Consider the following 72,089-nt stretch of genomic DNA (forward strand, 5'->3'; position numbering starts at 1 on the left):
TGCCCGTTGTCTTCACTATAACAAAGATAAGAAGTGAATTTAAATATTTTTTTTAAAATGAAAACAAGTGGTGTATTCTAAGATAAAAGGTCTATTGGGCCAACTCAGTCATTTGAACCCTCAACCGCCACAACTTTAATGCTTTGAGAAACCATGTTAAAATGACAGTCGGTTTCCGCGGGTCCTTTAAAAGTCTTAAAATGTCTTAAGGTAAAATCCGGGTACTTATAAGGTCTTAAATTGTCTTAAATTTACCGTAAATTTGCTGTAGGTATTACATCTCCAGAAGGTGCGTTTAATGCCGATGGGAAAGCACAGTGGCCCACCGTAAAACATCTAATAGCGTGTATTTGTTTGATTAACTTAGTGAAAATACCGTGTAGTAAATGAGAGACTGCGCGATTACTAGCCGTTTTACGGTACGTCAGCGACGTCGGGCTGCGTGTCGCCATTTCGCGGTTAAACATGCGACGATAGGGAAGTGGAAATTTAACGACAAATGGATGGAAGAGGATTTATTTTGGAGGTGGTTGGTTCCTGCTGAAAATAAGAACGAGACAGTTTGTGCAAAAAGACTTTCGTTAGGGACTATGGGGCTTAAAGCCGTCGAGTTGATTATGAAAGGAGGAAAGCAGCAGCTAGCCATAGCCGGGGCCAGGCTAATCCCTGCTGTCAAATATGGCGTCGCTTCGTTCATCAAGAAGGAGCTATCGTATGGAATGAATTTACTATCATAATGCAAGAGCATTTTAAATTGATTCGAGGGCAGGATTTATCGATTTCATTCTCAGATTTTGTGATATTATCTCTCAAAACTCTGCTCTCGCTCTCAAATTTGCTCTGCGCGTGCTCAAACTGTGTCCACGCACTCGGTTACGATGCTGTTCGCGCAGATTTCCTGCGCTCACTCTCCAGCTCTCTCTCAGTTTATTTGATCATATACCTGGTATTAAACATGCATGGACACCATACGAAATATATTTAGATAACCCAAACATCATGCTTATTAATGACTTAGCCAGTGACTTATACTTACAAACTATGTTAAGTGGATGCTATATCCTCATCAGGAAGTGATGAGGATATAGCATCAAATAAACTGTTTACAGTTTTCATCAAAATGAATTTAAAAATAACTTGCCTGAGCACTTTGGCTTTGCCGCCGATCCATTTTGTCCGTCCCGATAGCTTCAGGATGGTGACATTGTTTTCTGCACCAGCACACCGCAAAGAGCAGCGTTCGATGCGGCTATTATTATACAATATAGCCATTTTAATGAGAAGCTCGGACGCTCTTGTATGTGTTGAATGATATTTTATTCGAACAGTGGTCCAACAAATAAAAGAAATCACATTTATTACTGCCCCGGGGGTAGGGAGTGGATAAAACCTGTTGAAAGAGTGCCCGCCCGTATGCGACGCTCTTTGAAAAACAGCCAACGCACCGTATACAAACAGGGATCATCTGATTGGTCACTACCAGCCGGCCTTCTATTGGTTGACAGCGTTGATACACCAAAGATCCGCGAGCAGAGCAGAGTTTCGTGAGCGCACATGTTCCGTGAGAGCAAGAGAGAGAGCTGGAGATTGAGCGCAGGAAATCTGCGCGAGCAGCATCATAACCGAGTGCGTGGACACAGTTTGAGCACGCGCAGAGCAAATTTGAGAGCGCAGAGCAAATTTGAGAGCGAGAGCAGAGTTTTGAGAGATAATATCACAAAATCTGAGAATGAAATCGATAAATCCTGCCCTCGAATCAATTTAAAATGCTCTTGCATTGTGATAGTAAATTCATTCCATACTATGGGGCAGCGTTGGTGAGAAGCCGTATGTTATCATGTTTGACGAAAGCATGAATAAAACGACAAAGAGCAAACAAATATATCTTCATTTACGGTTCTGGACTACTGATGATGAGACGGACACACACACCATGTCATCTCCCGCTACTACGGGTCGGAGTTCACGGGTCAGTCCAGAGCCGAGGACATGACAAGTCTATGGTCACTATGGCAACCTGACAGGTAACAACACATTAATTCAGAGTTTAAGGAGTGTAACTGTTGGCAGTTGTAATTGATTTTGTCTTAATATGCAGATTTGTAATTTTTTTATGGGATGTTTTTTCGGACGGTTGGCCACATCTAGCGTCGGCGTTCCCTTGTTGCCATAGCAACAGTAAACGTTCACGCAAGGACTAATGAGCTGTAAACAGATGCAGAATCAATCTGTGTTGTAAATACAGATTGGATGTTGTATTTGAGCACAGAATACATGATTTTACCTATAGAAAATAATTTGTCTAATTTGCAAAATTTACCATTAAATTTATAGGACACGGACGCACACGGAGAGATGTGTTTTTGATCTTAAGGAGAATTTGGGACGTTACAGAACATGTCATGTGATAACATTAGTGTTGTTTTTTAAGGTTTGTACATGATGTTTCAACCTTTCGGCTCGGGACAGGCTGTTCTGAGGACTTTCATTATTGAGTTTATTTACAATGGAGACTGCTTTTAGTGTTGGAAGTGTTATTATTCTGTCTCCTTATATGGAAAAAAAAAAAGGTCCCTAATGAAAAAGTCTTTTTGCGGGATTAAAATAAATGGAGTATTTTCTACCACAGAAATTGTCATGACATTTTTGGGTCTTAAATTATATTTTTTGAGGTCCAAAAAAGCATTAAAATAGTGCAAGAACACTGGTACAGGTGATAACTGCATGCACTTGCCATTTATAGGATGCAAAAAAAAGGCTATGTCCTGGACAGAATCAGGATCAGAATCTGCTTTATTTGCCAAGTATGTGTGCACACGCAAGGAATGTGACTCCGGTAACTTGTGCTCTCTTGTATAAAAACACACAGAACTTAAATAAGCGTAAAAAGGGTGTAGGGGGTCTGTGGAGATTTTACCGGCCCGCTTCCTGACCCTGGACCAGTACAGGTCCTGAATGGAGGGAAGGTCAGTACCAGTGATCTCCTCTGCAGACCTGATTGTTCTCTGCAGTCTGTCCCTGTCATGTCTGGTGGCGGAACCAAAGCCAGGCCATGATGGACGTGGTCAGGACAGACCGGGGACAGACCTTCCCTGCATCCAGGAACCCAGACGTTTGACAGAAGAGTCTGCAGCTGGAGTAGTTGTACCACCTAGTCTAGTGCTCTCTGGTGTCACAATGTTGTTGCACAAACAAACACAAGAAACCAACGGACTAATTATGAAAGTAACGAAAGGTGCTGCGGAGAGAGGGTTATACAAAAAACCAAGACATAACTCTGACAACCAGGAAGATGAATTGCGGGCAGTGTTTTATTTCCAGATATTTATACTTAAGAAAGTGGATGAAGTTGAAACAACTTGCGGTACAATTGTATTACCAGGAAAGAATCACACTTTTACCTAAAGTCTTGTTTTTTTTTTACTTTTGTTTTATTGTTTAAAAAACATTAAGGGGACCTAAAAGTCTGCGGGAAAAACCGGAGCGCCCGGTGGAAACCCACAGGTTGTTGATGTACTACAACTAATTAATTAATTAATTAGTTTTTGTGTGTGGGTGTGCGTGGGGGTGGGTGTGCGTGTGTGTCTGTGTGTTTGTGGAAATGTGTGGTGTGAAGATGTCTAATCCTAAAATAGTTTGGTGTGGCTTTTAGGAGTCTAGTTTTTGTGTGAGCCGTTGGTGGTGGTGGTGGTGGTCATGGGTGGGAGGGATGTGGTTGTTGGTGGAAATCTGTGGCAGGTTATTGTTTGCGGGCAGGTATCGGAGGAAGAACGGCCCGTGTCTGCCGTGGTTTGATGGTGGGAATTAGTATCGGCGCGACGTTCGCTCGTTTCACTCTGTTCTTGCCGGCTGATATCGGAGGAAGAGCAGCGTTCGTCGTCAGCTGCGGTTCGCCGGTGGGAATCTGTGTCGGCGCGACGTTTGCTGATTTCACTCTGCTTTCGCCGGCTGGTATCGGAGGAAGAGCGTTCAGCGTCGTCAGCTGTACTTTGCTGGTGGAAATGGCTGGCAAGGTAGACTGTTGGTTCGCGATACCTTCGACTAAGTCCTTTGCAGTGAACCTCTGCTTACGAGGTCTCTGAAGTTGCGTCAGATGACTCATGTCCACCTCTGAAAGGCTGTTGAGCTCGTGGCAGAGCTTGGTCAGACGTGTCTTGTCAGTTACGTATGTGTGAAGCGGCTCGGCCGTCTTGCAGTGTCTTGGCTCATCGACGTCTGGAACACAACGTTCCCCGGCCATCGCTAACCTACACTGGACGTTTCTTCCCAGCTCTGCGTCTTTGCAAGTTTCGTCCTGAACGTAATCCCAGAAGCGTTGGTCCTTCTCAGCGGCCTGTTGCGCGATCTTCCTGTCGACGTCTTCTTCGTCCCTCCTCAGCTGTTCTTCACGGGCGTATTTCTGCGATTCCCTGGCAACATTGGCGTCGAAGAACTGGACGTTTTTCTCTCGTAGCCTGTGAGCCGTTTCCTTCTGTCGTTCAACGTGAAGGACGTACGACTTTTCCAGAGCCTCTTTCTGGTCCAGGATGCTTTGATGCTCTGCTGATTTTTCCTCCTCCCTCCTCCTCATTGTGTCCTCTCTGTGTTTCTTAATTTCCTTTAGCATGGCATCCCTCCGCTCTGCCTTCTCCTTCCGTTTCTGTTCCAGTTGAGCCTTTTGTGCAGCCAGCCCCGTACGTTCCCTCATCTCGGCCTTCAGAGCTATCGCGTCAACCTCCTCTTTCTTCCTCAGCGCCAATCCGTCAGAGGTCGTTTGTATTTTTCTCTGGATCTCTCTAAGTTTCTCATCGTGGTCGGCCTTTCTTTGCTCCTGGGCTGCTTCCATTGCACACTGCACTCTTGTTCTGTGCTTCTGCTCTTCCTCGCCCTTTTGTGCCTCCTCCTCCCTCTGGAGTTTCTTTAAGGAGATACTGTTTAGGGTTTCTTTCGAGGTCTCTTTGTTAAACTGAGCCTTGCGTTTAGCCTGGAGTCGCACCTCCTCTGCAGACTCTTTATCCAGGCGGTGTAACCTCTTTCGTTCTTCCCTTTCCTCCTCTTTTTGCCTCTGTCTAAGTGCTTTCCTCTGCCTCGCCTGTTCACGACGGTACTCACTGACAGCCTGTTCTTTAAGCCGGCGCTGACGAGCCTTCTCCTCCTCTCGCTCTTTGGCTTCAGCCAGTCTGCGCCTCGTCTCCTCGTCAGACCGCCTGGTCCTCTCTTGTGCCTCCGTTTCCCTTCTCCTCCTTAAATCCATGAAGGCCTCATTTTCTCGTCTCACCTGTTCCGCGTGGATTGCGCTGTTGAACCTTCTGACGCAGTTGTCCTGTCGAAACCTCGAACCGCTGCTTCTGTCCAAACCTTGTTGTTTCTCCTGTCTCTGGCACTCCACCTCCTCTGCAGCGACCCTGTTTAAGTACTCCTCCTTCTCACGGTCCTCTGCTGCTTTCTTACTTTTTCTAGTTCTCATTTGAGCGAGAAGTTGTCGGTCCTTTAGCTTTGACATGTAGCGCTGAGCACTGATGTCTACGGCCTCCTGCCTGTTGTAGACTTTCGGCTCTGGCTTGTTTAATTCCGACTGGACTCGACTCCAGGCGGCCCTGGACAACGTGTGTTCTGACTGAGGCATTTCAAAGTAAATGAGTGTGTTTGTTTTTAAAGGGGTACTGACTAATGTAGCTGTGTTAATGTCTATCACTGTGTAGATCCACCTAGAGTGACTTCACCGTGCTAATAGTCTGTCTAATGACCTGTTTGTCTCCAATACATGTTCAAAGACAAACTGTGATGTCATCATGCTGCCTTTGATCTTTGCCACGCCCCCTGGTTACTGTCGCTACGTGGTTGAACCTGACGGCCTTCTAGAATCTTGACAGGCTCCATGACGTCGCCAGGCAACCGATGTAAACAAAACGGTGGCTCCACAATCCAGTCCTGCACGTAAGAGGTACTGCACCTGAAAAGCAGGTTTATCAGCAGCCAGTCAAACCAAATAAAAGAAGAAGAAGAAGAAGAAGGAGGCTTGTATGTTTACTTTAATGTCTGACCTCCTACACAGAATAACTGATCTATCTGCAAATCATGGGTGGAGCATGTTTTACCTCTGACTGGCTGGCTCACGAAATGGACCACTATTTATGGATCACACTATGTAAGTACAGGGGGTACAGTGGTGTGGTGGTGATGCCTCACAGCAAGAAGGTTCTGGGTTCTAATCCATGCTCCGACCGGTTCCTTTCTGTGTGGGGACAGACATGCTGGGATAGGCTGCAGCCCACCATCCACCCCCCTTGTGACCCTATACAGGACAAGCGGTTACAGAAGATGAATAAAAGTACCTCCAATTAACAAAAATATATCACAGTCACTTATTTCAAATTTAAACATGGATAATGGTTTTAATCATTGTTCATTTTAAATTCATTCCTTTCGAGTCAGTTCTGTTTTTAAACGGTAAATGGCCTTGCTTTTATGTAGTGCTTTTCTACCTATTGGCACTCAAAGCGCTTTACAGTCACAGACACATCTACCCATTCGCTCACACACATTCACACATTCAGTGTCTTGCTCAAGGACACCTCGGCATGTGGCACATTCCGGGGACCGAACCGCTAACCCTCTGGTTCGTGGACAACCCGCTCTACCTCCTGAGCAGGCCCTGTCTTTTTACTGTCTTATGTGCAAATTCAAAACTTGGGATAGGCTCCAGCAGACCCCGCGACCCTTCACAGGAACAAGCGGTTACAGAAGATGAATGAATGAATGAAATTCAAAAAGGAACAATTTGCCTGTAAGCTTAGTAACATATAGATGCTTCACTTGCTAGAGGAAGATGCAGTCTAATAAATCAAACCTGAACACAAAACTGGACTGGTCTGACTGGCAATGTAGTACTGAAGAATTCATTGAGAAAGGTTGAAAGTTATTTTTAAGAAAAGAACTTCATGTGAATTAAGGTTATACATATTAAATGTCAAACTGACATTAAAGGTTGTTTTTGTTTCATAAAAAAGACGTAGTGTTTGGGATTTTCTCTCTAGAAGTTTATTCCCGGGGGTCAGCGCTGGCTTAAAGACCAGGATATCACTGAATACTGTCATGAACAGAACATATTTAATCCAGGACTGACTGGGAAAGTCTGAATTGAAGTAGTCTGAGCCAAAAGTGTCAACCAGGCAGGAGGTCGTCTCAATCTAATGAGAAATAGCCATGAAGGAAAGCAACAGAGACAGAGAAAAGGAGGATTATTTAAACAGGATGGCTGCAGACGAGATGGGGCGCCAGAGACAAGGGTGGGCTAGACCTGTCCACTTCCTGGACTTTGCAACAAATGCCTTCATCTCGCACCGTGAGATGAGCGCTGTCAAGCAGATACATCTCACGGCACGCAAAGACCTCATGGTGGAGCTGGTGTGTCAGCTCTGCGGCATGGACAAGGCAGGTGTTCTCCAGAGCAGGGGAACTGTTCCTGTGCCCACTGTCACAGCCACCTCTGAAAAACCCACCACAGGAGGATTGAAGTGTAAACGCTGCCTCCAGGTGGAGAACAGGAGGAGTGACACACACTGGAAGGGTCAGGCCATGTGACGTGCACAGGAACTGTTATCTGGAGTGGCACTAATCATTTGTGTGGCCTCTTATTGTGACTCCTGGTTGTTTTGTGGATTGTTGTACAAAAAAACACCTCAGGTATTGCCTGCATTTTAATGTGAATAGTTGTAAATAACTTTGTTGTTGGCAAGTTTTTGAAATTTACAGTTTATTTCAGGTCCAGTGTCTTCGTACCATGGTCTGTATACGCTGCCTGGCCAAAGGGCATTGTTTCCATAAGCTCCTTCAATGTCACCACATTTATTTCCTTGTATTGATGATGGGAGAGTCTGACCACTGCACAAAGCCTTCTCCAGCACATCCCAAAGATTCTCAATGGGGTTAAGGTCTGGACTCTGTGGTGGCCAATCCATGCGTGACAATGATGTCTCATGCTCCCTGAACCACTCTTTCACAATCTGAGCCCCATGAATCCTGACGTTGTCATCTTGGAATATGATCCATTGATGGAATACTGTTGTGTTACACATCTGACTAACACCTTTCTTCTTCCTCCCATATTTACTGGTCAGAGTTTACATTCCACCGTCAGCTGGACAGGGGCATCGCCATGTGACGTGGCACGCTACTGTTGCTAGGTTACAGTCTCAGCACCCCCCCCCCCCCCCCCCCCATGCTTTTCTGGCCATTACTGGAGATTTTAATCACATTAGATCGGACTTAGTTCTCCTAGCTTTTTATCAACGGCACTGTGCGGGAAAACAAAACCCTGGAAGCTACGGACAGAAGCTGGAGAATAGACGGAACGACAGCGGAACAACATGAGGACAGACGTGTGGACGGGCATGAAGCAGATCACAGGCTACGACAGGACGTCAGCTGTGGTTAATTCTAGCATTTAACCATCATCTCCCCAACTCCCATTTCCACTAACAAGCACGTGTCTCTAACTCATTACCACCACCACATGTTCACACAAACAGATTCCTCACGGCTTCACTAAACCATTTTAAGAAACCAATATACTAAGTTATACTAAAAGGTAAAAGCGTTAACCCTGTGATAGACTGGAGACCTGTCCAGGGTGGACCCCACCTCTCGCCCAATGACAGCTGGGATAAGCTCCAGCCCCTCTCGACCCTTCACGGGACAAGCAGCTACAGAAGATGAATGAATGAATGAGAAGAAGGTCCTATTTGATTCATTCATTCATCTTCTGTAACTGCTTGTCCCGTGAAGGGTATCCCAGCTCTCATTGGTCTAGAGGCGGGGTCCACCCTGGACAGGTCTCCAGTCTATCACAGGGCTAACACAGAGAGACACTCACACCTACGGCCAATTTAGAATCCCCACTGAACCTAACCAGCATGTCTTTGGATGGTGGGAGGAAGCTGGAGAACCTGGAGAGAACCCACGCAGACACAGGGAGAACATGCAAACTCCACACAGGAAGGAACCAGTCGGCCCATGATGGATTAGAACCCAGAACCTTCTGGCTGTGAGGCATCAGTGCAAGATTGTACAATAACCTATGTCTTTTCCTCCACGTGGTTTCATTTAAAAGCACTTTACATGCTACGTGTTTAGATAGATAGAGTCTTTATTGTCCTATAAAGGATATTCTTCTTCACACATCAATTCATTCCATAAAAGAAAGACAGCAGCATTTGATGTTAACATCACAGTCTCATACAAAAAGTCACACATCACATATAACATATAACATATAATATAATAATTTGCAGTTTACTGTGAAGTGTTCAGAAATGACCGAGGAAACTGTTGGAATGAAACGCGTTTTATTTTGGAGGTGGGCGGAAGTGCTGCTGCGCAATTGATGGGGGGCGATTGACGGTGGTCTTCATGCACAGAGAGAGAGAGAGAGAGAGAGAGAGAGAGAGAGAGCTAGAGCTAGAGCTGGGAACATCCGCCGTAGGAGCGAGCAGACAGACGGGAGTGTTGCCGGGTGCAGGGATCGTAGCAGCAGCAGCAGCAGCTCCAGGACGCACCGCTACAATAATAATAAGAATAATACAAATACAATCATGGGAGTGGAAATCGAGACCATCACCCCCGGTGACGGTAAAGCCAGTGCACGGGGAAGGGGGGTGGGGTGGACGGGTTATGTGTTGCTTGTGCTCGATCACTTTTGTGTTGTGCATGTAATTCCAGCGCAGACGCAGGAAGCGCTGCCTTTAATTTGCGCCGTGTGCCCCCCCCGTCCCTCCCCTCCTCTCCTCTCCTCTCCCCTCCCGTTATATTAAGCGCCTCTTTTGGTTTCTCCACAGGACGGACTTTCCCCAAAAAAGGACAGACGTGCGTGGTGCATTATGTCGGTGAGTGTGAAACGAGAAACTTGCCACCCTGCATGCATGCATGCACGGACACATTCTCTCTGCAGATTTAGCCGCGAAGGCCGTGCAAGTGGAGTGACGGCTGCGGGCAACTGTCTGTCTGCGTCTCTGTGTGTGTGTGTGTGAGTGTGTGTGTGTGTGTGTGTGTATTGGGGAGGGGGGAGAAATAGCCCAGCATGGGAATCCTCTAAGTGGCAGGACATGCAGATATTGCCAGTCCAGACGTTGGACAGTGTCAGTGAGTTGTAGTCGCACAAACTGTGCGCAAGCAGCAGACCAGACGTGTCTCAGCCTCAAACCTCTACAGACGGTCGTTTCTCAGTGGGGCAAAGAGGCATGACAGACAGACAGACAGACAGTCACAGGCTGGGGTTGCGTGAAAATGCTGGAGACATATTTGTGCTTTTGGCAAGGCTGTGTCCACAGCAGCAGCAGCAGCAGCAGCGGTGGTAGTGGGACTGCGCTCTGGATTCACCACTGCGTAAAATAAATGCGCGCCTCCATCAGTCTGGGCCGAGCGCTCCGTACCAGCGGCCTCGTAAAGACCCCTGGATGAACGTGGTCACTTTGACTCGTCTGGAGATTTAACAAAAGATGTGGATAAAAAAAGAATGGGGGGGGGGGGCGGGGGGGGCTTTCACGGAATCTGCCGCAGGGTTCCCTCAGATGTCCAGACAGACAGACAGACAAACAGACAGATTTTAAATCCCGTCTGATTTCCTGCGCTTTTCTGTCTTTGTTGGGAGTTTCTCCGGGGTCGTTTTTTTTTTGGGGGGGGGGTTGGTGGCGCTTAGTTGAGCCGATTATAACCGTCTGGGTCTGACTGCAATAATAGACTGGCTGTGCTGCTCCTGTAATATTTTCTGCAGAGGCCACACAAACATATGGCTCCACTATAATTAAAGGGTCATGATGTCAGATGGGATCTTTTCACATTTTTTTTTATTTATTTTTTTTTTATAATATTTGTTTTGTGCCTGTGACCAACAAACAAGATTATATGGTGATTATAAGGATTATTGTCCTTACAGACAGATGTACTAAATGATCCTGATTGGTGGGTTAGTGAGCAAATAAACTCATGTAGAGCTCCTTCAGCTCCTGCAGCAGCAGATTGAGACTGAATCTAACTACAACTGATCAGTTTTTCATTTCATCTGATGAAATTTCTGCAGCTTCAGCTAAAAAAAACGCTCCAGATTCATCAGGATTCATCTTCTGGGGAACATGAACGTCTGCTAGAGATCACTCCGGTAGCTGTTGTAATGTTTCAGTCCTGACAAACGAATGACAGACACATACAACTGTCCCAAACCACAAACTTTTCAGAAAGACTGAAACATTGTCAGGTTGTCGACAGTAAATTTGCAAAGTTTCGTCACTGTAGTTTAGTGATTTAACACGCTGATATTCACTGATTAGCATCAATGCCTCGGTTTTGCAGACATTTTGAGTCTAGACCAAAGCATTACCTCAAACATTATCCAGATGTTAGTGCTACATGTGATTTACCATGCTAACATTTGCTAATTGCCTTAGTTTTGCGGATAATTAATCGCAGACCAAAGTGTTAATGCATTAGTAGTTTGTGGTTTTGTATTCGTCTGTTCGTTTGAAACATTTCAACATCTACAAGAGGGACTGCTAGTAGACGTTCATGTTCCCCAGAAGATGAATCCTGATGAATCTGTTTTCCCTTTTAGCCTTTTAGCGCTACCAGAGGGTTCAAAATTTGCAGTTGCTAATGTCTTCATGCTTAAATTCTCACCTAATGCTGATGTTTAGCGGTTGTAGATTTGAACATCTTCCAGTTAGTGCTACGTGTGATTTAGCATGCTAACCTTCGCTAATCGCTTTTAAGCTGAACGCTAACGTCAGCGTGTTTAAATTCTCAGCAACAACCAATTCTGATGTTTAGCAGTTATAGATTTGAACATTTTCATCGTTGTAGGTAACATCAGTACCTTCAGCTTAGCGGATAACTGACTGTAGACCAGCATGCTAACATTTGCTAATTGCTTTTGAGCCAAGCTGATGTTTAGGTGTTATAGATATGAACATTTTCCTCACTATAGATTAGCTAACCTTTGCTAATTCCCATCAGTGTCTTAGTTTTGCAGATAATTGATCGCAGACCAAAGTGTTAATGCATTAACAGTTTGTGGTTTTGTATCCGTCTGTTAGTTTGAAACATTTCAACACAGCTACAGGATGGACTGCTAGTAGACGTTCATGTTCCCCAGAAGATGAATCCTGATGGATCTGTTGATCCACCAAGTTTCCCCTTCACAGCCACCAGAAGTTTAATTTTTTTTTTTTTAAATGCTAATGTCCGCACACTTAAATTCTCACCTAATGTTGATGTTTAGCAGTTTGGCTAACATTTGCTAATTTGCATCAGTGCCTCAGCTTTGCAGATATTTATTAAAAGATTTTCCCGGATGTCAGCGCTACACGTGTGACCTCGAGGAGGAAATGAACATTAGCGCCAAAAATTGTGGTCGTTCTTTTGATTTATAACAAAGACATTTCAAACAAATGTGAACGTTCTGATGGCGCTATAGAGGAAAACTTAGTTGATCACCACATTCATCAGGATTCGTCTTCTGGGAAACATGTACGTCTAAGGTAGCTAAAAGAAAAAGACGGGAAGACTTTAAGGTCCCTGTAAAACAGAATGCTAGAAAACACGACAAGTGAGTTTTTGTCTAAAACAAAGACTACAGTTGATCAATTTATCATTTTAGTTGCTGTTTAAATGTCCTAACACGCCTCATAAAGGTTGGACTTTAGAGCTGAATGCCAACATCAGCGAGTTTAAATTCTAAGCAGCAGCACACAGTGCACATGTTTAGCAGGTATATATTTGAAACGTTTAAGCAATGTGGGTCAGTGATTTAGCTTGCCAACATTTGCATCAGCGCCATTAGTTTTGCGTTTAACTGAAATGTCCAGTCAGAAATCAAAAGGACCGTACGAGATCACGCATGTAGCGCTAACATCTGGGAATCTTTTCTACCAGTGCGTTAGTGCTTTAGTCTTTAATCAAATATCTGAAGATTAGCAGATGTTAGCTACAATGATCAATATTTTCTGCTAAACATCAGGATAAGGTGATAATTTAACCGTGCACATGTTAGCAATTACAAAAACAACAAAACACATATTTGAACTTTCTCGCGGCGCAACAGCTTCGTCAGGATTCGTCTTCTGGACTGAACATGAATAGTCTACTATCTGAGTTAGCATGCTCTGCAACGCATTAAAAGACAATTTAAATGCAGCGCAAACACGCGGCATCAGCAGCAAACAGAGTTTTTAGAAGAAGGCCTTAGCTTTCCAGCGCGCTAGACGCCGTACATTCGTCTGCACCTGTTAGTCTGGCGAAGCTGCTCTCAGACTTGTCGAGACTCACATAACTCAGTGTAACACAAGCCTCTTTGCCTCAAGATTATGTAACGTGACGTAAGACCCAATTGGAGGCCCGGGCCGCTCTCAGTGAAGCATTTTTCCCTGTTCCTCTTGAGGCATAAGAAGCCTGGATTCTCTTTATTTGTTGGTTAATATGACTCAACTGGCAGGATTTCCTCTCTGGGCCGTCTCCCTTCCTGTCAGCCGACAAAGCGGCCTTGACATGAAACCGGATATTCGTTTGCACAAGCAAGAAGCCAGACATCTGCTGGAAGATCAAAACCTGGATTTTTCGGGATTCTGGAGAGGCTCTGTGTGCAGGAAACGGCCAGCGTGGGAAACGCTATCTCTGCGTTGTTTTGCTGCTGGAGTGACGCCTGCAGATACGTCCATTAGGCTGCTGTCTAGATGTCCAGAAGAGGACAGGAGACCCACTCTGCCGCCGGGATTACAGGGTGCATCTTTGCCAGACGCCCCCTGATGTGCTCGGTGACATGTGCAACGTTGCACCTACGCACACGTCCCACCGTGCCAAGCCCCCTCCCACACACACACACACACACATGCTGCCTAGCTGGCGCTAATAACAGTAATAGCGCCGGCGAAAATAGTCTTGGAGAGTCGCTGCTATTCTGTGGATTGATTCTTATGTTTTCCCCGACTGTCACACTGAAACCCACCCCTGCAGACAGCTGCTGGCTATTTCTGAGATCCTTGGAATCCTCTTCATTTCAGTGCACGCACACACACACACACACACACACACACCCACCCCCCCCCACACACACACACACACACACACACGCACACACAGAGCAGTGATGATGAATGTTGTCCAGTCGTTTTATGAAACGTTTCAACACGAGCTTCTATCTGCTGGGTATAACCGACGACTCCAACGTTCTTTTTTCTCCACTCTGTCTCCGTGTCTCTTTAGGCTCCCTCACAGACGGTCGGAAGTTTGACTCGTCTCGCGACAGGGACAAGCCTTTCCGCTTCAAGATTGGCAAGCAGGAAGTCATCCGAGGCTGGGAGGAAGGCGTAGTGCAGGTATGCGGGAGCACAAGGAGACGATAAACTGAGAGACGACAGCGGACGGTGCTTCAGGAGGTTCACTGACTCGAGACAGTTTTTCAAAATAATTAAATGAATGAATCTGTAGTTGGTCAATTCCTCCTATTATCCGTGTCCAGGTACAGTGCTGCATTTCTGCATAAAAATGACTCAAAACTATCAGTGGATTTTCACACAAATCCTGAAAGTAGACAAAGAGAACCCAGTCAAACAAATGGAAAATGAGCCAGTATTACATATCTGAGAGCTGCAAATGCAGATTCCTAGACTAGAAGGATTACAGGTTAATTTCAAAGACACATTAGAGTCCATCTATTCAGAAATTAACAATCATTTGTTCATATCTGTGAGTTACAATAGTAAGTGAACCTTTGTTTCCAGTATCTGCTGTGACCTCTTTGTAACTAAACGTTTCCGGTACCTGCTGATCCGTCGTCTGCAGCAGCTTGGAGGAATTTTAGCCAGTTGTCTTTGTACCGAACCGCTTCAGTTCTGACGTGATAAGCAGCAACAAAGCTTCTTTGTCGGTGCCATCGTTACAAGCGTGTGTAGTGAAGATCAGACTGAGACAAATCCCTGAATTTCTATTTAAACAAAACAGGAACTAATCGGCACCTGAGTCATCACATTGACTGGAAACACTTGTAAACAGATGGACTCTAATTTGGACTTGGAATTAACTCCTAGAGGTGCACCGCACCGATCCTGAGTAAACAAATACACAAGGGTAATATTTTCTTTTTCATTTGTTTTATTGGGTTCTCTTTGTCTGCTTTCAGAACTTGTGTAATATTTGTGGAGAAATATAGAAAAATGTGAAGGGCGCCAAAACCTTTCACCCTCTCTGAAAGTTACTAGGAAGTTAAATACAGCCTCCAAGCACAATAGACTCAAGTATTTACATAGTAGTCCTTTCTGTTCTCAGTGTTTCTCTGTCTTAGGTTCATTGCGGCGTAACCTGCAGAAACCCCGATTGTGCACACGAGAAAAGTCAATGTTTTGCAAATGAATAGACATTCTGCAGGCCGCATTTATCAGTGCCATTGAAACTAAGAAATTTCAGTTAGAAAAGGTCATGCAGCCGAGTCTGTGAAGGTTCTCAGTCGTCCAGGTAAAGGATTGTCCATAAAACAAGGTCAACTGGATTCATAGACAGCTCTATAAGTTCAGTCGTCCTAGTTTCAACTTGTGTTTATTTGTGCATAGTCACGCAGTGGAAGACGTCATTGTTGTGGTGAGAAAGAAGAGGCGTTTTACAGTTGATAATGCGTTTAGTCCGTGCACTGAAATACATGAATTTATTGACACGGTTCCATTATCGAGTTTTCACTCCCCAGGCTTTCCATTCACCCTGCGCACGCCACGCTAATAGAGCTCGGACACAGATCCATATCTCACATGCTCAGGACTGCGGTGCTTTGATGAGGAGGCTGGTGTCTATTTAAGCTTTAGATGGCTGCAGTAAATATCGTCTTAGGAATGCTGAAGCATCGTTAGTAAATAAGCTGTTTTCCCTGTGACTTTTCACCGTCCCCTGTGGCTTATTATCTGACTTTACACTGCAGCGACTGCATCACGGTCCAATTATCTTTATCCGCTAACACCTGTTATCTCTCTCCTCTGTTTGTGCTATCTTCCTCTTCGTTCCAGATGAGCGTCGGACAGAGGGCCAAGCTGACCTGCACGCCCGATTTCGCTTACGGAAACAAAGGCCACCCGGGCATCATCCCTCCCAACGCCACCCTCATCTTCGACGTCGAACTGCTGGGCCTGGAATGAAACAAGTCCGCGGCCTGTTCTTTTTTTGTGTTGCGTAAGTAATCCGCAGCAAATCGCAGTTTGTTGGACGCTGTCGGGCCTGTTGGTTTTAGCTGCGACTGTGGATCACATTGTTCCCTACGGCCCGGCCGCTGCGAGGAGGAGTGTGGGAGTACTGAAGTACTTCACACTGCAACAAACTGCCTACATTTATACAGAGAGATGAGCTAATTAATGCGCTTCAGGTGTTACTCTCATTAAAAGCTTAGGTAACGCACCATCAACCAGGTCAACTTTCACTACTCTCTTATTGCAACTGGAATCACACACATGTATGTACAGATTACATTGTCTAAGCTCATTTACTTGGCTGCTAATAGAACACACAGAGTGTTACAAGCATCAACTCCAAATTATATAATAGTTTATATTGACTACGTCTCAGGGAGACACTTGGTGTTTCTGTATTTTCACGACATACAGAATATCAACTATTTTCAACATTTCTGCATAAAAATGACTCAAACCGTCAGAAGTCCTAAAAGTCAACAAAGAGAACCCAGTTTAACAAATAAATTATTATTTATGCATTTATTAATTCAAGAAAATAAACCATTAGTTCATATCTGTGAGTTGCAAAAGTCAGTGAAGCCTTGTAATCGTTCCCAGTAACTGCTGATCAGTGGTCTACAGCAGCTTGGAGGACTTTTAGCCCATTCCTCAGAACAGAACCACTTCAGTTCTGAGATGTTGGTGGGTTTCCTCACATCAACTGCTTGCTTCAGGTCCTTCCACAACATTTCTATTGGATTAAGGTCAGGACTTTGACTTGGCCGTTCCTAAACATTCATCTTGTTCTTCTTTAACCGTTCTTTTGTAGAACCACTTGTGTTCTTGGTTCTCGTTGTCTTGCTGCATGACCCAGTTTCTCTTCACATTCAGCTCATGGACAGATGTCCTGACATTTTCTTTTAGAGTTCACTGGTAGAATTCAGAATTCAATGGTCCATCAATGATGACAAGAACGTCCTGGTCCAGATGCAGCAGAACAGGCCCAAACCAGGACATTAGCACCCCCATGTTTGATGGAGGGATGAGGTTCTGATGCTGGAATGATGCAGTGATGTTTCATCTCATTTAAACCAAACTATTCTACTTTGGTCTCACCTGTCCACTAAACATTGTCCCAATAGTCTTCTGTCTTGTCCACATGATGTTTAGAAATGTTCTTCTTGGAGAGCAGTGTCTTTGTCCATCACACCATGGTTGTTCAGTGGATTCATCAACATTAACGTTAGCCAATGAGAGAGAGGCCTTCAGCTGCTTAGAAGTTCCCCTGGGTTCCTTTGGGACCTCTCAGACTATTATGGAGTGATCTTTGTTGGTGGACCACTCTTGTGGAGGGGAGCAGTCGTCTTCAATCTGTCTGACTGAGGATAATTTGTGGGTTCCAAACTCTTTAGAGATGGTTCTGGAACCTTTTCCAGCCTGATGAGCAACAACAACAACTCTTTCTCTGAGCTCCTCAGAAAGCTCCGTTGTCCGTTGCCATCGTAAACTTCCTCAAACATGTGTTGCGAAGATCAGACTCTCCGTGAAAATCCGCTGATGTTTTGAGTCATTTTATGCAGAAGTGTAGAAAAGGAAGGACGCATGAACCTTTAAGCTGCTCTGTATATCAACTGTGCACTGGGCCAAGACGTGTGAGCAGACGGTTTGACTACCTTCAACCGGCTGTGTTGGAAAATTCATACATAGACGCAGTTAAATAGACATGGGCAAAGGTGAATGTGGTATTGTTTTAGCATTAAAAATGGTTAGCATGTCATTTTTACCTGCATTTCGCTGTGAAGCACTTACAGTAATGACAATAATAACGTTGAGTGTGAAGTCTAAAGTATTCTTCTTATTGCCGTCTTCACAGGTGACTTCCTACCTGGGTGACCTGGAGAGAAGCTAGGAGAGTCTGCCCCTTCAATAAGAGGCTCGAGTCAATTGTTCCACTACTTATTTCATCAAACTACGACAGTTTCTGTTATTTTGTCTCTGTGACTTAATTATAAGTATTATTATGAGTTAATTATATATTTTTTTTCCATCCTATTCTTGCTCCAAGAGACTGTGGGCCATAACCTTACGAACCTCCGCATTCTTAATCTTAAATTGTTTAGAACTGCTTTTCTTTGTGTGTTTTTCTTCATTTTTTTTGAAGTGTTGGTTGTGCATGGTGACGCTGGGAAGTACAAAAATGCCGATGAACCACTAGCAGCTTGTCACATTACAAGAACAAAAAAAATAAATAATTAAAGTGTACAAAAGGAAATAAAAAGCACACACTTGTATCCTATCCAGCTCAGAATTGGGTAAAACGAAAGGAGTTTCTGTTTGAGGCTTAGCGTGAGTCATGCGAGGCCTGAACGGTGCAACGCAGGGACTGAGCTGCGTAAACGGACATCTCTGTGTACGAGCGCCGTTTTTCTTTTTCACCGAAGACGCTAACCAAAGGTGTGAGCGGGCTAATTGGCGCAAAGGAGAACCGATCACAGCCAGTAGATGACGACGTGTGCCTAGATATCCTCACAGGCTGCTACCTTGCCCTGCCTGCATGTTCCAGACCTGACGGAAACCTTAGCTGCGCGTACGTCGAGAAGCTTTGTATACAATTTGCGTTGTTATTATATTTATTGTTATTATATTTGCCTTCTCATCTTCGCCGAGTCTTTAAACCCCATTTAAAGCCATAAACAGGTCGAACAGTGCAAAGACGATTTTGATTTATTTTGTTGAAATTTACAAAAAAAAAAGAAAAAGAAAAGGTGGGCAGTGGAAGCAATCAAATTGTGACCCACCCCGGCCTTCAATCATGTATTTTACAGATGCCAACTTTCTATCTCTGGGAATCAACAAAGCTGATATATAGATTTTCTTTTTTGTTTTTTTTTGCCACTGTCAGTAAACTACCACACTGCCTAACTGAAGTCTGTCTTGTACGCAGGCGTCCTTGTGGTTTTCTTTGTATCTCAGATAAATAGTTTTAAATGGAGTTTAAAACGAAGGAACCCGCTGGCTTGGCTGTCCGATATTGACCGTGGCTGTCGATGTTGCATATGGGCCGAGCTGCGACTGGTGCGGGCGGCAGCAGTCCACCTCTGTGCTGTGTAGTTATGTGCTGATACGTTACTGTATGCAGGCTAAACGAATGAAGACATATTTAAAATAAAAGAAGTGCTCTCCACCTTCTGACGGATGTTTTTGTGTTGCTTTTTCTTTCTCGGTTTAGATTAAGACTTATAATTTGTGCTATATAAATAAAATTGATAATTATTTTACCTGCTGTAGCTCATTATTAGGCTCAGTCACTGTCCCCAAGACCTAGATACAGACAAGTGTTATGCTGAATGTGAGCTCATAACGTGAAAATTAAGTTTTTAAAAAGTAAAAAAAAAAAAAAAAATGGATTATATAATCTAGGATTCATCTGTTTGTTTTGCAAATTCAAAAACAAACATGCAGTTGAGCAAACCATCAGTGTACATATATGTAACAGTGAATAGGAGTCTTTTCTGCTGCAAACTCTCAGAGTTGAGCAACAAGAGTTTGCAGCTTGTCCTTGCACCAAAGACCTTACAACTGTATTTGGGATTTCATATCTGTGAGTTGCAAAAGTCAGAGCCTCCTTGTTTCCAGTCTCTGCTGTGACCTCCTTGTAACTAAATGTTTCTGGTAACAGCTGATCAGTGGTCTACAGCAGCTTGGAGGAATTTTAGCCCATTCCTCAGAACAGAACCACTTCAGTTCTGAGATGTTGGTGGGTTTCCTCACATCAACTGCTTGCTTCAGGTCCTTCCACAACATTTCTATTGGATTAAGGTCAGGACTTTGACTTGGCCGTTCCTAAACATTCATCTTGTTCTTCTTTAACCGTTCTTCTGTAGAACCACTTGTGTTCTTGGTTCTCGTTGTCTTGCTGCATGACCCAGTTTCTCTTCACATTCAGCTCATGGACAGATGTCCTGACATTTTCTTTTAGAGTTCACTGGTAGAATTCAGAATTCATTGGTCCATCAGTGAGGACAAGCCGTCCTGGTCCAGATGCAGCAGAACAGGCCCAAACCAGGACATTAGCACCCCCATGTTTGATGGAGGGATGAGGTTCTGATGCTGGAATGATGCAGTGTTGTTTCATCTCATTTAAACCAAACTATTCTACTTTGGTCTCATCTGTCCACTAAACATTGTCCCAATAGTCTTCTGGCTCGTCCACGTGATGTTAATCAAACTGCAGATGGACAAAAATGTTGTGGAATTTACTCCCTTTCAAGTACAAAGGGCTCAGTGGTTAACAAACCTCTGTCATTGTGTCCATATACTGCAGACACCCCGGTGAATATGCAGGCATCTGAATCAATACTCTTTTGTAATCATGGCTGCTTATGAGTAACATGAAACCATCATCTAGTTTTTCCACCTTTTCTTGCTGAGTCAGTGGTAGGATCGTTTATTTTGTGTGTGTGTGTCTTTTTAGATTGACATACCTTCTTAGAGTGCAAATATTTACAGTTGTGGAAGAGGGCGGGGTGGGAGCATACATATGAAATTCACTAAATTACCTTGGTGATGTCACATTATAGTCTCTTTATGACTTGCTAGAAATTGCCTTTAAATGAAATTGAAGTTAAGTAAGTCACTCTCAAATACCAGCTTTAGAACATTTTAGATAGACTACAAGAACAGCTTTGTTTACTGCATCTTCTACTCAATACTGATTTTTAATTGATGACCAGTTCTTTTAAGGAACATGTCCAATATGCCGCAAAAACAAACGCTGAAGATTTTATTACAGAAACAATTCTTGTTTTTCCTAATATTTGAAACAGAAAGTGGTGGAGTCTACCTTTTTTTTTTTTTTATCTGTAATTGATTATGATAACGTGTTGTACATGAATACCTCAGTTTAATGTCTTAATATGCTGGATAACATGTATTACAGGGCTCTGGGATTTATCATAAACTGTGGATGTCTTACTCACCATTGCGTGTTATTTCAAAAGCGAACTGGCCTACTTTATGAACACGCCTCCTTAGTCATTGGGATGTTTTTATTAACAAATCCATTCTTCTATTTTGAGCTTGACTTGCTTGACATGTGGAAAATACAATCTCTGTTCTAAGGATATACTGCAATTTATGGTTCCTAAGATAATAACTGAATTGGGAAAGACAGATTTTAGGTTTTATGCTCCTGATGCCTTGAATAACCTATATAAGGTTCCAAAATAAGCAACATCAACCCCAAACATGGCACACACAACAAACAGCTGTTCATGGTTCTGATACAGCAATAGGGAATTATAAGAGGCTCTGAATGTGGCCTAAATAGGTATTTAGGTATTTATTGGGAAAAAGACTTTAATCTGACCCCTGACTGCTCAGCATAAGACAACAAAACACATTGTGACTGTCAAAAAATAAGCATCATCAATCCAAATCTTGGTGCGCACACAACAAACAGCTGTTCATGGTTCTGATACAGCAATAGCAACTCATTAGAAACTTTGAATGAAATACTTTAACCTGAACCCCTGACTGCACAGAATAAGAAAACAAAGCATATCAACAGCAGACAGCTGTTCATGGTTCTGATACAACGATGGGCATTCATTGGAGACTCTGAACAAGGCCTAAATATTTGTTTTTTGGGAAAATGACTTTAATCTGAACCACGGACTTCACAGGATAAGAAATCAAAACATATTGTGACCGTCATATGGTTCCAAAATAAGTGTCATCAAGCCAGCATCTGTTCATGGTTCTGATACAACAATGTGGATTCATTAAAGACTCTAAATGAGGCCTAAAAGGTGTTTATTTGGAAAATGCCTTTAATCTGACCCCTGACCACGCAACATAAGAAAATAAAACATATTGTGACTGTCATTAGGTTCCAAAATAAGCAACATCAACCCAAGTCCTGTCGAACACACAACAAACAGTCGTTCATGGTTCTGATACAGCAATGGCGACTCATAAGAGACTCTGAATGAGGCATAAATATCTGTTTATTGGAAGAAAAAAAAAAGTAATCTTACCCCTGACCACACAGGATAAGGAAGCAAAACATGACAACAAACAGCTGTTCATGGTTCTGATACAACAAAGGGGATTCATTAGAAACTATGAATGAGGCTTAGATATTGTTTATTGGAAAAAATACTTTAATCTGACTCCTGACTTTGCAGGATAAGAGAACAAAACATATAGTAATTGTCATAAAGTTCCAAAATAAGCATCATCAAGCCATGTCATGGCGTACACACTACAAACTTGCTGTTCATGGTTCTGATACAACAATGGGGATTCTTAAGAGACTCATCTGGATGAGGCTTAAATAGGTGTTTATTGGGGAAGGAACTTTAATCTGACTCCTGACTGCTCAGCAATTAGAAACAAAATATATTGTGTCTGTCATAAGGTTCCAAAATAGGCATCATCAACCCAAGTCATGGCACACACACACAGCACACAGTTGTTCATGGTTCTGATACAGCAATAGTGACTCATAAGAGACTCTGGATGAGGCCTAGAATGTTATTTATTGGGTAAAGGACTTTAATCTGACCCCTGAGCCAGAATAAAGGCAAGTACAACATATCGTGACTGTCATGAGGTCTGTTTGCCGTAAAACAGGTCACGGTGAGTCAAAGCTCATGTGACCGAAACGACTTGGCGGATGGGGGGGGGGCGTGGCCTGCGGCGTCAACATTGATTGACGTGGTTCGCGCAACCAGGAAGCCAGCGGTGACATCACTTTCCAGAAGTCCCCTTCTTCGTGTTCTTCAGATCTCAGCGACGGTTCATCCACAGCGAAGAGGAGCCAGAAACGTAGAGGAGTGCGCCTTACTCTGCGATTACCGAGACATCTGAGCTGATATCACATCTAAACACATCGAAAGGTGAGACTGTCGTTTACTGAAACCGTTGAACTGAGCCGTTAACGGCAGCAGACAGACAGCGGCGACGCTAACTCTTTCTTACTTACATCCTGGTTTATGCTAACGTCCTGGACGGCTAGCTCTCCGCGTCCCCCCGCTGTTTATGTCGGAACAAAGACTGTTTCTGCTTGGCCACTCGGTTACTTTTTCTTTTTCTTCAACGCATAATGTGTTTTAATTTAAAACCAGCTATTTATCCGCCGGGTTTATGTCCGTACACGACCCTCCACGTCTTTGTTCTTCAAGCTAGCAGCTGCTTCGTGTTTGTTATTTTTCTTTAACCGCACGCGCAGTAACGCTGGCTAACGGCTTATAACCGCCGTTAACCGTCGAAACTTCAATAAAACAACACGTAAACGCTTGTTTTTGTGTTTTTAATAATGATAATCTATTATAATTAAGAGAAAAGCATATGAGCTCTGAGACAAGTGTAGCCCATGTGTTGTTATAGTTTTAATACAGCAGGACATGGCGCCTGTTTATATTTATAATAACGGCATTTATTAGGTCTTATAACTAGTCAGTCCTTCCTTCTTCCTTCCCTTCCTCCCTCCCTCTTTCTCTTTCCCATCGCTGTCAGTAGGCCGGAACAAGCTGCCAAGAGGACCACATTCTTGAATCAAACCGATTCGTTCAGGCTCACAGAAGTTAGCCTCTCTCCTTCCCCTTTTCCACTTTTCCACTTTCCCCACAAAGCTGCTGATGCTGCTGCTTAGCTAGCCTCTTGCTTTCAGGCTGAGTGGTGGACGAATAACTAAGTGCATTTATTCAGGTGATGTCTGTCTTTAAGAGTGTACACTTCCATTCGACTTCCTCGTCTGCTATGTGACTTTACAAAAACCATACGATGGAGGTGTCACGTTTCACCGCCTTTTGAAGAGACCTTTTTCCTCTTTATTGGTTTCGTGTTGAGCCGTCTGAGGCCCCCAGAGAGGTTAAACGTTAGCCTGACGTAACTAGACTTAATTCTTTTCACAATGTGAGTCCGGCAACGGGCAATAACAATACAAATTGACTCAAGGCACTTTACAGAGCACTGGCCCGAGGCCTCCAGAGCGAGCGCTAAGGCAACGGTGGCAAGGAAGAACCTTGAGCAGAACCTTAAGCTCATATCTGCTTGAGGCCGGCCGGGTACAGACAGAAAAAGAGAGAGGAGAGGAGGAACGAGGTAATGATATTACACGAGATTTAGAAGAACATAGGAGCATAAAACTGACAATAGCAGTTCTATTACAGGTGAGTTAGCTGATATAACCGTTGCATATAAGAGGCGTCATAGGCAAGTTGGAGAATTATGCGTTCAGGTAGGAATGGACACCTGCAGGCCACGAAGACCAGGACCACGAGTGTGTAGTAATGCACACAGCTCCAGGCCGGAGACACTCTTTACGTATTTACTGTGTCGTTATAAAAGCAAACTAGCCAGTCACGAGGATTATCAGCCATTTTGTTGTCCATGAAGTTTGTCCCACTTTCAGGGTAGTGAAATATGCGTTTCATTCGGGCCATTTGCATGGGAGAGTAGACTCTGTGTTTTAATCAAATTCACCGACACCGAAGGCGACTCTGCTACTTTCCGCTTCCAATCCACCGCAACATGTCAGATTAATGTTATACACTTTTTACCTCTTTACTGCACGTTTTGAGGCCGTAAGTTAATTTGCAGATAAGTGAGACTGTATTGATCCCAGTGGAGCTGCCCCAAACTCTGATGCATAACACAGCCTTCATAGTTTTTAATGAAAAGAAACACACACACATACACACACACAAAAATATTATACAGACGCCCGATTCACACTGGATTAGGACCCCTGTGTTAGGATGAATATGGCAGGTAATTTGCGGTGTAAGTTTTACTTTTTTACAAATTACGGACATGGCCGATTTGCACGAGATTAAGATCACAGATGACCTCCGCAATTATTACAAATTACTAGAGGTCCCAAAGTAGCCTTCGTGTGCAAATAGGGTTTATGTAACCAGAAAAAATAGCTTAGAGAGATTAAAAGAAAAGTCTGTGTTGGAGGGGATCGCTGAACTCAGAACATTGGCTTCTATCTACACGGAGGTAAACTCTCTGAACTAACATGTAGTTAAATTGCTGCCTATTCATTAATGCACCAATATTAACTTTATCTGCGTAAAGCAACACATTTATTACCTTGCTTTCTATTTTACTTTTAGTATCATTTCTGAAGAAGTGTCTCAGGGATCAGGTCACGTCATAATCTTTCCCGGGCGCGTTCACTTGCAGCTTCAGCCGGCTAAGTGCGCACGAGGCAGGAATATAAAGCGAGCAAACAAGACCAGCAAGAAAAGTAAACAGCAGAAGGTATTAAATGCCCCTCTGTGTCCTCTGTGTCCTCCCGACACAATGATGCGCTTGTCTCGGGAGGACTGAGAAGAATAGAATAGAGTGGCGGCTGGAGTAGCTGGGAGAGTGAGATCTCGCACTGATGTCATTGTGGTCGAGTGATTTTCTTATTATAGCGACTCGGTTCGGATTTTTACTCACTGGTGTCAGAATGAGTGTCTGACACTGCAACGTCCTACCGCTCCTGCCCACCATATGTTTGGGAAGTCTATAAAAACCAAAGCGCAATCATTTAGCTTTTTATTGTGTGTGTTTGTCTTTTGTATTGCGGCGTTTATTGCTCTGCTCAGTCTGTATGAGTTCACTCTTTCCCTGACGAGGCCTTCGAGTTCAAGCACTGCAACCTGAATCCGCTTGTAATCCCTTCTCCCGCCCGGTTGTTTTGCTGCAGGTCGGTAGGTGTTGGTGCGTGATGTTTGCAGGGTGATTCAAAAAGTCAGTGTTTAGTTTCCAGCAGGCGTCTAGCTGGACTCCAGGAATACGCTGTAGCTGGAAGTGGCTTGTCGTGGAGTAGTAGGGGTGACGTCCGTGTCGGCTGCTCCAGTAGCACAGAGGAAATAACCAAGTGAGACGCCTTCAGAAACACACGTGTGATTTCAATGCAGAGAATTTAGTTTCTTACCGTTCTTGAAGCAGATTTGTCTTTGCCTCAAAGTTAATAATTTTACAGTGGAAGGAATTTTCTGATTTCTTTAAAAACCACATTCACGCCTTCTCTGTCTTTTTCTCTTTTGGGTCCACATCCAAAAAACTGTCATCTACATCTGTTATTAACTTCGAGTCTTGCATCCACGTGGCTAATTCTGTTCATGTGTAAACATTCTGGCTCCTCATTGGTCCGCACACCGTCAGGGGAATTCTAGGAACTTGATATCTCTCTTTTTTTTTAATGTATCTGTGTGTTTAGATATTATGTTGATATCTACTGAAATATGCTCCTGCCCTTCCTAAGACTGTTTTAATAACTGAACTATAACTAGAACTGCTGTTAATAATTGAGGAATGTTCTAAAATGTGAATCCAACTTCAGCGACCACTAGAGTCTGAATTCAGTTTCTCTTGTCATTGTTGAGGTTTAGACGATTCAGAAACTAACCAACAAACTTCTGAAAACCAAATATTATCTGATGCTTTTTTTTGTTTCTGGTGAACCTGAATATTTGGGGAATTTAGACAAACTATGACTTTTGCAGATGCAACTGTGGACCACACTATTCAGAGAAAGTAACTGATCATGAAACCAGCATCAGCCTAAACTGAGAGAGAGAGAGAGAGAGAGAGAAAACAGGATCAGCACATCCATTCTTCTATTTTCAGGACTGAACACCTCTACTGATTTGATTAAATCTCGATTTAATTTGAGACATTTCAGTTTTGAAACGATTTTAACGTAGTTTGAAAGAGAGTTTCACAAAACTAACATTGACTCTAGAGATTAGTGATGTTTCCACAGTGTTTTCCATCTTGCCCGTGGCTTTTCTTTTGTGCAGCTCTTCTGTCGTCACGCTTCATACTTTCAAAAGGCTGCAACAGATCAGCTTTCTCAGGGTTGTAGCTTCAGTCGTGGTTGGTACAGTGTCTCCCTCGTAGGTCGACCGATCTTGTTGCGCAGTCTCCTGAGCTTTCTAACGAGAGGAGACAGGAACTGGCGTGCATTTAAGATCTTAAAAACATTCCTTAAAGCCTCAGCGCTGTTTATTTTATAGCTGACAGTCAGAGGCTTCCTGTGTATCCCACTGATACGGGGCGACGGAGATGATGCCACAACCTCGGCAACACGGGGAGAAGAACGATCAAAGCGCGAATGAAGCGAACGCAGAGAAACAGCTGTCAGACGCAGACATACCTGTGTTTTATCTGTAATCATGCGACGCTTGTCTCAGCTTGTCCCTCTGCTCTGTTTGCATAAGTCTGTCAGCTGACCGTTATCTCTCACTTCCTTTTCCCACTGCAGCCTCCTGTTTGGTTTTGTTCGCCGGACTGACGTGACTCAGGTTTTTTTTTGTTTTGTGTGGAACGGACCAGAACGATTTTTTGCTTGCATTGTCATGAAGCGGTTATAAGCCATCGTGCATCGCATACGCTTCCCTCCACCCATGTTTACTTATGTTCTGTGTTTGGCTTCTTTGTCAAGTTTCATATATTTACAGACACAAGTGTCGGTGTTTGACCTTCAAGCTTTATTTTGACAAAACTCCAGAGTTGATGAATTTAAAATGATACCTCCTTCTTGTTAGAGATGTCCTGATCTGACCTCAGATGTCCTCCGCTGTAGCTTCCTTGTCTTCCTTATCTTCTAGAGTCGACTGGATTCAGTCCAATGAATCTTTCAGTGTAGAGAGGGTAGCTGGTACCTTGTGCTCTCTACTCCAGAAATGTTCTGGTCATCCAACTCTGCCATATGGCGCAGTAGTAGACTTCGTCGTCGTCTTCTTCGTTTTTTGGCAGTTTGATGCTAGCCAGACGGCGTTAAAGCAGAAGATTAAGACGTTTTGATGCCACAGATGCAGACACTGCAGAAATGTCCTGGTCATCCAACGCTGCCATAAACTCCCTAACCCTCTCTGGAAGATGTTTCTCCTTGATGCTGTCTCCAGGAAACTTTTCTCTTCTTTTAAACGTTCAGTGTTGGTTGTTGTTTGGGTGCACATTTTGAAGCGCATGATTTTGTTTCTTCTTCTTCTTCTTCTTCTTCTTCTTCTTCTTCTTCTTCTTCTTCTTCAATTTTTTGGCAGCTTTGACACTAGTCAGCTGCAATTAAACCAGAAGAAGAAGTTTTGATGCTACAGGGTACGTAGGTGTAGCCTGGATACCAGACTCTCTGACTTCGCAGAGAGTCTGGCCTAGCTCCATTGGCAAACATTTATTTCCTGGTGGGAGGGCACAGTTTGAGGTTTAAAATCATCGGAGTTCCTTTAACCAATCACTAACGTTTGGTAATGACGTATGTTATGCGCCGGAGCCTTCAGGCTCTGCTGCCTCGTACTTCCGCTTTCAAGAACGCAACAAGTAAACAAATCGCTACTCTACCATCCCCCATTGCAATTAAGGACGCGAAATTGGAATAAAAGTGCTGTAATGCCAGGAAGCATATCCACAACGGAGCGAATGGCTTCGAGTATATCCGTCTCCGTTCGTGTAAACATTTCAAACTCGGCGCGCAACTGAAACGTAATCGCTCTCAGACCCGCCCTCTGTTCGCTGATTGGTTCGCCAACCAGTTGGCCGGAGTAAACGTTAGCGGATCAAGCTATTCCAGACGGAGTACTGTAGGGAATGCAAATGAGCGGAAGTACGTAGGCAGGCGGAGCCAGGCTAACGTAGCTGTGGCTTATGGCAGACCTAAACGATAACTAAATACCAATCTGGACATTTCTTTTTCATTTCTACTTCTTGTCCTTCTTCTTGATACTGTCTTTTGTACTTTGGACTACCTGTTATGAGTTATTTTCAGTAATGTTCTAAGACAAGACACATAAACCTTGATGTGTGGTGCTAGGGGGCAACGTGATTATTCATAATCCAGTCCTGTGTACATGCTCCTGTTGTTCTCGTTGTGCTCTACACAGCGTCATATTGACGACGTTCACTTTGCTGACCTGTGGCTTTTTGTGCCGCTGTTCTATTACTGGAGCTAAACTTTTTTCAATTTCTATGGAAACCCACACCCTACCCTACTGACACAGTCTGGACAATAGGTCACCTCATCTAGAGTTTCCACTCATCCGAGCGCTATTTATAGAAGATAACGCTGATTGTGGTTGAGCAACATGGGTGAGCAATATAAAGGATGAGCTCATGGAAACCAGTCAAGTTGTTAAAGTTAATAAAATTAGTTTTATCATTATGAACTTCCCCTTGTATATTTTTGCTGCATATTATGCCGATGATATTTTGTCACACGACTCTTTTGCTACCTAGCGGGTAGTAAACGCCATTATCGGCCATTTTGTCTCATACAAATATGCCGTCCTTAAATTTTCAAGGCCCTCCACTCACAGCTGGTTATGTTTTTTTTTTCTTTTTCCTCAGCATGTCCCTGTATCCATCCCTCGAGGACCTCAAGGTCGACAAGGTCATCAAGGTAAGAAACATTGGTCTTTACGTGACTCTAGTTTGATCGTTTATAGGGAGGTCATTACAAAAACAGCTCATGCTTCTTGAGAAGCAAACAGGAGTCCAGCTTTTGAAACTGAGAAATGACGCAAATATTGTGAAATTTCAGGGAAACTCAAAATGTACCGTTTACTCAATCGTTAACTTCCGTATAAGTTCAGGTTTCCCGTCACAGCGTCTGAAAGCTGTTGATTTCAGACGCTGGAAGTTGTTCTGTATTGCTTCCTATATAGGTGTTTGCAAATTCCTCTTTCAAGTGCGCTTCCACTTGTTGACTGGTGTGTCTGATTACTTTCCAGGCTCAGGCCCAGTTCGCCCAGACTACCACCCCTATGCCAGCCATCACTGAGGGAACCTACCAGCCTCAGTTTGCCACCGCTGGGATGCCACAAGCGAGTGAGTCTCACACCGCTAACTTTTCACAGCAAAAACAAGAAAAACTCCACCTGCTTTCTATATTCCTTCGTCCTCTGGTTGTCTTTCTTGTTTCTCATGCTGCTGGCGTTTCTGCAGCTCTGAGCCGGTTAGAAAAGAGCAGTGCTGCTGCTGTATGGGGGCACATAAAAGACTTGTTGATCCAGAGGATTTGAGGAGGAGTTACAGAGTATTTTTGAAAATAACAGGAGTCAGTGTGCCCCCTTCACACCTACTGTGATTCCTCTCTTTCCATCCGTGTTTGTTTCTCCTTCTCTATTTTTGTGTTTTTCTCTGTTTGTGCAAAAGTAAACCTGATAGAAAAACAAAAAACAAAAACAAAGGTGCAGAAAACAAGGGTTCCTCAAAATAATAAAAGTGAAGAAATTATCAGAGAGCACACAGTTTCTGCTTATTGACGCTCGCTTCTCCTCCTCCTCCCCCTGTCTTTGGATGCACAAGTCCTGTGGGCTTTGGGGGTCCTTTGTTCTCACCGACCATGAGTCACCATGGAGACTGGCTCTGGCAGTTGTGCCGGGACAGGGCTCGATGAGGGGGAGGAAACGAGAGGAGGAGGATTTGAAAAAGAGGGGGGAGGAAGGAGAAACCCAGGGTTGTAGGGAAAAAAAAAAGGGAGAGGGAGGTGAAAGGGGTCAGTCTGATTGACATCGGCACAGGACCTCAGTCTAGCTGGAGCTATAGCTGTGAATTAGGATTAAGTAGGGTTGCAAAACTGTTTAAATCACGGTCCGACTCTTCCTCATTTTACAGTTTCAGTTTCGAGACTTGATAAATTAAGACTCAAACTGCACCAGTGGATTTTTATTCCCCCTGGGGACATCACTTCAGCTCCTCCTTTACTGACTAACATGGAAATATGGGTTTATGTTCCAGGGTAGCTCCACCTAGACTTGTTTAAGGCACCGGTTAAGACGCAAAGAACAGTGGAACACTGTTGAGCTCACTAAAATAACTGGGCAGAGAACATTCCCAATCCACTATATATATATTTTTATTTTCCGCTGTGTGGGTAGATGTGGAACAGACATGTGTGTGTGTGAGAGAGAGAGAGGGGAACGAAAGAGAAACTTAAGATGGGGGAAAAAAGTCAAGAAAGGCCTAATAGTATGATTATAGACCACAGTTATTTCCACAAGCACCACAGTTAACCATCACCACTAATAACGAGGAAAATAAAAGCTAATAAATTCTCTAGAATATGTAATACCTGTTGCCATTTCACCAAAGACAAGCTCTAAATAAATGTTTGTTTATTTAAAACCGACCCACTTCTCTGTACTGCTGACGCCGCCGCACAGAATCACTGAGAAATAACGTCATTGTGTGGTTGGGTGCTGATCTCCAAATCAGAGATTATTTATTGGAGTGGGTGGCATCAGAGCTGATAATCAGACTGATTTAAACTGTGTTGACGTCTGTTTGTCTCAGATTTGTCCCGTAAAGGGCCAGTGAATTCACCAATTCTCATCAAAGTTTCTATCATGATTAAACTGGCAGTATATCTCTTATATCATACTCCAGGATTCTTCTAGATGACGCTGAGTGCTTCAAACACGCAGATATCACTTCCATGCACTTGTAGGCCCGCCTCCACAAAATCCCACGGCGACAGCTTGGAGAGCAGCTTTTAAAAAGAAGGATGGTAAAGCGTTGTTGTTGCTGCTGTTGTTGTTGTTGTTGACGGATATCCCCCTCCTTCAAAACCAGAACAAACACCAACACAGTCCCCTTTGTCACAGACGCCCAATTTAAAAAATAATTGCACCTTCTAGCTGCGAAAATCCTCTTTAACTTCTGGTTGCTGACTGTAGTAAACAAGAGCTGGGAACACAGTCTGTGTTAACGAGGAGGTGATAAGGATTCACACTTGACCACACATGTTGGAAATTAAAAAGGTGACCTGGATCAAAGCAACCTACAGTGTTATCTGTCAGATTCTTGCATGCTTAACTATCACCATCTTGTTAATCATTCCCTAATTAGCTCTAAAGTTTTGCCGTTAAAGGGCAAATTCAAACTCCTGATGGTTCCTGTGCTGAACCTAATTAGCTGATTATCAAAACCGTTTCAGCTCCATGTCAGTTAAACTACCAACGTTTTACTGCATTACTGTAACTTCATGCTGATCCAGTCAATAATTCAGTCTCATTTGAGTCAGTTCAGGTCGTCCCAAGTATGTTAGTCTCGAAACTAAACAAAGAAACCAATGAAACAGAAATATTATCATTATTCTTTTATTTATTTTTGAGATTTTTGCTATTTGCATTTCTGGTTAGTTGCCAAACTGCATTTAGTTGTCCCTGTTCTATATGCCGTGACAGTAAAGTTAAATGTAATCTAATTTAAGAAAATGTGTCTGCTGTCTGTGACCTCCTTGTGCAGCAATAACGTTAATCAAACATTTCCGGTACCTGCTGATCAGTGGTCTACAGCAGCTTGGAGGAATTTTAGCCCATTCCTCAGAACAGAACCACTTCAGTTCTGAGATGTTGGTGGGTTTCCTCACATCAACTGCTTGCTTCAGGTCCTTCCACAACATTTCTGTTGGATTCACTCGTCGGCTCAGATGCAGCAAAACAAGGACATTACCACCCCCACGTTTCAAGGACGGGATGAGGCTCTGATGCTGGAATGCAGAGTGTGTTTTGTTTTCTTTTTGGAGAGCAGTGTCTTTGTCCTTCACACCATGGTTGTTCAGCAGATTCATCAACATTAACGTTAGCCAATGTGAGAGAGGCCTTTAGCTGCTTAGAAGTTCCCCTGGGTTCCTTTGGGACCTCTCAGACTATTATGGAGTGATCTTTGTTGGTGGACCACTCCTGTGGAGGGGAACAGTCGTCTTCAATCTGTCTGACTGTGGATTATTTGTGGGTTCCAAACTCTTTAGAGATGGTTCTGGAACCTTTTCCAGCCAGATGAGCAACAACAACTCTTCCTCTGAGCTCCTCAGAAAGCTCCTTTGTCCACAAACGTGTGTTGTGAAGATCAGACTGAGACAAATTTTAAAACTAGACGAGTCTGAGTCTAGTCTGCAAACTTGTAATCCTAAAGATGCACTTACTTTTCCACGTAACTGGCTGGTTAACATATCTGTGTTCTTTGCCTATGCAAGTTAACAGTGATACGGTCAAACAAGAATGGCCAGTGTCAACGATTTGCATCGTAAATTTGTGTGTATTTATATCCAGTATATTTTCACATTTAAATAGGCAAAATAGGAAGAGCAAAGAGCACACACACAATCTAACAAACACTTTATAGTTGATGATGATAATGGCCTTGCTGTCATAACAAGGAAGGTTTTACAGCACTGCAGCGCAAACTCTTCCAACAGCGGGCTTAATGCAGCTCAAGTAGGTCCCTGTTGTTATGGATGACATGAATAAAATATAACATTTAGGAAGGAGAGAGATGAAATAAATAGACTTAAGAGGCGCGGCTCGCACAGCAATGTTTGTACACCTGTGAGAGGAGGAGGAGGAGGAGGAGGAGGAGGAGGAGGAGGAGGAGGAGGAGGAGGAGGATGACAACGGAAGGAGACTAAATGGTGTTTAGTGTCGCATTTTAAGGGAAGAGTCTAATCTAACTCTGAGTGGACTTATCAAGTAGATGTCAGGGTCTGACAAGGACGTTTATATTATGTGTTGCCGTATTGATTCATTATGTAACCTCATGCTTTTCACCTCTCCTCCGTGTTCTCTCTCCTACCAACCACCTGCTTTCACTTTCAATCCTCACCCACCTGCTCGGCCTTCCTCCATCTGCTCCTCTTACCTCAATTCTTACCTTTTCTACCTGTCTGCCCCCTCCTCTCTCTCTCTCTCTCGCTCTCTCTCAGGCTTGTACCCGAATCTGGAGGAGCTGGGCGATTACATGGGGCTGGCCCTCAACAGCGATGAAGTCCAGAGGAACCTGGCCCTGGTGCCCGTGGGCGATAACGTAAGCTGCATTATTTAATATCATCCTGATGTGTAGATTTACCCTGGGGGTAGATGATGCTCATATTCAATTAAAATACATAGAAACCACCAAAGATTAAAAACCAGTTTTCAGTAGAGGCACGGAGCCAGTGTTCCTGGAGATCCACATTGGCGAGTGAGTCACCACAGGCCTGGAGCAGTGTGTGTGGGAGGGTGTGAGCTCTTCACTCCCCTCCAACGGCGTGTTTTTATGGATCCTGCAGCACCCAAGCTAGTCGGCTGGCATTTAAGCATCTGTGTATCGCTGCCATTTACTGATACCGTCCCCTCTCCCCTCTACTGTTATTAACTAATTTACTGTTGAATGCAAATGAGATTAAGGATAAGGTTGTTATAGAAGTGCCTGAATCATCCCTGATCCCATTCACTTGTGGAGGAGATGAAACTGAATCCTCCCACATACAGTAGCTCTCATTTGATGCCGTGTTCCTTTTTTGTTTTTTTTTTCTTTTTTATCTCGAGCTGAATTTTAATGCAGCGTTCTTTCTCTTTAATCCTTTTCTGCCTCGCTCTCGCCCCCACTTTCCTCGCCGCCGCCCCCTCCAGCAAGTGGCATTGCCCGCGAGCTCAGGTGTCGGGGGCATGGTGCGGCCCGTGACGGGGTCGGACGTCGGCATCAGGAGGGCAGAGATCCGCCCGGGCCTGAGGGAGATCATCCTCTGCAAGGACCAGGACAAGAAGGTTGGGCTTCGGCTCAGGGCCATCGACAACGTGAGTCTGCGTCGCAAAACTCTTTGATAGACACTTAATTATTCAGCTCACACCATTTGACACTGTAATAGTAACCGAGGAAATCAACACCCGCCCCTTGAACACAGGATCTGGGTTAATCGCTGTCATCCTAAACGTTGATTCCTAGTTTTACCACAACTGTGTTTAGTTTGACCCAAGCCCCATCAATTCAGCTAACAATTCAGGGGGCGGAGCTTATGACCTATACGACAGCCAGCCACCAGGGGGAGCTCCACATGCTTTGGCTTCACTTTTAAAGAAGCTGTCTGTCCCAGCGTCCACTGTCCTACAGTCTATGGTGCTGATGTGATTGAGTGATTACACAGAAGTGCCTTAAATTCTTGTTGAGAACTGACCAATCAGTTCACGTCTATGTGATGTGATCGGGGACACGTCACCAGGGACCAGCTTCCACAAACAAGAATGTAAACAATGACGTCAGAACGCTTTGTGTCCCATATTTCCTGTAGCTGGTAGCACAAAGATAAAAACGGTAAACGCGTGTCCTTTACGTCACCGTTTTAGGAGAGATAAATATTTGATTTAAATGATAAGGACTTTTTTTTTTTAAAAAGTCAACTTATAAAGATTTATTACGCCGTAATAACTTATCCTGTCCCTTTTTAGGGTGTTTCCAGTGCAGTGGTTAAAGAATAATGCTAACAGAACACAGAGTGACTGGCGTGTCGTAGCTTGACCAGCTTGATGGTGGTAATAGGTTCCTGAAAGTAGTTAATAATTCAGTTTGTACTGAGTCTGCTAATACAGCAGGAAGCCTTTGAGATGACTGAGATAAGCAGGCAGACAGAAGACGGAGTGTATTGGTAATCAATGTGCTGCTGAATTAAAACACACACAACACACCATAAAAAGTTCTTTTTATCACCTCTCTGTGACCCTTCATTCATGCTCCCCTATCTTTTTGCTCGTCCGCGTGTTTCCATTCTTTGCTCTCGTTGTGACTGTTTTATCTCCGTTTCCTCTGTCCACCCTCTCAGGGAGTGTTTATCCAGCTGGTGCAGGCCAACTCCCCCGCCGCCCTGGCCGGGCTGCGCTTCGGGGACCAGGTCCTGCAGATCAACGGGCAGAACTGCGCCGGATGGAGCGTAGACAAGGCCCACAAGGCTCTGAAGGTCGCCGCCGAGACCCGCATTGAGCTGGTGGTCAGGGACAGGTGAGGACTGGTTAACTGATGTAGCTGACAGCCTAACAATGGATTAAAAACGCCAAAGAATAGCCATATTTTTATATATTTATTTATTTTTAGCACTGCTACGACTTGTAACAACTTTGTAAATACGTCAATTTGCATATTGCATGTAGATGCATTCCACTGTTTACTCAAAAATCCCTTACCCAAGATGCTTGAGAGGCAGCTTGTGACTGTTAATGCTTTTGTCCTGCAGAGGGCAGCGATACGACCAGTGACTCAACACTGCCAAAACCTCTAAAGGAGACGTTGAAGTAGATGCACACTTACTAAATTTTAAACTGCTCCTATTTAGTAGTTAAGATTCATTGACAAAATAGTCTACACATCAATTGACAGTTATTTATAATGCTGTTCAAAGGAAGCTGCATCCTTTTTCCTTTTAGGTGCAGGTCAGGCAGCTATAGTAGAAAATCTGTACAGCTTTGCAGTGCAGGAGGGTGGCTGCTGGATTTTAAGGGCAGCCTTTGAAATGACTGCTTTAAATAGTTGTAATGAATCTGGCATTAAAAGAGTGAAACTAGTTTATCTGCAGGTCCACCTGAATCTTATATTTTAATTTACTGACGTCATACTTTTTCTTATTTTCTTTGTTTTAGATTTAGTTTTGGTATCCTTAAAAGCATCACCGATATCGCTCCAAATTAAAATATGACCTACATTAAATTACAGGGAAACACATTTATGATTAACAGTGTGTCTAAGTCTGATTAAATTACTCTGCATCCACTTGTCTTGATTGCAAATAGTTTTCTTTACAAAGGAAAAAGTACAAATAAATAAATTGCTGAATCGTTTGACTCCCTCTGCAGACACAACGTTTTCCAGCTTGGCTCTCTCAGTTAGTTTTGTTTGTTTTTTAGTTTCTCTGGTCTGTAGGTGTAGATGTAGTTATTTTAAGCTGCTGTTAGGTTTTACACTTCCTAACCTTGGATTCCTGTGTCTCTGTACGTGTCTCCAGACCTTTTCAGCGCACCGTCACCATGCACAAAGACAGCTCAGGCCACGTGGGCTTCATCTACAAGTCTGGTAAAATCACCTCCCTGGTCAAGGACGGCTCTGCTGCCCGCAACGGCCTCTTGACCGACCATTACATCTGTGAAATCAACGGACAGAACGTCATCGGACTCAAGGTGGGGCACTCGTTCCTCTACATACCATTAAAGACTGATCATGACTGTGTCAGTGCAGAGAAGAAGTAACAATCATCTCATAAGATGTTTGATGGTTGATTTAATGTTTGCGTTGCGACGGCTGCTACAGTAAAAAGAAAGTAGTGTATCTTGGGGACGTGCAGCAGTTTTAAGTAAGTCCAGCTCCAAGTCTGTGACGTGTTAATCAGCAACCAGATAGTTGAGTAGTTTGCTTTGAGTCCAGCACGTGTTGTTTTTTTTAGCTCTGACACTTTTTCTCCATCCAAATAATGCACCGCTGCAAAACTCAGTGCTCATAACTTCAAATGCATCAGACAGAACATGTCGGGTTTTATTTTCTGTGTGAGAATATATCAAGACCTCTGTAATAAATAGGAAGTCACTGCAGGTTCTTCACGTTACTAAATTTGGTATAACTAGTTTGCTTTTAAAACCAGAAACAGGTTTCTCTGTGTCCTCTATTATGTCTGTCTGCTGTGTTTGGTCTCACATAGACGTGACTCAACCTACATTGTGTGAATGGTGACCCTGTACAGGTCATTTAAGTAAAACCATTCTCAACAACATCTGAACGCCTGAATGAATAGTATCATTAGGTAAAACGTTTGAAATGGGTTCTTTGTGCCACAGTTATGTTTGAATACAAGTTTATTAGAGGAATTAACGTTTATTATGTGTTGGTTAATCAAAGGATTAATTGACTCCTCAGAAAATAATCGCTAAAAATGATTGACAAGTTAACCAACTGAAGAAAATAATCGTTTGCTGCACCTTTAAAGTCTGTTTGTTACATACGCCGTGAGAAGAGAGAAATTTGTTCTTGCTCCTAGGGCTGCAAGAACAAGAAAAAAAAAAAAGTTTGTTCTGACCAGGTAGTTTAAACTAAACGAGAAACTCAACTGCTAAACTCCGGGAAAGTCCTCATAGGCCCCGCCCACTGCAGCATACGTCATACACGCTAAGCATTATGGGAGATCATGCCGTTCATTCCGTAGACATATATATATAGAAGCCTCATTGAGCGGGTTGGCCTCTTGTTGCGATACGTCAACGTCGCCGCCATATTGGAGGAGGCAGCTCTGTCCCGTGAACCAATACAAGTCAATGGAATGAACTTTATTAAGCGTCTTCTATGAAGTACTATAAACATTTACACATTCACACACAAACGTATATATTCAGGAAACCGATAGGAAGCAAAAACAACGTCTGTAACATTAACTACTCAGAATATTACAGACGTTGTTTTTGCTTCCTATCGGTTTCCTGAATATATACGTTCGTGTGTGAATATGTAAATGAGAAGCATTAACTTACAGCACTTTGTAGAAGACACTTAATAAACTTCTCTCCATTCACTCGTATTGGTTCGCGGGACAGAGCTGCCTCCTCCAATGTGGCGGCGACGTTGACGTATCGCAACAACGGGCCAACCCGCTCAATGAGGCGTCTATGTATTATGTATATATGTCTACGGTTCATTCCTCATGCAACCACAGACAGTATGATGATCTCAGACACACTGCGAGCTCACAGAATGGCTGCTAGCATCTCCACTTATCCACGCCCACTTCCAAATTTCTGACCAATCGTGGAAAGAGTGTCGGACACCACACAAGAACAAAGTTCTGTCTGCTTGATGTGTTGAGAACGAGCTGTGAGAACTCCCCAACGAGGGAGTATGTAACAGCCTTAAGCATCAATCAGTGCACTAGTGATGGAGAAAAACTGTAAACTGTGAAGGTGAATGTGTTTCTACAGGTTATACTATATGTATGTATATATATATATATATATGAACTAACAAGTATTTCCACTGTTCCTGTGTGAATATTCCAGGATTCCCAGGTCAAGGACATTCTGAGCACCTCTCCAACCGCCATGACCATCACCATCATGCCCAAGGTCATCTACGAACACATGATTAAGAGGTAGGACTTTAAAAAATTTTTTTTTGAACTAACCACATCTAAACCGAGCAACACAGAATGATCCCGTTTCTCGTCCTGTTTTGTCCAGGATGTCGTCCGGTCTGCTGCGGTCAGCCATGGATCACTCTGTCCCAGAGGTGTGAGGACGAGGACGACTTCAACCTGTCAGGATGTCTACAATACAGAATCTCTCTCTCTCTCTCTCTCTCTCTCTCTTACTCATATCTCCATGCATCTCTCTCTCTCTCTCTCTCTATCTCTCCGTCTTCATACCAAACCGCCTCCTACGTCACAATCATTACCTTTTAACATGCGATGCCTTTATTTTCTATTCTCCATTATATTCTTTACCTTTTCTACATTTCCTGGCGTCTATTGACATTAGTACTTAGTACGTATGTTAACCACGTAGTCTGACTTTACATGTTTACTTTTAGTTTTTTTTGTATTTGAGATCATGGGCAGTACAAACAGCTTGTCGTTGTTTTTATTAAAAAAAGAAAAAGAAAAAGAAGCCATGCATACTATCATGAGTCCAGAGCTTCCTCCTCAGCGTGGAGACGAGTCAATGACAGTTCAACTTTTCAAAATGCTGTAAAAGTCCTACCATGCAGAACTGTGGCTGCGCTCCCCCTCCGACCCCCCCTCCCTCCTCTCAGCGTGTAATCTGAGTAGTAGTAGTAGTTTTTACTCGGCCAGTAGAAATAATCGGTTTTAGCTATTGTTTTAAATCAAGGTGTTTGTTTTGGCATTATGCTCACAGTATTAGTTTTATTTCCCCCCTCCCGTTTATTTTCTTGCGGTTTCCACATTCTCCAGGAGAGGGCGCCGTATCATTGCAACACGTCTCCAACCTGTGATGTGTGGAGTTCAGTGCAGGTACTGGGGATACTGTGTACACATTCCAGGGGGGGGGAGTGGAAGCGGTAGATGTTTTTGTTTCCCTATGCAGCCGGAGACTGTCCAGGGACGCGAGAAGAGCCGATGAGGCTAACGAGATCCTAGCGCGGGGTATGTCCGGTCCGGCCGTCACGGTCGAAGGGTATAGCTGGTGTTTGTCTGGAGGGGTCTGTTCTGGGCGGACCCACTAAGTGCACTTTCCATTATCTTTATAAAAGAGGTCGTCTTTCCTGTATCCATTTCAGAAATTAAGTTTTTTTTCTTCTTCTAGTTGTTGTGTTTGTGGTGCCTCACACACAGAAAACAAACTCAGAAAATCAGCGGCACAGATTCCCACGTCATGGTTTTAGGTGCCGTCCTCTTAGAGCCCCCCCCTACCCCATCCCGACCCCATCCCCACCCCGCCCCACGCCACGCGCTCTGTTATAATCCTTCCTTTCACCTGCGATGAGCGCAGTGAGTAAACCGCTCACTGGTTTGTGAATTTCTACTTGTTATATATATATATAAATATATAAAAAAAGAAAAAGAAAAAAGAATTCTCCTTTCAATGCTGTTCATGTTCGGATGCATGTATTCCTTTAATTTTCTAGGTATGCAATCTGATAAAAGTCGCTGTCATTCTGTAAAAAAAATAAAAACAAAATTCAGAATAAAATGCTAGGAAAAGCTAAAGGTTTATATACGAATGTAACCAAGATAATATTGTAAAACAAATAAAAGGTCTTTTCTGTGCACATAACTAAGCGTTTTTTGTCTTCAACCTCTTTTTCCGAACCTGAAATGAAGCACAAACACACACAGAGACGAAGACGACAGGTTCCTCCATGCTGTTTAATATAGGGGCATCTGGTCTTCCTTTACACAGTGCGGTGGGACATGTTCTCTAAGTGTTGTTTATAACTGTACACACTACTATTGCCATTAAAATAGTTCATTTACATGACGTTATCAGTAGCTATGAATGATGGCGGCTTAATTCCTAAACAAGGCATCGAACGTCCTCAGTGTTAGGATGTTAAAAGGACTTCTGTATACATTTATTATTATTATTATTATTATTACACAGGCTCGTGAACACACACACAGAGTCAGACAAGGAATAAAGCTCAAGATGACAATGCACATTCAAATATTGTTCCAACAAAAAGTAAAAGAAAAAGAAGAAAGCCCTCCACCTTCTTTCCACAAGAAATATATGTGTTTAAGGATATACTTAGTATATAATCAGTTAGTCACCGCCACGTACTGTACACTGACAACCTCACACTACAGCGGGAAGTTCAGGTGCATCATGGGACAGAAATAGAAAAACATTGAGGTACGATAACGACATATTGTGGGACACTCTTCTTGGCGTAGCGGATAATCTCTAAAACAGGCTGTGGTAAAGTTTAAGCTGGACGATCAGACTTAATCAGGAGTCGGAAGCTTTCTCGACTGTTAGAATCCAAGTTAAGGAGTTTATATCCATTAATTAATTAGCCAAATTAAAGGGAATTAATGATCAACCATCCCTACAGGGACTAGAAAGTGAAGACACGCCAGCATACGTCAAACATCGTTTTTGAAATTGTGTTTTCGGGACAATAACGTGTAAAACGTGCAGAATAAACACCTGTTTCCACTGAGACAACAGGTTTAACTGTTCACGGTCTTCGTTATCCGATCATATCCTCGCTCTTAAAATATAAATCAGATGTCATTTCATTTCAAAATGCTACAACTCAACCAGTCTTTGCACCCAGGACGTCTCTTCTGGCTCTAACCTATAACTTATGTCCACAATGGCTAAATACGTGAGCGAACAACGTGACGTTCATCATCCAGGTCAGGGCATACATCCCAAAAACTGAAAGGGGGGCAACTGGACTTGTTGAGTTCCTTGAAGACATTTATCCAAGCAGCTTCCTCAAGTTCTTAGCTACGTCAAATAAATCATTGGTGACGTAAAAATTAGAATACAGGATGAATGTGAAGGTTCTCGGTCATCCAGGTCACAGTATATCCCCCCAAAAATTGCTGAAACAAGAGAAAGAGGCCTTGTAGAGTTTCTTGAAGACGTTTGTCAATGAGATATAATCTGCCATCAATTTAAAAGACAATCTTGGGACTGGAATCTTTCTCCGACTGGAATCATCAGAGAAAGAAGACGAGATTAAACTGTTTCCTCCAGCTACAGGTGAGTATCTGGTCATTAACAGACACCAGTCTTCTGGGTTTCTGACCGGTAACACCAGCATATGTTCCTTTTTAAACTCCAATCACCCTCACCAGTCCTTTAAAACTGAAGACTTGGATGAAACATCTTCAAGAAACTCTACAAGTCCAGTTGCCCTTGTTTCAGCTTTGACTTTTGGACAATGATTATACGTAATTTACGTGAACAAGACCATTTCATGTATTTTCTATATCTTCAGTGTCTTGTGCACCCGAGTTATGGAATTTTCCAGGTGCACAAGATGGAATTTGTTTTTCAGGACTTTGAAAACATAATCCTGCACATCGAGACTGTAAATCAACGGGGTCAAGATGGCTGCTGCTACCCACAACATGCCTCACCTTTCCTTTCCTCCTTCGCCCTGTGTTTGTTGCTCGCTGACTTTCACTATTAGACATTATTATCACGCAACACATTAACATTGAGAGGAGGAGGCTGCCTCCCACATTCTCACGCCTGCTCCCTCACAGGATTACATTATATGGCTTCAGTTTTTAGCCTCCTAATCCACTCTAGCTCTCGCAAGTGAGGAGACGGGAACACAGCTGGTGCACGACTCCTGATAACGAGGACGACGGTGCCGAGGAAAAATTATGGACGGTCATGATTGTCACTTAAGTCTGAAAATAACACGGCTTGACCCATAGACTGTAGAAAAAAAAAAGTGGACTCCATATAAGCTCTTTAAAAGTGAAGCATGTAGAGCTCCCCCTGGTGGCTGGCTGCAGTATAGGTCATAAGCTCCACCCCCTCCTAATGTTAGTGGGTGGGGCTTGGGCCAAACTAAAGCGCAAAGACAGTTTCTGTCATTTTAGGTAGTTAATATAATGCTGATGTTTGTTCAAGAGTCATTTTCTGAGAAGTTTTAGTTGCTAATCTGATGCTGTAAAAGCAGGAAGTACGGACAAACTAATAAACTGACGACAACCTCAAGGATCTGAAGGATCTTTGCAGTTTTTTGAGTTAAGCTGTCAATCTGTTAGATTGTAAGTGAATTAATGTAATTAACTAGCTAGCTAAAACAACGCTTTCAACGTTAGCTCCGTGGGGAAAGAAATCTGCGAGTTAGCATTTACATTTAAGTCTGAATCCTTATAACTGGTGGAGGTAGAGCAGAGCGCAGTGTTAACCTTCTAGAGGAAGTATGGGGGGGTCGTCGATGACTCAAACAAGACGGCACCGCCCACATCCCAGGAATCCTAGCTTCAGTTTGACCAGTGAGAGGAAGTGGAGATGCATCGTCCATTTTATTTTACAGTCTATGGTTTGACCGCAGAGCATAAACTTTTCGTTCTCTGCAGATATATATGGAGGTTACGGCTCTTTATCAAGGATGAAACAACATAAAGCTGCTTTACAGTATTCACAGAAATAATGCCATGAATTCCAGTGCTAGTGCACGTCTACCTGAAACGTCTGCAGACGCTTAATTGCACCTGCTTCCCTTTCGCCTCACCGCTACCCAACAGACCGATTCAGGCTCCTGACCCTTCCCGTCTCCACCTTCACTGTGAATAGCATTGCAGCTCATGGGCTCCGTTCAGACCTCGCACCAACATCTGTCCCGGGCGATCTGATCACAAGCTTAAAACTCCAGGTACGAACACACTTCCAGGACACTCTGGCATGAACGTTAATTATAACCCTGTAAGCGTCCATACTACCACCTATACCACCATGTGGACTGAGATCAGATCAAATGCGTCCCCAGAGTGTTCTTGGTTCTGAAACAGCAGTAGAGATCAATTTGGGACTGACTATGTTAAAATATTGCACTGCGCTCCAGGTCATGTCTGTGTTTATTTGCATACAGAGTGTGAACCTGAGATCAGATCTCAAGTGCTGTCTGGGGGTGAATGTGGAGACTCATTTTCATACCAGGTGTGAACACAGGTAGCCCAGGACGGGTGTTAATTCGAAATCTGAACGGGGACATATTTAGATTTCCTTGTTTCCTGTAAATACTTCATGACATCTAGAGGTTTTTCTCATCCAGCCCTTCATTACAGCTGCTGCATTCATTTATACTATTCACAGTTTTTTACAGATATGTTTTATGTTATTTATTTTATCCCTTTGTCTTATTTTAAGTTGCTAATTTGCACAGTCGGAGTTGCTGCAATCACATTTAACTGCTGCTGTACTTGTACATTATGCATATGACATAAAACAAAAATTGTAAGCACTAAATTAAACTTAACTAACGCCCCAGAGCAACAGAACAATCATATAGGACACACATACAATCTTCAAGTGACTGCTAAAGTGAACATTAGTGCAAAAATACGTCGGCCGAATGTTTGCAAGACTCAGGTCTCTTGACAGACATTTAGTTTTTTTATCATGGAAGGATTATGAGACTGCGGGGGATGGGGCACACAGGTGTAAAAGTCCACCCACCCCGTTCTTAAAATACAAACTGATAGCAGCTGGCGTTCACCATTGCTTTGTGTCTGGACAGTAGTTTGGTTTCTTTTTGGTGCCCCGTCCCTGGTTTTTACATCTTTTACAATTGCTTTGTGTCTTCGCAGTCGCTTTGACGTCACTTTTACATCTTTTCGTTGACGGTTTGCTTCTCTTTGTGCAGTGGGTTTGTGTGTCTGAAGCCCTTTCACATCTCTTTGAACAATTCTTTTGTGTAGTTGCTTTGTGTCTTCATAAAGTCGTTTGCAGTCGTTTTGCATCTCTTAGCAGTTGCTCTTTACGTTCTTCCATCTTTTTGAAGTCATCATCGTTTTGTATCGCTCTGTTTTAGATCTTTGTGTTGCTCTGCGGTTGCACAGTGTCTTTTTGCATCATTAATTTCATGTTTTGGGCCACTGCATTTCTTTCTCCATCTCTTTGTTGTAGTTTTTTTTTTCCATGTGACTGACTTTTCAATGGTAACAAACACCCTGCACAAAGCTTTATGGTCCCATACCCGGTCAGTTGGTTCAATAATCCTTCCATGATTTGCTAAGTTGTCCCAGCTTGGTGTAGCCAGACTCAGAGCCATGTTGTTAACAAACTCAACTCCACGCCTCTCAAGACTCCAGACCAACTTTCCACCACAAAAAAAAATTGTAGACATGGAAGTTTCCAGGCTACATACACTCTAATGTCTGCACAAGATCTTCAAGTTGAATTCAACAAGTAGAACTGACCTGACCCTATCTGCAGTGACTGATTAACTCTCGTACGATGGACTTGATACACACACGACCAGAGTGACGGTTTAAAACTACACCAAAAAGAGCATTAGGTTCAGCGGAAATATACAGCACAGATCACAGACTGAGCACGACTCACTTCATTCAGATCTACATCGAGCGTCAAACCGAGCCAGTGAGTATCTACATAGAATCTGAATGCGACACGAGTCCTATCGTGATATTGTCTCCGTGCGTTTCGTGTGAAAAGGAAGTAATCCAAACTGAGCTCAGTTATCTTCAGATATCGAGTGAGTTCAGGTGAGTTTGCTTCAAGTGCGAGCTTTAGGACACGAGGACAAGAGTATAGAAAATAGAGAAATTTGTATTTACTCTCCCCGGTGGCCTGGCACCCAAGAATAAAGGCCCTGATGAACACATATGAGAGGATTAGTTTCTGGAAATGCATTTGAATTTGAATAAATCCGCTTAAAACTTTAATATAACTAGTAAATAGTTCCAATATGCATCTTTCCATAAACCTGCAACTTTTTTTTGACATTTTTGTTTGTGCGCAGACCAAAGAGAAGTGAAACTACGTCTTCATATGAGGTCATTGCATGGGATTGCTCAAACTGCAAGACTGCTACGCGAAACATACGCGACGATCCAGCATGCAGATAGTTGAGGGATAAGCCAGTCAGACCCCAGACCCTTTTGTTTCCGCCATGCAGCTGTGAGAAAAAGCTGTGTTATTTAGTTGCATACATCACGATTGTCGCAATAATTTTGCTTTTTGGTGGCATGACCTACAAAGTCGTGGACATATTGATTGAATCTGATTTCTCGGATCGTATTGCACATCTCACCCACAAAGTCAGGAGTTGTGACCTCCCAGACTAAAGATCAAACAACAGTTGATCTTGCAGAAAATTTAAATATGCCACAGGTGAAAAGTTCAGGGCTAAAATCTGCCTCAATCCCTACACTGTCTACCCGCGATTAACAGAAACACCAGTAAACCAGCAGTAAAGTTTGTGTTTTGACAAGTGCAACTGAGCCTAAAGAGCCGGGTGGGTTTGGGAAGTGTCTGTGGTTCAAGGAAGCTTTTATCAGGTTCAGGCATAATATGTTCAATTTGCACAAACAGTAGCTTGGCTGTTCACATCAAGATGCTCAGCTCAGACAGCAAGGGATTCTGGGTGTAAGGTAATCAAATAATTTATATCACAAACAGTGCTGCTTAAAAGTATTTGCATCCTTCCGAATTGTCTACATTTCTGCATAAAAATGCCTCAGCAAACATCAGCACATTTTCTCACAAATAAGCCAATATTATATGTGTGGGTTGCAAAAGTATGTGCACTTCTAGGAGTCCATGTGTTCAGAAGTGTTTCCATCAGTGTAATGAGACTCAGGTGTCGCTCAGTTCCTGGTTTAGTTAAATCAGGGATTTGTCTCAGTCTGATCTTCACAACACATGTTTGTGGAAGTGTATGATAGCAATGGACAAAGGAGCTTTCTGAGGAGCTCCGAAAAAGAGTTGTTGTTGCTCATCAGACTGGAAAAGGTTCCAGAACCATCTCTAAAGAGTTTGGAACCCACAAATAATCCACAGTCAGACAGATTGAGAACAAATGGAGAAGTGGTCCACCAAAATGAATGTTTCACATACTTTTGCAACTCACTGTGTTCTCTTTATCTACTTTGAGGCCCCGTTTACACGTACATGGTTATTTTGAAAAACGGAGACATTTACCTTCGTTTGAACGGAGAATTCGCCTCTGAAAACGATGCTTTCCAAAAACTCCGGCCAGAGTGGATATTTTGGAAAACTTCGGTTGCACGTTTGCGTGTAAACTGACAAAAACAAAAAGGTTTAGGCAGCCGACGTCACAGAATGTGCACCTGCATGCTCCAAAAGTGCGACCTATGTTTATGTTTATTCGTCGCTTGCTTTCTATTTTCAGGATTCTGATTGGCCAACATGGGCTTGAGCTTCTCGTTACACTGCCACCTACAGGGTTGGCATGCTCTTGACGGCATATATACACGGGTTCGTGTAAACGAAAACTTTTCTGAAAACTGATAGGTGTGCACGATGTTATTTTTGAAAACGGAGAGGGTGAAATGTCCGTTTATGAAAATAACCGGCCACGTGTAAACGTAGTCTCAGATCTTGCAGATGTTTTAAATCATTTTTGTGCAGACATGCAGAAAACTCTGAGGGGTACAGCACTTGATGTGTTTTCTTTCCAGATAGGCTTTTGAATATGGCTGCAGATTGGGAGCTGGCTACATTGCATTCTGTCTGAACTCTTGCTTCATAGTGCTCCACTGTCCTTCCTCTATATTTCTACCCTTAAAAGCTTTCCTGACTTCTGGCTCGATGTTGGTTTATCTTGACAGCAGATAATCTCCATGTTTTCAGTCTTGGAAATTGTTGAAGATCAATGAAAAGCCCAAAACGTCACAGGGACCAAACAAATTCTCAACTACAGTGGATTTCCCTCAGTCAGTGGTCAGTTGGAGTTAGTAGCTCGATGCAACTTGGGCTATAAATGTACACTTTTCTATACCTACACATATCGTACCTCATGTACACACACGTGATCAACACATGATCAGAACTGACGGATCAATGAATCTTTAACATTTTTCCCTGCAACTGAGAACAAAATAAACAATCAGCGTCAAACATCCAAGCGTGGATCATTCATGTCGATCAGCTCATTCAGTTTTGCACAAGTCAGTAGTGTAGGCGGACATCTTGGTAGCAACAGCAAGGACTTTTGGGGAGACATCGGAGAACAGGACCAAACATAAAACTAGAGAGATCTTAGTCCTAAATACACATTTCCTGTTTCTTGAACTCTCCTCAGCTACTACCCTTGATGGGAACCGCAGGACAGGAAGTTATTTATCTTCTCTTCCTTCCCTCACACTACATGTATCTGCCAAAAAAGCCAGACCCATAAAGGAAAGGTCACGCTGAAGAACCACAGAGGCGCCGAGCAGATTCTCCTCTTATATCTGTGATCCCCCCAAGTCTCCCCCGCCAGCGGGGTAATGCCTCAACCCACCTCCCCTGCGCAGTGAATGCAGCGCCACAGTGCAACAGCCTCTCAGCAGCGACCCTATGTGATACATGGGCTGTCCCCCGCGGACTGGACCGCGACAGAGCCACGCCACCGTTGGCACCACGGGGATGGCCACCGCTAGCAGATCAACCAGGAAGTGACGACTCCAGTAGCTTTTCTGAATTTCCCCAGAGTCAGATGAATCCTCTGCTGCGGCGTCCCCCATGGCACCCTCTGTTTTAGTCCCATCCTCATTGTCTTCATCCTCATCCTGCACCTCCACCACTGTGACACCAGCTATCTCCTCGTGGGTAGTAGACCTCCTCGGTTGAGATGTGTGAGGCTGTTCTAGGCCTGGAGTTAATATCGACTCACTTGGACTTTGCTCAGTTGTCTCTATCTGGGCTGATCCCACTAATGGATCAACCTCCAGCTGCCTGTTCTCCTCTGTGAGGTGTTCAGGAGTTGTCTCAACCTGCTTGTCCTCACCACAGCCTCCTCCCATCTTTAGCTCATCCTGAGCCTCTGCTGATATCTCCGTTAAATTGCACAATTGTTTTCCTTGCACTGTCTCGTCCACAGCTCCCTGATCCCTTACAACTGAGTACACTTCTTGCTCCTCTGTTGCGAATACTTCCTTCTCTCTGTTCTCATTTTCCTGCTTTTCCTCTTCCTCAAGTCCTTTTTTCCCCCCACACAGAGGACTCTCCATAGAACACGACATAGTGGCAGACCGGGGTAAAGGATGAACCGGTGGTGTTTTGGAGACCGGGATGGGCTCCGTGGCTGTACTCATGACTGTTGCCGTGGTCACTGAAGTCGTGGTAGTAATGGAGTCCAGCTCCTCCCCCTCGTCAGACATCCAGGTGGAGGTGGGGCTGCAGGCCTGGGAGCGGAAGGTGCGTTGCTCTGCAATTGTATCCAGATCGGAGGGGTATCCTGTCGCTGCAGGGATGGGGCAGCTCTCGGTCTGGATGCCCGTCTCCTTCAAGGGGTGAAGGTATAGATGGTGGTGGGACAGGCATGGGTGGCTCATGCAGCCCACTCCACCCATACCGCAACGGAAAGGTGCCATCCGGTCACCCGTGCACAGCTTCTCATAGGTGGAAGAGTGCGGGATGGTGTGTGGCAAGGAGTGGGACAAATTGTGAGGGAAAGAATGAGGTAAGGTGTGGGAGTAGGTGTGAGGCAGAGAGTTGGGCAGAGAGTGGGGCAAAGAGTTGGGCAGAGAGTGGGGCAAAGAGTTGGGCAGAGAGTGGGGCAAAGAGTTGGGCAAAGAGTGGGGCAAAGAGTTGGGCAGAGAGTGGGGGAAGGAGTGGGAGAAGGTCTGCGTGTAGGAGTTTAGTAAAGATGCCGTTTCCTCGGACAAGAAGGCAGCCTCCAGCAGCAGGTCGGCCCGACTGGGGACACTACTCTCCCCACAGCACACAAAGCCGCTGTCCTGGGTGCCGTCCCCTGACAAACAAGGAAAGTCTGTCCCGTTGCCGTTCCGGTCCGCCAACGCCTGATCGCTAAGTTTGGTGTAGGTGGAGCTCCGAGTCAGAGAGCGGGCCGGGGAACCATCACAGGAGCAAGAACCCCTACCTCCTATTGTCAGTTTGGGTACTCCCCCAGGACTTTCCCCCGAAACGGACGCCGGTGCGGAACCACCAACGCGGCTGCGACAGCCTGCCATGGCTTCCCCCTCCTTGGCTAATCCGGCCTGAGCCAACTCCATGTTGAGCAAAAGGTTTTCAAGCTTGTGGTTCTGGGCGTTGATGTCCTGGAAGTACTTCTGAACCCCTACGTCCCCGCTGAGGCCTCCGGCATCGCTCAGCCTGTCACGAACAGTGTCCACAGCATGTTTGAGCTGCTGGATCTCCTGTCGCGCCTCCTTCAAGGCCAGCTGGGCCTCCACACGGTGACACTCCTCCTCGACCCAGTCCTCCTGCATCCGGTAGAGCTGGCCCCTCAGCTCATCGATCTCTGTGTCCCTAAGAGGGTGGAAATTTGGAAAAAGGGAGAATGAGTTAAGACCAGGAAGAACTGCAAAAGGCAAAGCCTAAGTATCGCACTATCTCACCTGTGTTGCAGGGTGCTGATGGTTTCTTTTAGCCTGGCCCGCAGGTGCCGGATACACACCTCCTTCTGCTGCAGGGGAGTGAGGTACTGCTCTGGTGGAGGGGGCCGGATGCCATGGTTGTCCGTACATGATGTGTACTTTTGGTGACGTCTAGAGGAGACAAGATACAATAACATGAAAGAGAATAGTTCTCTCTAAGCATTGCCTTTTGTTTTGCATGTTCTGGGAAGGCTAGATGTTGAACAATCTTGGCAAAACAAAGTTGCCAGTTAAGTGATGATGACATTACATGTAGTTCCACTGCGCAACTTTTCTGACATTACTGAAAGCTTTATCTACACAAAGTTGTTGCCGTTGCAGTTTGTCTCACCCTTTGGTGGGGCTGCAATCGCTGCCTTTGCAAGAGCCTGAGTTGCTGCTGCTGCTGAGGGAGGCGTTGCCATAGGGATCTCTATTGCTGGGTGCGGCTGGTGTCCGCCTGTTCCAAAGAAACAGGAGACGTGTTAGTCTTCTCCCGGTAAACCCCACGAAAACCACACTCCACACACTACAGACACTAAGTGAGCTGTTGAGCAAAACCACTGTGAAGCCACAAATCAAACTTTGCATGAAGGTTTCAGTCCAACTCGACCGACATGCTGATACAACACAAACACGACACAGACACAGAGGACAATGTCACTGCTAACAAGACACCAGGGCTGCCCGGGAAACAAGGACACACACTCCTCTGGGCACTGACAGTGATGCTGCAGTTTTCGCTGAGATGGAGCCAATGCGCTTTGTGCAAAAAAAAAAACAAACATCACAACTGATTAGACATTCAGTCACGCAACATCAAAAAGTATTTCACCAGGGGGCGTAAATAAAGAGAAGGAGAGAACAGAGAAAACGGTGATAGGGGAGGATAACAGGTCAGATAAGACATGACTCAAATGACATCATGAAACATTCACAGCAGTGCAAATGGTCTTGTCATTCCCATGCTTTAAAGGATCAACACCAACGGGGAGGAAAGAAGAAGAAGAGGGACTCGGGCACGGACCGGGAACGAGGGGTGGAGGGAGAGTTTGCGGAGCGGCTGTGGCGGTCCGGAGACTTGGTGGAAGTGTATCCCTTAGTCGGCGACTTGGTCGACGCGTAGCCTTTAGTCGGACGCATTGAGACCATATAGCCCGTCTCCATGGGAACGTAGTCTAGCTCTATGAACCTGCAGTAGTCAAACCTGACCAGGCAGAGACAACAGGGGGTTAAAGCACAGAGGACAGCCGGCGGCATGCGTACAATGCACAGTGCATGCAATGAGTGTATGCAACTGTCGGGCTTAAAGCATGTCTGGGTATAATACTAAAGTTTAAGGGGCAGGTGGTGCAGATGCCAACAAACACAAGCGCTCAAACTCTGAGGAGGCCCAGGAAATGTGGCTTTCTAAGAACCATGCTTTAATATATAAGGCTCTTTGGCTTCCCATATGGAACATACTGTATGTACACTCACTTGCCAGTTCATTAGGTACACTCGTCGCATTTTGTGCGTTCCAATATAACAATCCTGCACAAATCTTAGCTTAATGAAGGTTCTTGTCATCAACTGTAGAAAATAATGGACAACGCGTCTCCACTTCCTCCCACTGGTCAGATTACAATCAGTATCCGAGGGTGGAGCCTTGTTATTGACGACACGCCACCTCTTATTCATTTATATTTTTCCCCCTTCGTGCTTCACAGAGTGGTTGTCAATGGCAACTTGTCAACTTGTCAATCGTCATGATGTCAGATCCTGTTTTTGTAGCGTCAAATAATTCTAACTTCTCAGTAAACAATTGACTCTTGACTCCAACTTGAAGGATAAACGCTCCCAGGTTTGGAACAATGACCTCGGTCTGAAAGCAGGCTAGCTTAGTGTTCATGGTAAACCAAGCTAACCATCTGCTGACGCTAGCATCATAATTTATAACCAAGTAACCAAAATAACAAAATGAGAGACGGACCATCAAACCACATATATAACCAAGAACAATGTTGAAAGAACATAAAATAAGCACATATTTTCACCTTTAGCTATCCTGCTAGAAAAAAAACACAAAGTTAAGATTCACAGAAAAGGTATATCAGTGGTAGCAAGGAAAACGAGGAGCGTGATCTGTGATGGGCAACTTCTGTCACAGCATTTGTTCTTGTTCGGAATACTTTTTGTAATGTTCTGTAATCAGTGATTTGCCACACGACAAAGGTTGTAATGACCTGTTTTCTTCAAAATGACATTGTTGTTGCCCAATCACTGGCCTCCAGAGAAGGAGGGGAGGGGTACAAGCGGGACGGCCATGAGGGGTTTACACACAGGACACGGTAACTCCAGCCTGGAGAGACTGACTCGTATTCAAACTGCTGGAACTTGTCCTGCACAACAAGAGAATTATTCACCCTAAAGTAAAATTAGATGCCAAAACGGTGCGTTGACGTATTGATTAAACAGATATAATGGAAACAGATTGATGATGGCCAACAGAGACTAAGGGAATTAACGGGTTCTGAGACATCCAGGTCAGGGTATATCCAAAACACAAAGCTGAAACAAGAGAAACTGGACTTGTAGAGCTTCTTGAAGACGTTTCACGTACTGTGTTTTACTATCCTTTTCACTGTTTGTGGTTTGATTGGCATATTTAAAATGTAATGACCCCAACTAGCCTGGTGTAGCGAGACTCAGTTCCAATCAGAACATGAGTCTGGTAACACGCCATTGGGATTTCATTATTGGGCGATATTCTGTCCTGGCAGTTGTGTCCGTTACAAAAGCACTGACAGATAGCGAACGAGAGTAGAATGAAGAGCGGGACTTTTCTTCCACGAAACTTTACTTTTCAATTTCATTTCATTTCCATCTCTCGTTCGCTATCCGTCAGTGCTTTTGTAACGGACACAACTGCCAGGACAGAATAGTAAAAGGACGTATTTACTCCAAGGATCAAACGAGGAAACAGCTGTTGCAGCTCATCAAACTGACGAGTAACTGACAGGCAACAGCTACGTTACAACGGAATACATGTAGCGGTAGTACCGAATTCGGGCACCAGGTGTCACCATAGCAACATAAACATAACAGAAAAATAACATTTACACAGGAGTCAGAACAGGCGAGCTTCAATGATATAAAGAAAATACCTCTACACTCAATTCGATAGTCTTCCAACCAATCAGAGCCATTTTGTTGTAAACTAATTCCACTCCATGGCGCTCTGATGACATCTATGACATCTATTGTCACTCTCTCTGCCCAAACAATCTAATTAGCCAGTCAGATCTTTGCAGGAGCATAATCAGTTCCCAATGGAGAGACTCCGGAGCAAATTTCCACCACCCAAAATAATTATTGTACGCAGGAAAGTCGGTCTGGCCCCCCAAGCCGGGCAATAACGGCGTTCGTTTGACATTTATGGCTACGACGTCGTTACTCTTCTGTTCAGTCGATTTAATTGGCCCGGCAGATCTTTGCAGGAGAATAATCAGTTCCCAACGGAGAGACTCCAGAGCAACTCTCTGCCTGTGTGCAGGGAAGTTGGTCTGGCTTCCAAGGTAACTCGAAAATTAGCATCATCAACTGTTTATCTCAACAAACCAGCTCCAAATATTTGCAGTGGATGGATTCGGATGAATTTTATATAAATTTGGATAAAGTTCGAGCTACATTTTAATGGAAAGTTAGCTAAAAGGTATGAACTACAAATCATTGGCAAGAAAATTTTGCTCAGCTTAAAACACTACGGTGCAATAGCCTCACACTGTGTGGCTATGGACTGTAACCAAGTTAGCAAACTTCAGCTGGAAACTGACTGTTTTCTATTAGGACGACTTTTATCATTTTAAGCTGCTGTTCAGCAAAAGTTCCACAGAGTCTGAGGTCATATATGAACAACAACTACCTTCCAATCAATGAATAATTCCCTGGAGACAGTTTGCAGTTGTTCAACATTACACGATGACATTTGAAAACGACTTCCGTTCTAGTTGTATTGCTGTGCTGAGCCAACGTGTCCTGTGTGATACAAGGGAGGAGGCCAAATATTGACTACTCAATGTTTCCTTTGAAGATCAATACATGACGAAAGACAAAAGCCAAGACATGAGTAGAACAGAGGCAGGCAGTGGGAAGCAGCTGAAGCAGTGAGTCCATCCCATCCGTCTGCTGGGATGGAAGCATGTTTTTTCGGGCAGCCCGTGGCGGCTGGTTGTCTGCTGGAGGTGAAGGCATTTCCCAGTTGTCAGGCGTTGGTTAGAGTGAGCGAGTGGTGGAGTGCAGGAAGGCTGAAATCGATTCAGTAAACCATATAAATTTTGGATTTATTGCAGCAATGCCGGTGTCCTACAGGGTGCTGGGAACCAGTGATCACTTGTGATCACAGTGTACTCCCACAGCACATGACGACAGTAGTGCTTCCTCCACCGTGCATGTAGCCGCTAAACACATTTTACCAGGACCAAAACAGTGCTGTTCAATTCGACTGGACCAATTTATATAGTGACTCTGCTAAGGTGCACAACACTGTGAGATAGGTGATAGACTCTGAGGTGATGTGACACAACAACACACAGGTCTCCTTGACGTTGGCGGTTATTGAGGCTGCCTTCTTTGCTGATTATGGAGAGAGTACTGTAACTTAGCAGAAAAGACTGAAGGACATTTGTTGAATTTCAAGGAAGCAAACGACCTTTCACTGACCGGCCGTGTCTTAGCAACCATAAAAAAGTACAGCAGGCCTGTCAAGCTTTGGATTTCTTCATTTGCGGCGCAGTAAAGCAGAGTTCATGTTGCAGAGACGCTCAACATTAACGAGAGTTTTTGGTCGGCGTCTTTTGTTTCAGCCACAATAAAAACATACTGGAAACTGATTGAACTACTGTGGTCGTTGGAGTCACCATGGATGCCTGTTTTTTTAGGTTGAAATCAACATTCTTCTGTGTGTTTGGAGTGTTTAGGTTCTGGAGAAAGCAGGCAACCGTGGATGTCTTAGGTAAAGGTCCATTGTTAGAAGTAATTACACACATCTTTTTAGCTGACATTATCGACAGCCATGACTATAAATGAGAAGCTGTCTGACAGCAAGAACCCACAAATTCAAAAAGCATTAAGAATGTCTAGTGGTTAACCTTCAGATGGTAATATCTTAAATGTGCTCTGCAAGAATTGAAAGCTTGACAGGCATCGCTAGAGCAGGGCAAACATTCATTTAGAGAAAGGAAAGAGACGTGTCTTAAAGGATTATCTTAGGCAGCCTGTGTGCTGTTGTTGGCCGTTCAGCCTCCAGCTTTTGTTTTAGTGGCTGCAGTGCATGTCAGAGCTACAGCTACGAGGCATGCTCTCTGAGACTGTAACTGATGTGTGTCTCACGCAGGGGGCTTGGGCACAGGAATGGCCACAGGCGCCGTGGCCGCCGGTGCGGCCGCCCCTGAAGCCGACGCTGGCTTGGGCGCCGGAACCGGCACCGGCGAGGAAGACAGTATTTGCTGCAAGCGCCGTTTGGGCTGCAGCGCCTTCAAAGGGTTGAATCTGAGGAAAAGAGACGAGAGAGAGGAGGACACCACAGCTACAGATCTTACCATGCCAGTAAAACATCTACGTAAGACTACAGGCAGACGCACTGTCTCCAGATTAAGAGGACATTTATCAGTCTGGGACACCAAGGTGAAGGACATCTGGATGTGATTTCTGATTTAAACACATTTTGGCAATATGTAAGAACATTACTTCAGCTGCTCATCAGCAAATAGCAGTGCCAGATTGGCTTTCCGTGGTATTAAGATGCTGATTGTGTTTAACTGGAGCGCAGAAGTAAATCAATGTCCAATTATCACTGTGTACATTAGGTATAACAATTACGGTACTTTCTGTATGGAACTTTATTACAGCATTTGCATTTCTTAGTGTGAATGTCTTAATGGATGGTTTTAACCTTTGTCCCGTAACTTGAAGAGAAAATACATCTAGATATTCAACAAACAGAGTTCAGGGTTCTTTTTGCTGTTTCCTGGTCAGCGTGTAGGGACGTATATAGGTGACTACATTTGATTATTTTAGACCCATCATCCATAAGGATCATTCAAGTTAACTGAAGAAAATTCAGAAACCAACCCCGGGGGGGGGGGGGGGGGGACTGCAGAAAGCCATGTCTGCAAAAGGGACAGAGAGAGTTTAGGCCACTTTTCAGTAATGAGAACCATAATATTTTTTATGCTTGTGTTTTCACTAGCCTCAACGTAAAAAGGACAACCAGCAAAAATCTTCTAGGAACGTATGAAGAGCTACAAACCGGCGTACAGAGCAGGCCTCTCCCAAATCAAGTTGATCAGTTGGTCGACACTATACTTTCATTCACACACGACATACATGACCCTGTTCTCTAAGTTAGGTAAGCCTTTAGAGAATGGATTCCTGGCCAGCATTTTGGCTGTTACTATGCCTGTTTAATTTGTGATAAACTAAATGATCTTCCTCGCAAATTTAGACAGTAGAAAACACCCTAATAGCGATGATATTGTGCACAGAGATTCCATGAAACTGAGCCACAGGGATACAATTCTGTCAGCAAAGTCACCAGGTGGTGCATAGTTAATGGAGAACCATGTGGTTAGACTCAATAGGGCCACAAATGGCAATAAAAACAATATAATGTAATGTAAATAGTTTTTTTTTGGATCACAGGGATCAGATTGTGTCAGGCAAGGGATTAGATTCTGTCGCGCAAGTCACCATGTGGTGCATAGTTGACGCAGGACTGTGTGGTTAGGCACGTATTAAAAATAATACACTGTAATGCAAATTATGTTTCTTTTATGCGTCTTTTTCCTTGTTAGCTGATTCTAGCTTGTTAGCTCCAGCTATAAACACCAACTAGACATGTTTTGCAACTCAGTCTTGAATTAATAAATGATTTAGGCAGTGCCAATAGAGTCTTTATTACAACCCTATATAAGCTCCCTTTATGATAAGAGTTTTTTGAACAGTTGGTTGAATCAGAGGACTGCTGTGCTGTCAAAAAGAAACAATTATCCAACACAGACACACACACAAATTGATGCATAGACCATGTTCCATAGCAAATTTTATTATGTCCAAAAGGTTTTGACACAAATGATAGAAATTGCACCTGGCTGACGAAAGGACACTGCAGGAAAAAAAATACTACACCTGCAGCGTGAAGTGGGAAACATCTGAGTTTGTATTAATCAAAGAATCAAAATCACTCCTAGGAACTGTGTTGGAAGAGGTGTTGATGAAGCTTTGTATGTCAGGAGTGTGGGATGATGTGTGTGATGCTGTTGTTATTATGGCTTTCCCAGCAAAAAGGGGCGTTCAAGGGGTTTCCTTTAATTCAACATCAAACTATTAAATAAGACACTCAGATTTATGTAGTTAATGAAGGTGTTCACCAACATAGGTTACTCAAATTGTCTGTCTTGATGACAGCTTTGCACATATATTTGGTAATGGGTTAGGGTTAGGGATGGTCAGGTCAAAGGTCAGGCGGCGGAATTTCTTGATGCGTTTGAGACGTGCATTTGGTGGAATTGATTGTTTGCTTTTCTACATAAATCCACATGTGTTCTTTTACAGTGTTGATGTTTGCATTAAAGACAACACCTTGAAATATGTTTCAGGTACTCTTTGGAATATCAGAATATTCAACAAATGTCAAACAAATGTGTACTCCAACTTTACTTGGCTGTTTTGAGTTAGCTGAAGTGATGTTGAAAACCCCTACGCTTCAAGTCAGATCAGGAATACTGTGTTGTTGCTGTGTTAGTTTCTTTAACTTTAACACTTTGGTCTGGAACTAACTCATTTTATTATCTGGGATAACATGGAATTACCTCCTGGAACCATTCCTGCTTTTAAAGACATTAATTGTTGATTTATGTGTTTACAAGTTGTGGGAAATTAGATATTTCTGCAGCTCCCGTTCAGGCCTTGCATTGACATCCAGAGCACAGGTGGCCAGCTTAAAGTACGTGAGTTCACACCTGGCATTAAAATGCATCCCTCTAGCTCTGTGTGCAAATTATAACAACAAAGAACAGCTGCCTGTCGTGTGCTTCATGACCTGGGGACCTACATATTTTGGAACAAGCTGTGAAGTCTCTCTCTCTCTTTCCTTTAAAAGCACAAACGAGCAAATTTATTTCTTAGTTAGTTGACAGAATATTTTAAAATTCACTTGCACTGCTTTTTCCTTTTTTAAAACCTGCACAGTTGGTGTGCCGGTTTTCAGCGTGACCCAGGACACACAGTGTGTTCACGCTACTAAAGGAAGGAGGTCTAAAGCGTTTCAAACCACCTCCAAATGTGGTCTGAGATCTAATCGCTCAAAAGCATCCTCATTGCGTCCTCGGTTCACACCTGGACTTTAAGCGGAACACTTGTGATTAATGCAAGGTCTGAACGGGGCCATAATCTTGGGTAACACACTACAACAATAATATGAACATTTAATTTGTTGCTGCTGGTAGTTTTCTTCATCACTGCTGCAACACTGTCTCCTCCTGTTGCTGTTAGTGTGGGAGGACCACGTGTTCTCTCATGCATCCTGCACACGGTCAGTCACAAAAACCAGTCAATGCATCCATCAATAAGCTTATTGTACCAGGCAGCGTAGAGTTCCTATTCTGAGACGCTAATATGCAACAAGAGCTACTGAGACTGCCTTTCAGTAGCCACAACAAAAAAAAAAAAAAAAAAACAGGAAACAGATACAGATTGGCTACCTACCGGCGAGAGCCCGACGTAGACCTCCGATTGGCCGGAGCAGGGGCAGACATGGAGCCACACAACCTCCCAGGTATCCTTAGGTCTTTTTTCCGTCCTCCTTCAGCTCAACACTGAGAGTCTAAAGGAAAACACACAAAAGACATGAGCAGTGAGTGAAATGAGAGTCACACAATGAGGGACGGGCTTTGCTGACTCTCTGAGCCTCAGCGTGCAGCCTGGTGCTGCTGACTCAAGCCGACACTTAGCTGGCACAGACGGGACATTGGGGGGGGGGGGGTTCAGCAGCCAATCTCCTACAAGCCGTGAGGGAGAACTAACCAATCACCACTCATCTGTTTCATCTCTCACCAAATCACAGAGGCAGAAGTGAGCGAGAGCGAGAGGGAGATGACATTTGCATCTACTGCACATCTGCATCTGCACAAAGACGGGCGTCCCGTTTTTGGAAACGCACACTGCTCTGTGGATGCAGAGGGACGAGGACAGAATGTCTCTGAGACAAGCTGAGAGCAGGAGGTAGAAGGAGGGGAAGGAAAAGAGGAGGATTATTCTCATTAATAATAAAACACACACACAGCTTGGTGGGACCTTGAGTGCCTGGTTTGTGTTTGGGTGTAGCAAGGCGGCTGCTGTACGTCAGCTTCCTGTTAGACGTCTATATGCTGGGTTCTACACGCTACATGAACAAGGAGAGTTGGGTTCATGGAAACAAAAGCACTTTTATCAATCAGCCTGCTGTGTTTTTGAGCTCTACTTTAAACCCTCTTGCACTGTTCCTCTGCTTTCACGTTTAAGCTAGGTGTGCACATATAGCTATATATGCTACATGTCAAGCACAGCGCTTGTTTTAAAGGCAACTTGCTCCAATCACTTAGTGATTCGAGAAACTATGGATGAAGTTGGGAAAATAACTTTATTGTCTTAGTTTGGACATGAGAACACTTTTAATAAAATGTCCATTCTGCAGTTTGCGCAAGTGGCATGGCTGAGCTGCATTATGTATGATGTAGGATGTAGGATCTAGAGGTTTATGTCAAAGGTCTTCTGACACTGGTACCGTCAGAACATAGTAGGACCATGACTCTGCACCCCCTCTTTATACAAGGTGTCAATTAACCAGTTAAAGATGAGTATTTCAGGTTCACAGCTGGAGCCTTTTGCAGAAAGAGCTAATATTAGATCCATAAAAAGCAGATTAACGTCGAGCCTGAAAGAGCATAAAATCAGGGTTTCATGGTCTCTTACTTTATGAACAGAGTCTTCAAAATTCAAAGCCTTTCGTTTTTTCTTTTTTCTTTTCTATTATTATAGTACTCTACATGACATGACCTAGGTTCAGGAGAGCGCCACGTCCTCCAGCTCTGGCTGCTGTCGCCACAGATCAGCGCACATCAGAGTACATCATACAGGATTTATTAAGTTAGGCCTGTTATGTAACACCAAACAACCCCCCCCCCATCCCCAGCTGCATGAGAGAGGAGGACACGCGAGCAACTTCTGTGCTGACGGGACGGAAACGCCAGAGCGGATACAAGAAAGAGATAGGTGATGAAAGAGGAGAGAACGTGGCAAAGAGACGATGAGGAGGAGGAGCAGGACGAGGAGGAGGGGAAAGGGAAGCCAATGAGATGACAGGAGGCAGCACGTGTTGAGAAAGAGAAGATGAATCGATGTTTGATAGAGGACGATAATCGGCACACGCAAAGCTGTGGAACACACACACCCTGTGCATCTGCAGCAGAGGAGACTCTGCAGTTTATCTCCTGAAAGACGACGTGTCCTCGCGGTCCAATCACGACGTGACCTTGACTCGTCTCCGTGCATCTGAAACGAGCGTTCTGCAGCGTCGTGCGCGGAGACACTGACGCTGGAAAACAGTGGCGAGGCGCCATCGTGCAACGAAACATAACGCAAGATAAGCATTTAGAAGGGAAGAGCAGACTGCAGAGCAAACTCACGACTTGCACCCCATAGGTCGGACAGGGTGGAGGAGGGGAGGAGGTGCGTACGAGTAGCAATGCACAAGAGTCTCCTCAAACGCCTCGTGCAGTCCAAATCCAATGAACAGGGAAATGTCGGAAAACAGAGTTTCACAAACGGTTAGACAGCCCCAGGGTCTTTGATGCTGAGTCACTGCCGTTAATCCGGGACATTATCTTGGTGTGTGTATGGGTGTGTTTGCTGCGCATCCACAGCCCCTCTGGTTTTCTTTCACACTTCATTTCTGTGTGTGTTTGTGGTTATATCATAACACGCAGAGGTCAACGCTGAGCTGAGTCAGGGTGCTGTGATCAGCGACCTGACATCTTGCACCAAAGTGACTGATTTGCTGTCATCATTCCCTGCGTCTGGTTTTACATAACAGAAATGTTTTTTTTCACTCTATTCAATTCATTCAAACCTTATTAAGTGTCTGTGAAGGTTCTCAGTCATCCAGGTTGTTGTATATCTAAAGAGCGTTTAAAAAAGGCAACTGGACTTGTAGAGTTTTTTGAGAAGACGTTTCATTTGAGTATCTTCTTCAGTTCTAGGGGACTGGTGGGAAGTTTGAGGTATAAATAGGAAACGGAGGGTTAGACACTTGCTTCACTTGTTTCTGTAAACAACCAGAAACTGGTGCAGCTAATTTCCATTAACGGTTACTTACTTGCCGTTGAGGGGGCACTGCTTGTCCCTGTCCTCTTGCCCTATGAATGGCTCTAATGAATCGCTCTAACGACATTTTGTCAGCCAGAGTCTCCAGTCTCAGATTAACCTTATTAACAGGGGCTGTAACATTATGCATGATGTTCTGTGCATCTATGAGAAATATAATCCACCAGTGTAAGACCTGGACAGCGGGTTTAGTGCAAAGACACTTCTGGTAAAGTTTGCCTCTCAGCTTTTGTTACCGGTCCAAGTAGGTTTCATCTTAGTTTACCGAGCTGGAGCCGGACTTCATTACGGACTGCAGAGGCTGGATGAGACTACAAAAGATCGGGGCCCGGAACCATACCATACCAACGTATGCCATAAACCAAAACTACGTCCTTGTAGCATCAAAACGTCTTCCTCTTCTGCTTTAACGCCATCTGGCTAGCATCAAACTGCCAAAAAACTAAGAAGAAGACAAGGTCTACTACTACGCCATATGAGTTTATGGCAGCGTTGGATGACCAGAACATTTCTGGAGTAGAGAACACAAGGTACCAGCTACCCTCTCCACACTACATTAACTTTGACTGAAAGATTTATTGGACTGAATCCAGTCGACTCTAGAAGAAGACAAGGAAGACAAGGACAGACTTTAGAAAGCTACAGGAGACCAACTCTAGGAGAAGACAAGGAAGACAAGGACAGACTTTAGGAAGCTACAGGAGACCAACTCTAGGACATTTAAGAACGGACCGGGACTTGGATCGCCCATTACTCAATATTAAAAGATCTGTTTCCAGTGGTGCAGTGATTGGTGAGAACTGCCATTTTTTCTGCCAACAAAAAGTATTTCCCCCCCATTGACCACAAATATGAAAAACCAGGTGTCTGTAAAACCGCTGACAGGACGCCTTCAACTACAAAAAGGAAGGGATTGAACTCTTTCTGGAGTTTCAAATCTGTGACTCTTATATTTGTGAGACGCCCTTAGAACCTTAAGTGAATTATATTGCACAGACTGAGCAGGAACATTTAGGGAGGGCCAGTGGGGGAAACACTAATGCACATTTGCGGTGGATGGATGGACGCTCACTGGACACTTTCCAAAGATGTTGTCGGCTACTTTGCAGCGCTAATATGGAGCAAAAACTGAGCAAACTCTGTGTTCAGCTCATTCATATACATGCATATGTGCATTAATGTAGCTAATGAAGTTTTCTCGGATATGGAGACTCTCCAATTGAGGCTGTCAGAGCCTTGCAACATCAATTACAGCTGATTGTAAAAAGCCAACAAAAAGCGACTTCACCTTTCTAATGGAAAAACCACAAGAGTCAAGTGGACAGGAACATGAAGACAGTCTGCTCTATTCTATAAGCGTCTGCTGGACATGCATGGCCTCCTAGAATCACTCCTAGAGTGCACTGCAACCGAAAACGTTGGCATCAAAGAAATATAGTTTTACAAATAATGTTCAATATAAAGGTTTAACCTTTTGGTTTTTACAGTATAAGCAGATGCAGACCAATCCTGCAGAGTCACCCTACAGTTCTGCTGCAGTGCATGCACACTTGCTTTTAGTGAAGGTTCAGCAGAGCACAGCAATAAAACAACGGCATGCTCTTAGTGGACTATCAATCAGCATTAAACAGAGGAGATGAAATGAGAAAGAAAAAGGAAGAAGAAAGAGACAAACGCCCCTAAAATATGAACAACATCTTTAATAGTCAACCAGGGTCGTGGTTTAAATGTTCTTAAATATCAAATGTCTCTTTCTTCACCACGTCCTGACTGATCGTTGCTCTCGTTTGGCTTTGTGTGAAAATAAATTACACACTTCGGACGTCTGCCTGCGATTAATCAGGTCGAACGCTCAAAATACATCATACGCCACAGGTTTGTCATCAAGCGAGCGAGCGAGTGAAAGCGTGCCAGAGTGCTGGAGCCTAAACGATAACGCTAATAGTCCGTGTGAACTAGAGCGCTGATAAAAATGGAAAGGGAAACTATATTCACCATCACACTGACACGGCTTAGGAGGAAGGTTACACACATATCGGCCTCTGACTCAGGCTTCATTCAGGATGTTATAGTTCCCTTTATGTTAAAAATGCTCCTTATTATAACATGTTTTATTCGTAGAACAGCTTTATCATTTAAAGTAGTGCTTCTATTCACTCGTTCTTCTCTCTTGTAGCTTTGTTTTTGGTCTCCACCTGTTCCTAAGAGATTATGTTTCCATGGTTTGGCGAGATTAGCCGACGTGTGAGGTAGATCCCTCCCCTCCGAACTCTGAGAGCACGGTCAAGACTGAAAGCTGACTGGATTTACAACGTATGGCGACAGAGAAGAGCTGCACAAAAGCAAAGACAGACACATAAAAGACGTGAACCTAGACGTAAAATAATGAGGAAATACAACAAATCTCTGGAACACTGACAACATTAGGTTTAGTTTTAAGTAAAACTGTTTTTCAAAACTGTAATATCTCTAAATTAATGTATATTTAAATGATTCTACTCTCTTGTAGCTTAGTTTTGGTCTCCACCAATCACTGAGTAATGGTGTTTTGCTAGCTTAGCTAAATGCTCCACCGTGTTCACTACCTCCCGAGTGTCATTTGCTTGTCTTCAGGTAACACAAGAATACTGAATACTCCAACTCATTATTTTTATCTTGAAAAATATATGTTGGACAATTTGTTCTAGTCGAGTAGAGAATATAAGGGATAAGAGAAGCCTTTATGAATCTCCAGGGATTAAATACTTTTAAATTTAAGATTGGATCAGTACTCTGATCAGCTGATACTCAGTATTAAATTATCAGATTGGGGGCCAAAACATAAAGCTGGAGGAAGGTGTACCTACCGCTGTTTCAGAACCATGAACATCTGTTTGTTGTGTGTGCATCGTGACGTGTCCAAACATCTTTTCATGCAGGCCTAAACCTTTTCTAAGAACGGCCTTTCTCTGTGATCTCATTCTGTTAATGGCTATTTCTGTATGGGTTCTCCCATAGACACACTCGCCCTCCCACCCTCCCTCACAGCCACATCCATCTCTAGTTACTGTACGGAGCAGATAACTGGATTTGAATGTTTTGCTGCGCCTAGAAGCTAAAAGCGCGGTAATGGAAACGCTTTCCTGTTCTGCAGCGACAGCAGCCATGAAGCTAAAGAGCCGGTGAGAAGGATTTTTAGGTGCAATCCAGTCATGGAATCTGTGCATAACCACCTGTAGCTATACATAGTTGTGTTGCTGTTCTGCCATATAGAGGCAAACGCGTATGCTGCCATGCTCAAACAAAACACTTTAGCTCTAGAGATGGCTACGAACCTCCCCCACGCTTGGAAAGGAGTGGCTGAACAAGGTCAGACTGAAAGGAACTGCTGCATATAGTCGCTGGTTCGTTGAGGATTGATAATGCTTGCGTTTGTTGTTAGAACTGAGAATAACTGGGTTTAAAAACAAATCGTTGGGAGGATTTTATGAATCCATGTCGGATCTTTCCAAACTGTTTTTTGAATTCATGCCATTCTCCTGCATCCTCTCCTTAAGAAATCTCACGACGGTCTTTCAAGAATAGATTTGCACGACACATTTCATGTTCCAAAAGACGACAGGAGCTCCATCGGGCCTGAAAGCTGATTGGACGACAAGGAAAAGCTGCACAAAAGCAAAAACACAAGATTGAAAACGTTTTTTGGAATACGGAAATATCTCTAAATGAATCAAATAGATTCAGGATGTAGTAGTAGTAGTAGTAGCAGAAGAAGCAGCACTACCCAGCTCTAGTTCTAATAATTATATGTGATTAAAGGCTGGACTGGAGATGTTGCCACCACGGGTGCCTCTGAGTAAACACCATGCTGCTAAGTCACCATGGAAACGGCCAATCCGCCACTCGCGTGAAACGTGAGCAGAAGGGGGAGCTGCCATTGGCCGAGGAACGCTGGAGGAAACAGGATGGAGGAAGGAGCCTGCTGCTGACAAGATGGCCATGCTGCAAAGGACAAGCGTCCCGTACCAGAGGACAGGGACCGGCGCGGAGCTGCAGCCCTGTGGCAGCCCTGCTGGGTTTCTGCTCTCCTCGCCGTTGTGGTTCAGACGCCGCTCAGAGTGCATGTGGTCTCATAAATATGAATGCACACTTGCAGGATTACTGAACAGGGCCTACAGGAACAGGCCCAGATCTGCAGCTTCTCTTTACTCCAGTCTGAAGCGGTCTGGTGACTGCAGAGAGACTCAAAACAGCTGCAGAAATACGAAGCAGATGCAGAAAGGACTCGCTTCAACAAGCGGACTGGCAAATACAAAAAGTAACCAGAAAGAGAGGCAAGTAGAAGCAAAGCAGCAATGGATAGACTAGAAACTGATACAAAAAGATGCAAAGCAACTGGAAAGCAAGACAGGATGACTACAAAGACATGAGACGAGCTGCTGCCAGGAACTCCTTTTTGTGCCAAGGTTATTCAGAGACACTATAAAGCACAATCTTTACGCAAACTCATCCACCCAGTCTGTTTTCTCTCCACACATAAAGAAACAAGCTCCAATTTCAAAGGAAAAACGTGAGCAGTGCAACAAACACTACACGAGCTGCAGCTTTGATACGAATCTCAATCCGGTTGCTCTGTCATCTCTCAGGTGGGACACAGGGGCGCTGGGAAACAAAAAAGAAATGCTGCAAGGTCAAACTGCAGCGCCAGGCAACCTGTCACGACTTTGCTGCCTGCAAACGTGAATGGCACTTACTTTGGGTCTGAGGCGCGGCGGGCTGTCTCTTCACGCATGGCCGCGGGGAAGGCGTCCAAAGACGTGTTCAGCAGCAAAAAAAGGGAAACGAAAATAGCCTCCGGATAGAGCTCTCGCTTGTTGTGACGCTGACACCGGTGGGGAGCTTCCATCTGACGCCCAAGGGCCCCCGGGGACGGACTCGCACTCTAAAGCGCAGGGTGCACGGGATGACGAGGCGCGCAAACATCTGCCGGAGCGCACTGCGCAGCATCCCTCCGTCAGCTGCACCAAAATAAACAGGCACGGCCGGGAAATGGTGCAAATCACCTGCACTCCCTCCACACACAGCCACTATGTCTGGTCACTGATGCTCTCTCCAGTCCACAGACGCATCTTCCGCAAAAAACAACAAAAAACAACAACAACAAACCAGCTCGGATGTTTTCATTAAACCTCGCCTCGCTTACCTGTGGCCCCTTTCGCTCCTCTCAAGGTTGAATCGCTCCCAGACTCATTGTTTTCCTGCGGTTCGTCGCCAAGAGCCAACCCGCCCCGCCGCCTGATGGAGCGGCGATCCTGGCTCTCACACGCCCGGGGAGGAAGCGGAGGAGAGAAGGGAGGAGGAGGAGGAAGAGGAGGAGGAGGAGGGGGGACCAGGCCAGAGGGGATGCAGGAGGTGCGCGCTGGATGGCTGCAGCGTAAGGAGAGGAGGAGAGGAACAAGGGTGTACGCGGCGGCTGCGTCACGTTACGTCGGATTGATTTAAAGGGAAACACCTCTCAGTGATGAGCAGCAGAAAAAAAGATGCCAGAGAAATATTCTGACACAGACACACACACAAAAACGCTTTAGGAACAAAATAAACAAAAACAAACAAACAAACAAAAAACATGAAGAACAGCAGAAGGTGTTGACCTGGCCTCCAAATTCACTAGATCCCAAACTGATCAAGTATCTGTGGGATGATCCACAGAGGCCTCGTCACATCAAGACGTTCTTCTTCATTTCTGTAATGCTAAATCTTCAACAGCAGAGGTCACTACGTCTCTACCTTGTACATAAGAACCACTATCAAGTCAAACTGTGTCTACAGTATAATCTGTGTAATTGGTGTAACAGCAGTCATTCTTGCCACCCAGTGGTGTGACAACAAAGTCTGTGTTGCATTAATAGTCAGACATGTTTGGGCGTACACAGATCCACAATTTTAAGCATTTCTGCATAAAATGACTCAACACATCAGCGGATCCTCACACAAGTTCTGAAAGTAGACAAAGAGAACCTGATCTAACAGTGCACATTCTTGTGCATGAGAAAAATGAGCCAATATTACATATCTGTGATACCTCTAGGATACAAGTGCCTCGTTTGTTTAAAGCCTGAGGCCCTGTGCCTAAAGTTCCTGTGTCCATGACATGTTATTGTTATTGCTCATCAGTCTGGAACATGTTACAAAACCATCTCTTTAAAGTTTGGAATCCATCCAGGAGACGGAGATTTGAGACAGCTGTTGCTTCCTCTTCATTTCCATGGTCTACAATGCTAAACCTTCAACACAGAGGTCGCTACATCTCTACATCTCTCCACATGGTCACCTCATGTCCACCTCATCACCTCTGATTGAGACACCCTGCATTATTGTTGAAAACTTCTTTTTACACTTTAGTGTAGGTAGTATGGGCTTCATCTTTAGTGAAGTATTTCCACACACTTGATGAACCACCGCTAGTTTTCTGAAATGACCCACTGGGCTCCTCACCTGTCTTCTAGGAGGCGTCCATGTTGCTATTGTCACGTGATCAGTGGCTAGTGATGATTAAAGCATCATGGTACAGCAGTGAAGTCTCAATCCGACTAGTCAATAGTCTCTACAACCTCTGGTGTTAACAAAAACAGATGTTTAAGAGTCTGACTTCTGGTGGAGCTCCTTCTTTCTCTGTGGGTGCAGCAGTCTCTGGCCCATAGACTGTATATAAATATGGACAATGTGCCCCCACTTCCTTTCATTGGCCAAACTAATGCTATTTTCCCGGGGATATTGGCGGCACCATCTTGTGAGTTTGGAGCCAGAGTCTGATCAATACGGTCCAAGAGCGGAGCCACGTGGAGCCGTGATATCGATGCCCCGCCCACACTTCCTCCAGACTCACCCGCGTTTTCATTTAATCAACACTAGCTTTGCTCTACCTCCATGGCAACTGGTGGTCACCATTATGTCACATCCTGTTTCTATAGCATTTAGCAACTAACTAAAACTAAATTTATCCAAGAAATTGACACTTGAACATTCATCAACATTATATTAACTACCTAAAATGACATAAAAAACCTTCCTTGAAAAATTATTTGTCATGTATTTTAGTGTTTTAGTTTGGCCCAAGTCCTGCCCATTAACATGGTGGAGCTTATATGACCTATACTGCAGCCAGCCACCAGGGGGAGCTCTACTTGCTTTGGCTTCACTTTAGAGGAGCAGTTCTGCCGTCTATCTTTATACAGTCTATGCTCTGGCGTAGAAGGTCACTGATGCAACCACAGTTAATAAAACTAAAGGACATCAGTCTCCTCAGCAGGTTGAGGCAACTTTGGCCTTTCTTGTACAGGACACTGCAGTTGGCAAGCAGTTATTTTCTGCTTTTGCAGCCACAGCCGAGGGTGCACTAACCCAGGTCCCTTAATAAAGTCAACCTAAAACATCCCTACCATGACCTTTACGGATCTCCATTCTATCTAAGTAATCTGTTCTCTTATATCTGTGTGTACTCGTGTCTCTGGGCCTTTACAGCTGTGGTTTTAACAGACAGGATTCATGACAAAATTAGAAAGTTTCAAATAAAAATGCCATTTAAACATCATACAATGCAACCTGCACTCTGGCTGGAAAAAAAAAAAAAAAAAAACTCTAAGAACCACTACTCTACAAGATGAAATTGGAAAGTGCACTGGAAAATTAAAGGGATTTCCATGCATAAATTTTACAAACCACTCTACATTAAGCAAAGCAGCAGTGTAATTCTTGGGTAAAGACACGAAGTTTGGGGAAAACGGCAGCTGTGCTAAGACGTGTTCTTAATCTCCTGCTGCGTTATATTGGATTCATGATTACTTTCACCGACACGTTTTAGCATCGCACTCTCATCCGGCCGTCTGTCCATCCGTCGGTTCGTACGTCTCCCGCCTGAGAAATCGGGAAATAGCTGTAGGAGAGCGGGTGGACTTGTGCCTCAAACGTCACAAATATGACTCACCAACGTCTTACGAGTGGAAATAAGGGAGTAAATTGGACTTGTTAGCAGCTTTGAAGCAGAAGTGCTATCAGTTTCAGATAACATGTCCGCAGGCATGTTGAACAGCGAGGGTGGGCTTGTAATAACCTGACAAGCTGCCGCCTGGTTTTTGCTTTGTATATTTCCGCTCTGCTGGCCGACTCTGCCAAATAACAGCATGTAATTACACAATAAACACTCATATATCCTTAGAGAAATAAATATTTAATTTATTTAGTTTTCATCGACTGCAGCCTCGTAACGAATTAAAGGCGAAACGTAGAAATGTCTCCCTTTGACCACACAGAACACTGGTGGTCTTTAAATCCTGAATGACAACAGCAACACAAACAAAGCCTGGAGCTGGAGAACAAAGATCATAAACCAAACCAATTAGGGAGAACAATGTCCCCACAGTCCTCAGCTGTAATAAATATTTAATATGCCAAGCAGAGGAAAGACGGCAGCAGAACAATATCATATGTGTCTATGCAAGACACCCAACAAAATTATGACATTATGGAAATAATGAGTTGTATGAGTGCACCGCTGAGAGCTTTTAAAGAAACAAAACCACAGCAGGCTCTCCTTTCTTTTGTAGAACTGACCTCAGTTTCCTCCACTAGACACTTGCAGCGCCATCCTTAGCAACCTGCAGCCTTGTGCAATTTGTTAATATTTTAAATTGAGCCATCATATTCCTGATATTCCACACCCCAGTTATTTTGTGGCAGAAAGTTAGTCTGGAACCGCACCTGTGATAACTGATTGTGCTCCTGCAAACGTTGTCCCGGGCCAATCAAATCATTTCAGTTGTGATCATTGTGTCAGTATCTTTTATTTATTTGCACCAGATTTATTTTTTGTGGTGGAAAGTTGGTCTGGAGTCTCTCTGTTGGGAACTGATCCTGCAAAGATCTGCTGCTCCAATCAAATCGTTTGGGCGGGGCTTAATGTGACGACGGACAAAAGAGTACACGTTTTTTGAACACCGTGGAGTTGAATTCGTTCACAACAAAATGGCTCTGATTGGTTGCTGTCCATCCAGCTGTGTGCAGAATTATTATCATTATTATTATTATTATTATTTTTACATCTGTTTAAACACGCTGCACAATGAAATCCAAACAGTGTGTTATTTATCAGAATAAGAGTCAGGCTAAGTCTCAAAATATCAGTTTTTAATTGTTTTTTCACAGAACATGAAATGATTGAAGGCAGTATTGTAATTTCCAGATGCACCTGATGGTGGCAGCGTTGAGTCAATTATTAAATCCAGACAACTATACAGAAGTTTGGCTCATTGTCATGGTAACACAAGGGTACCTGTTATCTATGTATCCATCTATCTATCTATTGAAACATAATGTAATGTGTGTGTGTTCTTGTTTTTATTACATTATGGGGACCAAACTCTTGCAGAACACTGATGTTGTGGGGCCATAGATAGATAGACATATAGATAGATAGACATATAGATAGATAGACAGACATATAGATAGATAGATAGATAGATAGATAGATAGATATTGATGTAGGAACATATGACGGAGCATAAGTGTGACTCACTGGTGGGTTACAAATATAGATGAATGACACATATTAGGATGTGGAGACACACTTACACTTGTGGCTCATGCTGACGGTATTTTGTGAAAAGACAAAAGTAAAATATGTCATCCCCCCCCCTCCCCCACCACCACTTTTAATCATATTACAGATAATAACCAGTCGTGGGTGACGTGCATGTTTAATTACTGAACTAGATTAAATCAAGCACGTCGTTTCTTTTTACGGACAAGCTCATCAACACGTTTACAACTAGTAAACGCAAGTACGCTGTAAATTATGCAATGAAAAAACCTTATTAAAAAAAGTGCAGGAGGAGGAAAATGGAATTACCTAAAGATTGCAGTATCTGAGTACATGTACTTAGTTACCTTCCATCACATTAGAAATAAAAAAAAAAGCAGCACTAACATGAACTAATGTACACTACACTATAAACATGCTTATCTTAATAGATCTTTAAATATTCCCTTTTGATTTAAAGTAAGACAGGAGGATCCACCATCCACTGGACCCACAGAGAAGCTTCTTTACAAAAAGTTCAGAGGATATTAACTGAAAGGAGCTGGATCGGAGGGTCAGTGATTCTGTTGCAGCGTCCGTCCTGCCGTTGTCTGGTTTCATCTCTCCAGGGTCTGATGTGATGTTGTCACAGTGCATCAGTGTGTGTGTCTGTTTG

General features: G+C 43.9%; 3 protein-coding genes across 3 annotated transcripts; 2 read left to right on the plus strand and 1 right to left on the minus strand.

Annotated features, from left to right (window-relative positions):
- The first annotated feature begins 9,489 nt into the window (after positions 1-9,489).
- On the plus strand, positions 9,490-19,414 carry fkbp1ab (FKBP prolyl isomerase 1Ab). The gene is made up of 5 exons (XM_084553528.1): positions 9,490-9,609; positions 9,816-9,863; positions 14,230-14,342; positions 16,017-16,179; positions 18,049-19,414. The coding sequence occupies exons 1-4, from the start codon at positions 9,573-9,575 to the stop codon at positions 16,143-16,145; spliced, it is 327 nt and encodes a 108-aa protein (XP_084409654.1). The 5' UTR covers positions 9,490-9,572; the 3' UTR covers positions 16,146-16,179; positions 18,049-19,414.
- Positions 19,415-22,881: 3,467 nt separating this feature from the next.
- On the plus strand, positions 22,882-40,815 carry sdcbp2 (syndecan binding protein (syntenin) 2). The gene is made up of 9 exons (XM_084553696.1): positions 22,882-23,077; positions 29,526-29,577; positions 29,909-30,005; positions 33,883-33,983; positions 34,571-34,735; positions 35,755-35,930; positions 36,928-37,099; positions 38,960-39,051; positions 39,140-40,815. Exons 2-9 carry the CDS (start codon positions 29,527-29,529, stop codon positions 39,192-39,194), a joined length of 909 nt encoding a protein of 302 aa, XP_084409822.1. The 5' UTR covers positions 22,882-23,077; position 29,526; the 3' UTR covers positions 39,195-40,815.
- Positions 40,816-48,327: 7,512 nt separating this feature from the next.
- Positions 48,328-59,255, minus strand: snphb (syntaphilin b; the record flags this gene model as incomplete). The annotated part of the gene is made up of 5 exons (XM_084554316.1): positions 48,328-50,353; positions 50,443-50,592; positions 50,813-50,909; positions 51,495-51,667; positions 59,206-59,255. 5 exons carry the CDS (start codon positions 59,253-59,255, stop codon positions 48,328-48,330), a joined length of 2,496 nt encoding a protein of 831 aa, XP_084410442.1.
- Between the last annotated feature and the right edge of the window lie 12,834 nt (positions 59,256-72,089).

Source organism: Chelon labrosus (genome assembly GCF_963514085.1).
Source record: "Chelon labrosus genome assembly, chromosome: 10".
In the NCBI taxonomy this organism is placed as follows: Eukaryota; Metazoa; Chordata; class Actinopteri; order Mugiliformes; family Mugilidae; genus Chelon; species Chelon labrosus.

Coding starts and splice junctions, on each gene's coding strand:
- fkbp1ab (XM_084553528.1), top strand. CDS start 9,573: ATGGGAGTGGAAATCGAGACCATCACCCCCGGTGACG. Junction 9,610..9,815: donor GACCATCACCCCCGGTGACG/GTAAAGCCAGTG, acceptor GTTTCTCCACAG/GACGGACTTTCCCCAAAAAA. Junction 9,864..14,229: donor GTGCGTGGTGCATTATGTCG/GTGAGTGTGAAA, acceptor GTGTCTCTTTAG/GCTCCCTCACAGACGGTCGG.
- sdcbp2 (XM_084553696.1), top strand. CDS start 29,527: ATGTCCCTGTATCCATCCCTCGAGGACCTCAAGGTCGACAAGGTCATC. Junction 33,984..34,570: donor TGGTGCCCGTGGGCGATAAC/GTAAGCTGCATT, acceptor CGCCCCCTCCAG/CAAGTGGCATTGCCCGCGAG. Junction 35,931..36,927: donor GAGCTGGTGGTCAGGGACAG/GTGAGGACTGGT, acceptor ACGTGTCTCCAG/ACCTTTTCAGCGCACCGTCA.